General features: G+C 41.5%; 2 protein-coding genes across 7 annotated transcripts in view; both read left to right on the top strand.

Moving 5' to 3' along the window:
* The first annotated feature begins 16,912 nt into the window (after positions 1 to 16,912).
* Positions 16,913 to 30,818, top strand: ARMCX4 (armadillo repeat containing X-linked 4). 6 transcript variants are annotated; one of them, XM_066356673.1, is made up of 5 exons: positions 16,913 to 17,062; positions 18,620 to 18,697; positions 19,039 to 19,114; positions 19,402 to 19,493; positions 19,841 to 27,070. In XM_066356673.1, the coding sequence occupies exon 5, from the start codon at positions 19,983 to 19,985 to the stop codon at positions 26,778 to 26,780; it is 6,798 nt and encodes a 2,265-aa protein (XP_066212770.1). In that variant the 5' UTR covers positions 16,913 to 17,062; positions 18,620 to 18,697; positions 19,039 to 19,114; positions 19,402 to 19,493; positions 19,841 to 19,982; the 3' UTR covers positions 26,781 to 27,070. The 6 variants fall into 6 exon arrangements, 5 of the variants coding, with proteins under 5 accessions (XP_066212770.1, XP_066212769.1, XP_066212771.1 ...); XR_010747848.1 differs by lacking the exons at positions 16,913 to 17,062; positions 19,841 to 27,070 and adding exons at positions 17,185 to 17,308; positions 30,638 to 30,818; XM_066356672.1 differs by lacking the exon at positions 16,913 to 17,062 and adding an exon at positions 17,185 to 17,308.
* Positions 30,819 to 68,428: 37,610 nt separating this feature from the next.
* Positions 68,429 to 72,089, top strand: part of ARMCX1 (armadillo repeat containing X-linked 1) — a 4,191-nt gene continuing 530 nt past the window's right edge. The window contains exons 1-4 of the mRNA XM_066357200.1: positions 68,429 to 68,552; positions 69,406 to 69,560; positions 70,350 to 70,467; positions 70,711 to 72,089. The exon at positions 70,711 to 72,089 is cut by the window's right edge and continues 530 nt beyond it. Coding sequence (XP_066213297.1) covers positions 70,856 to 72,089 — 1,234 coding nt within the window. The 5' untranslated portion in view covers positions 68,429 to 68,552; positions 69,406 to 69,560; positions 70,350 to 70,467; positions 70,711 to 70,855. The remainder of the gene's footprint in view (positions 68,553 to 69,405; positions 69,561 to 70,349; positions 70,468 to 70,710) is intronic.

The following is a 72,089-nucleotide window of genomic DNA, read 5'->3' as shown; positions in this document are numbered from 1 at the left end:
GGAGCCATTCTATGGTCTGAGGGAGAGGCCATGGAGCCGTCCTCAGCGCCCGGGCCAACTTTGCTCCAATGGAGCCTTAGCTGTGGGAAGGGAAGAGAGAGAAAGAGAGAAGAGAGAGGGGGAAGGATGAAGAAGCAGATGGGCACTTCTCCTGTGTGCTCTGGCCGGGAATCGAACCCAGGACTTCTACACGCTGGGCCAATGCTCTACTGCTGAGGAAACTGGCCAGGGCCCATTGTTTCCTTTTTTAAAATAAAAAATATCTTGGCCTGACCAGGTAGTGGCTCAGTGGATGGAGCATCGGACTGGGATGCGGAGGATCCAGGTTCAAGACCTCAAGGTTGCCAGCTTGAATGCGGGCTCATCTGGTTTGGGTAGAGCTCACCAGCTTGGACCCAAGGTTGCTGGTTTGAGCAAGGGGTTGCTTGGTCTGCTGAAGGCCCATGGTCGAGGCCATTATGAGAGGGCGGTCAATGGGCAACTAGGGTGTCACAATGAGGGGCTGATGATTGATGCTTCTCATCTCTCTCCGTTCCTGTCTGTCAGTCCCTATCTATCCCTCTCACTGACTCTCTCTCTGTCTCTATGAAAAAAAAAATTGATCAGATGAACAACTGAAAAAATAAATAAAATAAAAAAATTTAAAATATATATATATATATTTTGTATTTTTCCAAAGCTGAAAATGGGGAGGCAGTCAGACAGACTCCTGTATGCACTCAACCGGGATCCACCCGGCATGCCCACCAGGGGGCGATGCTCTGCCCATCTGGGGCATCGCTCTGTTGCAACCCGAGCCATTCTAGCGCCTGAGGCAGAGGTCATGGAGCCATTCCCAGCCCTCAGGCCAACTCGTCCGCTCCAATGGAGCCTTGGCTGCAGGAGGGGAAGAGAGAGACAGAGAGGAAGGAGAGGGGGAGGGGTGGAGAAGCAGATGGGCGCTTCTCCTGTGTGCCCTGGCCGGGAATCAAACCCAGGACTCCTGCACACCAGCCCAACGCTGTACCACTGAGCCAACTGGCCAGGACAAAAATATCTTTCAGAAAAAAGAAAATGTTATTTTTCAATTTTCTTATTAAATAGTATGGTATATATAGGATTATACAAATTGTGCTTTAAAATGTTTTTATATTAAAGAATAAAAGGATATCAATTCAGTTCCACATACACTTTATTCATTTTCCTCTCCCTCTCCCTCTGTCTTCATCAAGGTCTGCTGACCTGTCCACACTGCTGAGAGTGCCCTCGGGGGAGACACCAGGTGGTTTGAAACTCCAAGTACTATTGCCCTGTAATGGCTTCCAAAACCACCCACCTGCCTCTCTCTAGACCGCTTTACACACAAAATGCCTGGAGCAGTTTCCCCAGAAACTGGCTGTGTTATCATCATACAAACACCTTCAGAGGTAACCCACTACTTGCCAAGAGAACTGCAAACTTCTCTCTCCAGCTTGCATTTCCCCACCCTGTGCATCCAGATTACATTTCCAGCCTTGTCTACCATGTGCTCTGTGTTCTGGGTAATCTGCACCATGGGCTTATCCCTTCAGGGACTCCTGTGTTCCCTGTGTGCCTCTTTAACTAGGCGGGGATCAATTTGCACAAAGCTCAGTGCTTGCAGATACATGGTGACATTACATACTTATATCAATCCTCTGAGGGAGGATGGTTATTTTCATTTTAAACATATGGAAACTGATGGTGATCTTCATTTTAAACATGTAGAAACTGAATCTCACAGAGAGTGAGAACCAGCCTTGTGTTTCAGAAAGGAATTTGGGTTACAGACATTAGGCCCAAAGATAGCTTGACAGTGATAACTGTCTTGTTTTGCTCTATAGCAGAGGAAAAGATATGGTGCTCATCACTATTCGTGCCTGTGATAGGTAATATTAATTTAATTTTCCCTAGAATTTAAATGATACATGTTCTTTGCAGAACATTTAGAAAACACATTAGAACAGAAAGAATGGGAAAAAACACCCACAATCCCACAATTTGAGCAGCTCACCCCTTTCAAGGATTTGCTGACATCTAGTGGTAGATTAAAGAATATCAAATTATACCTATTGTAATGAAGATAGGTCAAGAAAAGGTAAAAATGTTTCCAAGTTTCATCCAGCCTCAGTTCTCACCCTGGCTTCGACATACATGACTTGCCAATTTTACCACATTATTTTCTCTTTTAGATAATGGACTTCTACGCGTCAGGATCTGGTTGTGTTACACTTGCTTGGAATGGCACATATATATTTTGAAATCACACACACACACACACACACACACACACACGTGCTTTTTCATCAACTTCTTTTGATGAGATGAGGAAAGGGAGATAAAAATCCTTATCTGTGCTAAAGGCTGAGGTATAGGACCAATACCACTAGGCTTCCAAAGCAATGCTATATCATGGAAAAGGGCTTTGGAATTAGATGGAAGTGGGGAACACAGGCAAGAGGTCTAATATTTATTTAGGAGCACTCTATGTTGGGTAATGTGATAAAATTATTTATATTAAAATCTACTTTAATAATGTCTAGTATGGATTTTACAACCTCAAAGGTTGTAAAAGTAATGGAATATATAATTAACAAGTTAATAGAGAGGATAATGAAACTCTAAAAAAAAATCATCAAGCAACCAAAAAGAGGGCAAAAGAAATGAGAAAATAGTAATACAGGATAGGCAGAACAAATAGAAAGCAAATACAGTAGTAAGATGGTTGATTTAATTGCAAATATGTCAGTAATTACATTATAGATAAACAGCCTAAACATCCCAGTTAAAAGACAGAACTTATCAGACTGGATTTAAAAAAAAAAAAAAAGCTATGTGCTGCTTAGAAGAGATCTACTTTCAATATAAAACCACATAAGGCTGAAAATAAAAGTATGGAAAAACAGATACCATGCAAATATTACAAAAGAAATCTGATATAGCTATAACAGTACCAGTTAAAATAGATTTTTTTTTATAAAATAGATTTTAAAGCAAGGAATACTAACAAAGAAAGAAAGGGACATTGAATAATGATAAAAGGGTCAATTCACCAGGAAGATACAATAATTCCAAATTTGTATGCATCTAATAATATAATTTCAAAATATAAGAAAAATGTGATTACATTTAAAGAGAAATTTAAAAATCCACTGCTATAGTGGAAGAGTTTTAAAAACTATGATGCAAGCATGCACAGAATAAAACTGGAAATTAAAAGGAAATAGGATAAGACAATCCCACAATTTAAATCTTTACTACTCAGAGAAGACCCTTGTTGACATTTTCTTATATACATATTCATCTAGAGGTTTTCCTGATATATTGTAAATATTTGTATATTTATATATACTTAAATAAAAAATAAATCATAGTATTTATATTTATTTTTATATTTATAAACATACAGCTTTGTTACCTATTTTTAAAATGCACATCATAAACACCTTTTCAAATAAAATAATTGGTTTTGTTTTAGTTTTTTTAAAGATTTTATTTGTTCATTCATTTTTAGAGAGGAGAGATAGATAGATAGATAGATGATAGATAGATAGATAGATAGATAGATAGATAAATAGATAGATAGCAAGAAGCATCAACTCCCATATATGTGCCTTGACTGGGAAAGCCCGGGGCTCCGAACTGGCAACCTCAGTGTTTCAGGTCTATGCTTCATCCACTGCACCACCACAGTTCAGGCCGGTTTTGTTTTAGTTTTTAAAGGCTCACTGTAGTCTATTATATAAAAGTATCAAGATTTCTTTAACTCATTCTCTACTGGCTATTCAAATAGTTTAGAATCCAAGAATTATAAACAACACTGCAATGAAAATACTTGTAGCTACATCTTTGTGCATTTGTCTTATCATTTCCTTGGAAGGCTTTCTCAGAAATTAAATTCTTTTTTTTTTTTTTTTTTTTTTTTTTTTTGTATTTTTGTATTTTTCTGAAGCCGGAAACGAGGAGAGACAGTCAGACAGACTCCCGCATGCGCCCGACCGGGATCCACCCGGCACGCCCACCAGGGGCAAGACTCTGCCCACCAGGGGGCGATGCTCTGCACCTCCGGGGGCGTCGCTCTGCCGCGACCAGAGCCACTCTAGCGCCTGGGGCAGAGGCCAAGGAGCCATCCCCAGCGCCCGGGCCATCCCTGCTCCAATGGAGCCTTGGCTGCGGGAGGGGAAGAGAGAGACAGAGAGGAAGGAGGGGGGAGGTGGAGAAGCAAATGGGCACTTCTCCTATGTGCCCTGGCCGGGAATCGAACCCGGGTCCCCCGCACGCCAGGCCGACGCTCCACCGCTGAGCCAACCGGCCAGGGCCAGAAATTAAATTCTTGGGTTCAAAGACGTACACATTTTTAAAACACCATAATACATGCTTTCATACTACTATTCATAAATTTATACTAGTTTATATTCCTGATAATCATGCAATGATCTGTCTTATTTCTGCCTCTACATAAATACTGAGAATTATAATTCTGATGAAAAAATATTATATTTCTCTACCATTTGAATTTGCAGATTCTTGGTCACTAGTGAGGCTGACTTTTTAAAAGCCTTTGGAAATACGACAGAAAGGTGAAAAACACATAAGTGTACACCTTGATAAGTTTTTAAAAAATGAACATAATTTGTGTGGCCAGAACCCAGATCAAGAAATCCTCTATGTTTTATGCTAGAAGCCTTATGGCTTTGGTTTTTATTTTTAGTGGAAAAGTAAAAGGTAAAAGTATTACCTTTAGCCAAGATATGTTGTTAAGTGAAAAACATATCAGGGGCAGTAGCAGAGGCGGATTTAACGGCGGGTGTGCACCCTGGGCCCCGACTTCTGAAGGACCCCGCAAAATCCCAACTTTAAACTTTTTTCTAATGACACCAAGTTTGGTTTCATATGTGCAATTTTAACATGAATAGTACATAATATTTTTTATTTATTTAAAAAATATGGTTAACATGTATTTTTATTTTCCCTGCCTCTCTCTTTTTTTTTAAGGGGCCTAATTTTTTCTTCTGTGCCTGGGGCCTCAACCAACCTTAATCCGCCTTTGGGCAGTGGTCCCTCTGAAAGAGGTGATATGAAATAGGCTATCAGATTTAGAGAGAACATATAGTGGAAATCAAACCTTCTTAGTATTTGCAAAAGAAAAAGTTATCAGGATTGACAAAGTTGGTGGAATAAAAATAGAATGTAATAACCTCCAGACCACGGTAGGTAAAATAAATTGATCCAACATACAGCATGGGAGGAGGAGAACAAAAAACATGGTAAATAGAAAATGTAAAAACAGGTAACAGGAATAAATCCACACATGATAATCACAATGTGAACAGGTTAAATTCACTTTAAAGGAGATTGAGATTTTCAGATTGTGCTAAACATAAAAATAACAACTCACTTCTATATTGTATTAAATGAAGTGATAAACCAGGACAAACTAATGAAAATGAAAACAAAGCAAATGTAGCATTATTAATGTGAAGCAGAATAAAATTTCAGACAGAAAGTACTAAAAAGGACAAAGAAGAAAATCAGAGGTATGGTTATGTTACATAGAAAACAGAGAAGTTATGATGTTTGTGTAATTAATGATATAGCTTCAAAATGTGCAATGCAAAATATGCTATAAATAGGCCTGACCTCTGGTGGCACAGTGGATAAAGCGTCGACCTGGGAACACTGAGGTTGCCGGTTCAAAACCCTGCACATGTCTGGTCAAGGCATATATGGGAGTTGATGCTTCCTGCTCCTCCCTGCTTTCTCTCTCTCTCTCTCTATCTCTCTCTCTCTCTCTCTCCCTCCCTCCCTCCCTCCCTCCCTCCTCTCTAAAATAAATAAATAAAAAATATACTATATATAAGGATAAATGGGTAAATTCACAATAATAGTGAAAGATTTATCATATCTCTTTCAGTAATCCACAGATTAGAAAGTATATAGAAGATTTGGGTTATACAATCAACAAGCTTTTTTTTTTTTTTTTTTGACCAGAGTAACAAGCTTTATTATTATTATTATTTTTTTTATATAAATAAATTTTTATTTTAATGGGGTGACATCAATAAATCAGGGTACATATATTCAAAGAAAACATGTCCAGGTTATCTTGTCATTCAATTCTGTTGCATACCCATCACCCAAAGAGAGATTGTCCTCTGTCACCTATCTAGTTTTCTTTGTACCCCACCCTTCCCCCTCCCCCTCTCCTTCTTTCCCTCCCCCCGCCCCCCGTAACCACCACACTCTTGTCCATATCTCTTAGTCTCGTTTTTATGTCCCACCAAAGTATGGAATCCTGCAGTTCTTGTTGTTTTTTTATTTACTTATTTCACTCCGTATAATGTTATCAAGATCTCACCATTTTGTTGTAAGTGATCCGATGTCATCATTTCTTATGGCTGAATAGTATACCATGGTGTATATGCGCCACATCTTCTTTATCTAGTCTTCTATTTTTTTTTTTTTTACAATGATTAAAGCCTTTAAGCAAACTCTTGGCCAATACAGCAAGAATCCATAAAGAAGTAGTGTCCTTAACATGTTCACCAAGTCCAAGTTGGCCCCAACACCATGCCAAATCCCTGAAAAATGCAACCCAACTTCAGTTCAGTCTGTTAGGAGCTGTCACAAGGAGCAGGAGTCCAGGAAAAGTCCACATCCAGGAAAAGTCCTCATGGCACTGGAATTGTTGTCACAATTCTATACTTTGCAGCTCACGTCCAAGTCCCAATGACCGCTGCTTCTAGCTGGTAATGATTCAGGTAGACTGGAACAATCAATAAGCTTTAATCTCTGTAATATGAACAACTTTGCACACAACAGAAAATAGTTTTTCAAATGCACTTAATTTATAGAATTTATGTACGTATTAGAAAATGCTCATTCAACAGTTAAATCCCAATTTCTAAAAAAAATAGAAATAATCACCATAGGGTTTACATTTATTAATATTTATTTATTTTATTATTATTATTTTTAGTGAGAGGTGAGGAAGCAGAGAGACAGACTCCCACATGTGCCCCAACTGGAATCCACCAAACATGCCCACTAGGGGGCAGTGCTCTGCCCATCTGGGGCTCTTGCTCCTTTGCTCAGGAACCAAGACGTTTTTTAGTGCCTGAGGCAAGGCCACAGAGATATCCTCAGCTCCTGAGGCCAACTTGCCAATTGAGCAGGGGGGGGGGGTGGGGGGAGAGAGAGAGAGAGAAAGAAGAGAGAGGAGGAGGGATGAAGATGCAGATGGTTGTTTCTCCTGTGTGCCCTAACCGAGAATCAAGTCCTGGACATCTGCACACTGGGCCAACAATCTACCTCTGAGCCAAATTATTTATTTATTTAGCAAATATTTATTGTTTTATTGATTTTTTTTTTTTAGAGAGAAAGAAGAAGGCAGAGAGAAACATCAATTTACTGCTGCACCCATGTTGGGCAGATAAAATGTATTATGCTCACTTTGTTGAGGATGGCGCTGCCCATGTGGAGGTCGTTGCCCAGGTGATATTGATGTGTGTTGGGGGCAGGCGGGATCGTTGTAGCCTGGGGCTTGGTTTTGGGATTGGGCCTTTCCCACCCTTTTTGATGTGGGGTGGTGCGGTCCCATCATGCCTCAGAGAAGTGACTTTGTTTTGGAGACTTCCCTATTGTGTGTGTTGGACTGAGGGTTTGGATTTCTGCACTGTAAAGTGGGGGCAGAATGGGAGCTTGCTCTCTTGGTTCCTGAGATTAGCATGAGAGAGCAGAGAAAGGCCACGTGGAGGAGGCCAGGAGAAGCAGCCAAGATGGTGGAGTGTTGAGTGAGAAGCCAGTTAGTGCAGAGTTTGTGCAGGGAGAAGGAAGGAGATGGGGAACAGAGGTGAATAAGTCTGGTGAGCTAGAAACCTTTGATTCTAGGAAACTCGGATAAGTCAGTAGCTTTGTGAGCACTGAATGTGAGTGGGTTTTGGAGCCCAGTGTGTGTTTTTACTTGCTCGCCGGGTGCAAGCTAGGATTAAAAATGATGGCCCTTCAGTTTGTGGCTCCGCTGTTTCTTTACTGACTGTCCGAATCCAATGCGAACCTGCATGGGCCGGGCTGCTGTGATGGTGGCCGTGGCTTCTGGCTTTACAACCCATTTATGCATTTATTGGTTGATTCTTGTATGTGCCCTGACTAGAGATTGAAACCTCAACATTGACATAGAGGACAAGAGTAGAACGAACAGAGTTACCCAGCCAGGGCTGGAAAAATATTTTAAATTGCATGATTAAAGAAGGGCTTGAAGTGGAGGCAACATGATGTGATGAAATAAAATTCAACATTAATACAAAGAATTCCCACCAAATCCAAAATGAAAAATGACTTTTCTAAATAAGTGTTGGATTAAAGCTTAAATAAAAATCATCAGCTCTAGCTGATTAGCTCACTTGGTTAGAGCATCTTCCTGAAATGACAAGGTTGTGGGTTCGATCCCCAGTCACAGCATATACAAAAGCAACCAATGAATACATGACTGAATGGAACAACAAATGAATGTTTCCCTTCTCTCTCCCCTCTTTCTCCCTCCTCTCTCTGTCTCTCTCTCTCTTAAAAAATGAATGAATGAATGAATGAATAAATAAATAAATAAATAAGCCCTGGCTGGTTAGCTTGGTTGGAGTGTTCTCCTGAAGCAGAGGTTGTTGGTTCCATTCCCAGTCAGGGCACATACAGGAACAGCTCTATGTTCCTGTCTCTCTCTCTCTCCCTTCCTCTATTTCTAAAAAAAAGGGGGGGGTGGGGAATCATTTTATATTATGTAGATGAGAATGATAATGACAACACCAGAGGTAAAACCTGAGGAATGTGGTTAGAGAAATTACAAGAGGATAATTTATAAACTCAAATACATATTAGAAAACAATGATTTAAGATAGAAAAAAAGAAAGATTTAAGATAAATGACCTAAGCACTCAAATCAAGAATATAATATTGTATGTCAACTATAATTGGAAAATAAATTAATTTTTTAAAAATATAAAAAAATAATGACATGAACCTAAAAGAGAAGAAAAAATAATAAAAATAAAAAATAAAACAAAAAAATCATAGTACAATTAATCAATAAAAGCCAAACTTGTCTTTTGAGAAAAAATTGCAAATCTAATAAGAGAAAATAAACATTAGAAATCATAATTACAAATAAGAAGATATAGGAAAATATTTTAAGAACACATAGTTATCAAAATTGGCTCAAGAAGATGTAGTAAAAACCTGAATAAACCAATAAAAATAAAGTATTTTGGAAGATAAAGATATTCTTAAAAAACAAAGGGGGGGAAGACAATGACCATTTTCAGCTGGTTTTCTAGCAAAGTTCTTCCAGCCTTCAAAGAGTAGAAAATTCTCTTGTTATATAAACTATTTCCAGAACATAGAAAACTTCACCATTTATTTTACATAGCTAGTATAATCCTAATACCAAAAATTGTAAAGGATGGCACACAAAAAATGAAACTATAAACTAATCTCATCATTGCACCTGAGCAAAAATGGGAAATCAAATATTAGCAAACTGAAATCCAGCAGTGTACTAAAAAAATACTCATTACCATGTGAGATTTTTTTCAAGAATTCAAGTATGGTTCAATATTTAAATAGTTTTAATGCTGTCCCCTATATTAAAATGCATTAAAATCATATTTAAAATATGTAAAGCCAGTAGCCAGGACCACCATGATCACAGCAGCCCGGCCCATACAGGTTCGCATTGGATTCGGACAGACAGTAAAAAAACAATGGAGCCAAAAACTGATGGGCCATTATGTTTAATACTAGCTTGCACCTGCGGGCAAGTAAAAACACACACTGGGCTCCAAAACCCACTCACATTCAGTGCTCACAAAGCTACTGACTTATCCGAGTTTCCTAGAATCAAAGGTTTCTAGCTCACCAGACTTATTCACCTCTGTTCCCCATCTCCTTCCTTCTCCCTGCACAAACTCTGCACAAACTGGCTTCTCACTCAACACTCCACCATCTTGGCTGCTTCTCCTGGCCTCCTCCACGTGGCCTCTTTCTCCTGTCCTCTCTGCTCTTTCCTCTAATGATAATCTCAGGAACCGAGAGAGCAAGCTCCCGTTCTGCCCCCATTTAAATTTTTTTTTTTTTTTGTATTTTTCTGAAGCTGGAAACGGGGAGAGATAGACAGACTCCCGCATGTGCCCGACCGGGATCCACCCAGCACGCCCACCAGGGGCGACGCTCTGCCCACCAGGGGGCGATGCTCTGCCCCTCCGGGGCGTCGCTCTGCCATGACCAGAGCCACTCTAGCGCCTGGGGCAGAGGCCAAGGAGCCATCCCCAGTGCCCGGGCCATCTTTGCTCCAATGGAGCCTTGGCTGCGGGAGGGGAAGAGAGAGACAGAGAGGAAGGAGGGGAGGGGGGTGGAGAAGCACATGGGCGCTTCTCCTATGTGCCCTGGCCGGGAATCGAACCCGGGTCCCCCGCACGCCAGGCCGACGCTCTACCGAGGAGCCAACCAGCCAGGGCCTGCCCCCATTTTATAGTGTAGAAATCAAAACCTTTTAATCCAATATACAAAATAGAGAAGTCTCTAATCCAAAATCACTTATCTGGGGCATGATGGGATTGTACCACCCCACATCAAAAAGGGTGGGAAAGGCTTAATCCCAAAACCAAGCCCCAGGCTACAAGGATTCTGCCTGCCCACAGCCCACAGAGACACACATTAATATCACCTGGGCAATGGCCTCCACGTGGGCAGCACCATCTTTAACAAAGTGAGCATAATATATTTTACCTGGCCAACAAAATATTAATAAGTACCACAAAATATCTGTTGAAATAAAACACCCATTTCTGATAATAACTTAGTATTCTAGGAATAGAGGAAAATTACCTAACTTGGCAAAGGGCTTATGCCAGAGATGTATAGAAACATTGTACTTATGGTGAAACACTAAGCATTCCCATTACAGTCAGGAGCCAGACTCTGTTATCACCTTTACTAGTTAGTCAACATTATTCTGAAGTTCTTGTTTGATGCATTAGCTACAAAGAAGGAATGGGCAGTATAAAATGTAGAGGAAAATACTAAACTGTCATTAACAATGTAATTGTCTCTCTAGAAAATCATTTGACAAACTTTTAGAACTAATAATAAAGATTCATTAGGGAGCTCTGATATAAGAGCAACATACAAAATTTGTAGCCTTATCCTGCAGCAGTAACGAGCAACTGACTAGAAAATGAATTAGAAGAAGCTTCTGTGTTAGAAAAGAAAGGACACCGCCTCAGAGAATCTGTTCTAATGAAAAAAAAAAATGCAGTTAAACAACACTGTGGGTGGAGTGGGGGTTATGAGTAGCAACCAAACAAGGAATGTGACACATACCAAATACCAAAACTTCAAAAATACACAAGTAAGTGAAAAACAAAACAAAACAGGAAATTCCAGAGTGGAGTATCATGTATCATGGTGCAGTGTGGCTGGTTTCTTAACCTTGCCTAGTCCCTGGAAAGCTATATAAGAAACAGTATGTGAAAGACGGAAGAACCAAATAAGAAGAAAACATACCCTAAGGCACAGAAAGAAATCTTTAAGTACTTTAAGCTATAAGATAACTTAATAAGAATATGTGCTTAACAAAACAAGAGCTCAAAGATGAGATGATAAACAGCAGAAATAGATTTAAAAAATTGTAAACTAAGGAACCAATTAGGCCCCAAAACATTATTATAGAAATAATAAATTATAAACAGCTAAAATAAAAATGTGGCTAAAACTGGAGTTATAAGACAGAGGAAGGGCTTGAGACAATCACATTGACTGAAGATGAAAAAGAAGAAATTAAAGGAAAGTAAGGAGATATTATATTGATTGCTTTCTCATATGTGCCTTGACCCAGGGCAGGGGCTACAGTAGACTGAGTCACCCCCTGCTTGAGCCAGCAACCTTGGAATCTCAAACCTGGGTCCTCCATATCTCAGTCTGACGCTCTATCCACTGCGCCACCGCCCGGTCAGGTGAAGTGTTCAGATCTAAAGAATATATAATGTTCCAGGAAGTTTGATTGTTGTTTGAAAGTTTGATGGTGCTGGAATCTGTGTGATATTTTACCTTTCTTCTTTGTAATTTGTTGCATTGCTTTGTTATAATGAATATGCATGATTTAATAAAAACAAATTATTTTCATAAAAAAAGAGGAAAGAATATCATGTGCAAAAATCCACCTATCAAAATGTTAACAGAATTATGAAATCTCTGAAAATATAACTAATAAGAAATATGTAAAATCTGCGTGAAAAGTATACAATTTTACTGAAGGGCACAAAAGAAGATATGAATAAACTTAAAAAAATACTACATGACCCTGGATGAAAATAATTTATTACTATGACTATAATTATTCCCCAAGTTAATCTATAAATTCAATGCAATCTTAATAAAAGTTCAACAGGATATTTAAAAAAAATGAAGCTTGGAACTTCACATGAAATGCTCAAGCAAATCCAAAAACAGTTTGAAAAGTCAATGTAATGAAGGATTTGTCCTATCAGGCACCAAAACTTGCTAACCAGCTATACCAATTAAAAGTGTGCTATTGAGGCAGTAATATACAGTACTTCCCCCTTATCTGGGGTAGATAAAGTCCCAAGGTCCCTAGTGGATGCCTAAAACCATAGATAGCACCAAGCCCTATATATACATAAGAGTAGTTTCTTGGGTTTCACTTTCCATGGTTTCAGTTACCTCCAGTGAACCATGGTCTAAAAATATAGAAAATTCCAGGAGTTAAAAAATTTATAGGTTTTAAATTGCGTGCTGTTCTGAGTAGTGTGATAAAATCTTCAGCCTTCCTGTTCCGTCCAGCCTAGGATATAAATCATCCCTCTGCCCAGCATATCCAAGCTGTGTATGCTTTTCTAATTTTTTTTCTAATTTTTTTTTTTTTGTATTTTTCTGAAGCTGGAAACGGGGAGGCAGTCAGACAGACTCCCATATGCGCCTGACCGGGAACCACCCGGCATGCCCACCAATGGGCGATGCTCTGCCCATCTAAGGAGTCGCTCTGTTGCGACCAGAGCCATTCTAGCACCTGAGGCAGAGGCCATGGAGCCATCCTCAGTGCCCGGGCCATCTTTGCTCCAATGGAGCCTTGGCTGCAGGAGGGGAAGAGAGAGGCGGAGGGGTGGAGAAGCAGATGGGCGCTTCTCCTGTGTGCCCTGGCCGGGAATCGAACCCGGGACTTCCACACGCCAGGCTGACGCTCTACCACTGAGCATACAGGGCCTGTGTATGCTTTTCAACTGTTAGTCACTTAGGTTATCAGATGCTTGTGTTATAGTAACCCTTATTTTACTTAATAATGGCCACAGCCACATAACTTTTATTATAATGCATTGTTATAATTGCCCTATTTATTATTGTTTTTGATCATCTCTTACTGTGCCTAATTCATAAATTAAATTTTATCATAGGTATCTACATATAAGAAAAAATAGTCTTTATAGCGTTCTATCTGAGTTTTTTTTTTTTTTTTTTGTTTTTTTTTTTTTACAGAGACAGAGAGAGAGTCAGAGAGAGGAATAGACAGAGACAGAGAAAGATGAGAAGCATCAATCATTAGTTTTTTGTTGCGCATTGTGACACCTTAGTTGTTCATTGATTGCTTTCTCATATGTGCCTTGACTGCAGGCCTTCAGCAGACCGATTAACCCCTTGCTCCAGCCAGCGACCTTGGGTCAAAGCTGGTGAGTTTTTGCTCACAACAGATGAGCTCACGCTCAAGCTGGCGACCTCGGGGTCTCGAACCTGGATCCTTGGCATCCCAGTCCGTTGCTCTATCCACTGTGCCACCGCCTGGTCAGGCTATCTGAGGTTTTAAAGGCATGCACTGGAGGTCTTGGAACATACCCTCCGTTGTGAAGGGGGGCTACTGTACTTGTGCTTTTTCTGTGTTTGAATCTTATACTAAAATGCATTTTTGTGAAATGTGTGTGTAGTTACAGAAAATAAACAGATATAATAAAATGCCCTAAGTACCTTTCAATCAGCATACAGAGCTACATCTTTTTAAATCAACCATATTCTATGGACTTAACATAATGTATTTAAAATGTATTTAATCTGCCTGACCAGGTGGTGGCACAGTGGATAGAGCATCGAACTATCCCAGGTTCGATGGGGCCCACCCTCAGGGCACATATGAGAAAGCAATCAATGAACAACTAAGGAGTCGCAACGAAAAACTGATGATTGATGCTTCTCATCTCTCTCCGTTCTTGTCTGTCTGTCCCTATTTATCCCTCTCTCTGACTCTCTCTCTGTAAAAAAAAAATAAAATAAAATAAAAATAATTATTAAAAAAATAAAATGTATTTAATCTTTCTCTTATTAACGGGCATTTTATGTTGATTCAATTTTTTAACCTTTACAATGATAGATATCCATTATATATATAATAGAATTGCTGGGTCAAAGACTTTGTGGGCCATTATACAGAAGATTGGGGTAAAAGTAGATTTACAGTTGTGAGTACAAGAAACAGTTTATTCTTATATTATTATTTATTAATTATTATATTATTTTCCATATTGTAAAGCCAGTAGCCACGGCCACCATCATAGCTGCCTGGCCAGGGCAGGTTTGCATTTGATTTGGACAGACATAATGAAACAATGGAGCCAATAACTGGTGGGCCATCATCTTTAATCCTAGTTCGCACCCAGCAGGACAGAAATACACACAGTGGGAAAACACTTCCCTTTCCATTCAGGGCTCCCAAATCCACTGACTTATTCTAGTTTCCTAGAATCAAAGATTTCTACCTCACCAGCTTTATTCACTTCTGTTCCCTATCTCCTTCTCTCTGCTCAAACTCTGCACAAACTGGCTTCTCCTTCAGCCCTCTGCCATCTTGGCTGCTTCTCCTCTCCTCCATGTGGCGTTCTCTGCTCTCCTCCAGCATGGGCTCCTCTGCCCCATTTTATAGTATAGAAATAAAAATCTTTAATCCAATATACAAACAAGAAAGTCTCTAATACAAAGTCATTTATCAAAGGCATAATGGAATTCCTCATGAAAGTGCACCACCACACATCATGCAACAGTCAAGGATGTGGGGAAAAGTTTAGTTTTGAAACTAAGCCTTAGGCTATAAGGACCCTGCCTGCTTACAGCCTGTCCCCCACACCCAATGCAAACTATAAGCGAGCAAACATATATATCATATTTACAAACTTACTTGACCAACACATGAACACCTGTAACCTACTTTTGCTCCACCTTGTATATATCATTTAATAGATTTTGGCAAATTGCTCTCTGGTAAAAGGTTGTATCAGAGTATCTCCCTCCAACAGAGTGTGGGAGTACTCACTTCCCCACAAACCAGTAAACAATATCACATTTCTAAATTTTTACAAACTCCTAGCTGAAACATCATAATACATAGTTGTTTCAACTTGCATTTCTTTGAAATTGAGCATCTTTTCATATTTATCAATAATTTGTATTTCTTTTCTGTGAACAAATCCATTTATGTTGTGAACACATTTTTCTATTGGGTTAATGTTTTATTAACGATTGGTAAGCATTTTCAGATTATTCCTAATTAGCCATTTGACATCCTATGCTTATGGGTTTGTTTTTTACTTTACAAAAGTTTTAAATGTTTATGTGATCAATATCTGAATCCTTCCCTTGGGTGGAGAACATAAGTTGGTCATGGGCGACTGAGTTCTGAAAAATTATTAGTAAGTTTCTATGTCATTCTGGGCTCTCTGGTTCACCTCCTAGAGGGGTCTCCCCACACTCAGGGGCCTCTCACATGGGGAGCTTCCTGAAAAAATATATTTCAACATTCAAAGAAAGGGGCTGCCTGAAGGGTTTATATTTAAAGTATGACTCCCCAGTGGGGAAAGTTGGAGGTCCAGAGACTAAATTCTGCATAATTTGTCCTTGAGTTCTGGGATTATTTTGAGGAGCTTGTATGGGTGGTGCAGTAAAAATGTAACAAAAAGCTTCTTTTCCCTGGCAACTGCTTGGGCTCTTGTAAACTCTGCTTTTTGTGAGGGGAAAAATGACATGGATCTCAGGGGAGTTACAGTAATTTCCAGATACCCACAGACCCTCGCAACTATCTCCACTGGAACATGCTGAACACTGACTATTGCTAGGGTGATATACTACATGAATGGCATATACCAGAGCTATCTCGCCAGAGTTATGATTAAGTGAAAACCACCTGCTTAGCCTCATTTCCATTAGTAGGGTAGCAGTTGGTCCTTTCCGGGGTGTGATGAGATAGACTGCTTTGACCCCACCTGCTTATGTAAAATCCAAATAAAATCCCTTGAATGGAAAACAGGTTCATCTGGGAAGTCACTAGTTTTCAGGCACTGGGTTCATCTGGAGCTGGACCTACATTCAATCATCCAGGAGTTACCTAGGAAGAAATTCCCAGATACCTGACACAAGATCAAGAGTTCAGCCAGAATTTCAAAAGGCATTAAATCACCTGCGGAAAACTGCCAAGATTGGAAAACAGAATGTCTTTCCGAAGATAAATTTATAGATCACATTGAAAACATGTTGGTTTTGTTTAGGAAGATTTTGTATTTAAAATGCCAATAATTACTAGTCTGTTTTGAAAGCTGCGAAATCATTCATAGCAGCTAGAAAACATTTTTTTAATGAGGTGAAAAAGTAATGTAAAAAATGAGTCTTCTGTTATTTTTACGACCTCATTTTTAAATGTCAAATGAAAATGGCTTGGCTGCATTTCCGGATTACAAAAACAATGAATGTAACGTTAAAAGTAAAAAAAAAGGAGCGTACAAAGAAAGTTAAGCCTCCCCTTCCGCTCTCTGCTTCTTTTTCTGACATTCCTTCCTTAGCCGAATTTGGTGCAGCTTTGTACCGATGGGGAGCATTGGTCTTGTAGCCTAAGAGATAAAGAGAAGATTCCTCAAAGAAGCTTCAGAAAAGGACCGAGTCAAGGCCTGGGGGTGGGTGGAGAATGCAGACCCTCCTAAGTAACCAGAGAACGCTGGGAGATTGGAGAGGACCCAGATGAATGACTGAGGTGCGCGCTGGGCCCAGCAGAGATTTGGAACCGTAGTTCGGCGTGCGGAGTGGGGGGAGGGTCCTGCCGAACTCCCCGCAGCCGGTGGGGGTTGGGGGGCGAGCTTGTTGGTGACGCGAGACCCTCACGTGACCGGGAGCTGCAGGGCGACGCTGCCTTCGGTGCAGTCGTCACTTCGGTCTGGGTACCAGCTTCCCGCTGCCCTGCGCACGGCGGGCTGGCATCGGGCCCGGGAAAGCGGAGCAGGTAAGGGTCCGGGGCCCGCGCGGAGGCCAGGGCGGCAGCCGCCACTCAACCCTGGTAGCCGGTCCAGGGATGAGAGACCATGCGGGCTGAAGTTTCAAGAACCTTCCCGCTGATCCTCCACAGAGCCCCCCGCCCCCTGCCGAGTGCTTTAGAGGGAGCCGTGGCTTGAACTGGGAGGCCGGTGGGGGGAGTGTCTAACGGGGGGGGGGGGATACAGAGGTTGAGATGCACCCTCCCTCCTGACTCTCATCATTGACCACACATGTCCGCTCAGCTTCCTACTCATTTCAGTGGAAGGGACACGCCACGGTGGCGTCCGCAGAGAAAATGGTGGGCTTTAGTGACTGGATGGCAGGGTTGATGGGGGTGGCTTACTAGAATGTTGGGAGGGACTTTTGATAACCGGATTCTTGAACCCAAACTGGCGAGTATTGGGATTTCTGTCCTGGGTGCTTGTCCAAGCGCCCAGTGCCTTTACACCGGATGACAGTATGGCTCAGTGTGGCACAGTTTGTGACGAGGCGAGGGAAGAAAGAGTGCAGAAAGACAGCTGCACAAGGACTGTGGAGGTTGATGTGAGCATGGACACTGTCTGAATCGCCCAATTTCGATGTGAATTTTATGACAGGAATTTAGGCGCCACAATCTAGTTAGGATATGGGGTGGGGGCTAGCTAGGGTATTTTCCGTAAACTGTGTTTACTCACCAAACTTAGAATTTTAAACTTAAATTGTATATTGAAGACTAGTAAAGATAACAAACTTTTCCATGGATGATTTAATTTGCACTTGAGAATATTGAGAAGATACACATTGTTGTATTAAGGATTATTATTATTGTTGTTGTTGTTGTTATTTTGAGACAGTGATTATTCAAAAGCAAAAGCCTTCTCCCACACATTGTCTCTTCTGCTGTAGACTCCTAGAGATGGGTTTAAGGGAAAGTAGATGGCAGTAGGCTATGATGATTCTAGAGTAAGGGATCCAGGGGCCTCCATCTCTCTCTCCATTCTCCAGTTTTCAGATACTCCACCTGTCTGAACATCTTGGTAAAATAAATGAAGATGTTGGGAGAGGCCCTAGAATCCTACAGTTGGTTTTAAAAGATTTTGCTTGTGTCACTCCCATTATATTATCCTTGACTCCCTTCTTGACTCTGCCCACTTCAGTGCTGGGTAAACCTAAGGTTCGGCCTTCCAGGGAATGACTCTTTAAATCCAATAAGGCAGGTACTGAGACCTATGTTTTAAATGCTGGGATGTCACAAACACTCAACATTCACTTTCCCTTTTTTGTGTGTGTTTGTTCCTAGATCTTCCCATACACCTACCGTAGGGCTGTTTACCACTGAAAGCAAGGGAAAGGGGGAGACTGGCCTAGAACCATGGAGGTTGGTGTGAAGGTGGGCAAGGTGGGCAGTGTCTGAGAGGGTGGGAACAGAAGGTGGCTGAGACTTGAGAAGGTCCCAGTAGATGATACTTCTGCCTCTCTTAAAATCTGCCAGTCCACAACTGTACTGACTTCAGTGCAGGAAACATTTCAGGATATTGGGGGGTAAGAGTGGGCTGGGGTGTGACTGAAAGAAGACTACAGGGGGGACCATGAAATGCGACATGTTAGCAAACTGGGCCCAGGCTCTCTGGCATGGCAGGTCCTGGGGTTAGGAATCAAGGTGATTTTCTGTTCTTTAAAGGATTAAGTTTCTATTACCTCCTATTTGTTTGTCCATAGATCTGACTGCAGGTCTTCTTGAAATGATTGGAAGCAAAGAAACAAAGAGGAAATTACCCCTGACTAGTAGAGAATGGTAAGAGGATGGGGACTGCTTGGGTAGACCTCTAGGGTGGGTTGTTGGAGGTCAGCATGTATCCAGTAGGTCCACAATGTTCATTTGGAGCATCCTCAGCCTCTCCCTTTCCCATCCACCATTCCCACTATTCCTGTTACTTACCATACACTTTCACTTTTATTTTGGTATAGGGAGTGGGTGAACTGAGGTGTTAAGAGAGATAGTTTGCTAATAATATACCAGTGACATAAAGAACAAAAAATCTCCACTCCCATCTGTCCTTCCATTTGTCTATCTGTCTCTAGGTCTATAGATCTCATGAGTATATAGATCTACTTTAGGGTATATCACCAATCAAGAGAAGGAAAGAGGAGGGAATGGCTTCGGATCAATACAGGTTGGTATGGGGGTAGGGACCTGTGGGAATAATGACCAGACTAAAGTCCAATAAAAATCAAGGTCTGAGGGCTTCTCAGTCTCTTCCATTTTTAGCCCTCCTACCATCTTTTTCATTATTTATTTGGTGTAAAGAAATGTCTATGAAAATACTTTGGGGGAAAATTGTTGTGACTGGGGAAATTAGGGAGGGGATAATATAAAAGGGATGGAGAGAGAGTTTGCTAATCATCCTCTTCTCTCACCAAGCACATTATTTCTACACTTCCTTGTCCTTCTCTGTATCTATCTGTATGATGCACAGAATTAGAAGTGAAATTTTAGACCATTTCCTTCCTCCACTTCTAGGTCCACCTCCAGTGACAGCTGTAGTGGCCTTTGAGCTGAAGACCAGCATCCTTACAGGTCTACACCCCGACCTACCACCCTCTTTCCCCAGCCCATCTGAGCCCCCCTGTACCTTGTTTGTGCCTTCACCAGGGCTCATTAAATGGCTCGCGTTCAGGAAGTGGGTTGGGTGACTGCAGGACTGGTGATCTGGGCTGGTACTTGCTACTACATTTACAGATTAACCAAGGGAAGAGCCCAGAATGTGACGAGAGTTGCCAGCAATGGGTCTAGAGTCAAGATGGAGACTGTGGCTGGGTTAAAGAACCAGACCTTGGCCGTGAGTGAAGCCTTGGATGGGACAGAGATTGAGGCTAAGACTGGAGCAGAAACTGGAACAGGAGATGGGATAGGGACTGAAGTAGAGACTCAGATCACTGCTAGAGCCCAAGCCAAAGCCAACTCTCAGGCCAAGGCAATGGCTGGGGTAGAGGCAGAGGCCCAATCTGAGGTCAAAAGAGTAGTCATGACAGAGGCAGTAACTCTGGATGAGGCCAAAGAAAAAGCCAAGGAAGTGGCCATGAAAGAGGCAGTGACCCAAACTGACTCTGTGGCTGAGAGAGTAGTCAAGAAAGAGGCAGTGACTCAGACCAAGGCTAAAGCATGGGAACTGGAGGCCAGGGCAGAGGCCAAGAAAGAAGCAATGACCCAGACCAAAGTGGAAACTCATATATTTGCTGAAAAAGAGACAGAACTGAACAACAGAGTACTGGTGACACAGAATGAGGCCTTGGCAATGACCAGGGAAGTGGCCAAGATGAATGCTATAAACAAGACTGGAATTATGGCTGAGACCAAAGCTAGAGCCCTGGAAGAAATTGTGAAAGTGGCCGAGAATCAGTCTGAGGCCAGGCCTGGTACCACATTTGATGCTAAGAGAATTCTTAACACCATGTCCAGGGCAAAATCTGGAGTGGATATAAGGTCTTATGCACCGTCTCAGGCTGTGGACAAGATCCAGGATGATGATATGCCTTGTGCTGGGGTTGAAGCCAAGGGAAATCACAAAATTATATCTTGGGAAGGGTCTGGGTCAGACATGAGGGCTTTTTCCCAGCCTCAGATTGTAACCAATGCTCAGGCTGAGACCCTGACTGGGGCAAGGATTGATGCTAAGAATAACACCAATGCCATGTATAAGGTAGGGTCAGGGGCAGATATGAGAGCTTTTATACAACCTCAAACAGTGGCCAAGAAAAAGGATGAGGCAATGTCTGATGCCAGGGTTGATGCCAGGGAAAATATCAATGTCACATCTAGGGCAATGACTGAAGCTGATATGAAAGCTGTTGCTCAGCCTGAGACTATCCCTGATGCCAGGGTTAAGGGTAGAGGCAATTCTAATGCCATGTCTAAAACAGGGGCCAAGGCAAACCTTGGGGTCAATTCGCAGGTTGAGGCCTTGCCTGATTCCAATGTTAAGACCAGAGGTAATCACAATGCCATTTTTAAGGTAGGAGATGGGAAAGACATGTCCTATACACAGCCTCAACCTATGGCCAGTGTCCAGGGTGATGCCACGCCTGATGGCAGGATTAAGGATAAGGGCAATGCCAATATTATGTCTAAGGAAGGGGCTGGGACAGACACAAAGTTACAGTCTCAGATGTCTGCCATGAGCCAGGTTGAGACCTTACCTAGTACTAAAGCTAAGGCTAGGGGCAAAGCCAAAGGCAAGTGTAAGGTAGGGGTTGGGATAGACATGAAAGCCGGTGTGCAGCCTCTAAGTGGGGCCAAGACTCATACTCATGCTTTGTCTGACTGCCAGGTTGATGACAAGGGAAATCCTAATGCCATTTCTAGGGCAGAAGCTAAGGCAGAGCTGAGGGTCTGTGGTCAGCCTCAGGCAATGGTCAATGTCCAGGATGAAGCCTCATCTGGTATGCAGAATAAGGCCTGTAGCAATCCCAATGCTGTGTCTAAGGTGGAGGCTAAGCCAGACACATTGGGCTCTGCCCAGTCTCAAACATTTACAGGAGGCTCTGCCCAGCCCCAGGCAGTGGCCAGTTCCCAGAGTGAGGCCTTATGTGCTACCAGTAATAAGGTCAGGGGCAATCCCAATGCTGTGTTTAAGAGAGGAAATGGAGCAGAGTCAACAGGTTCTGCCCTGTCCCAGGCTATGTCAAATTCCCAAGGCGATGCCTTGCTTGGAGCCAGAAATAGGATCAGGGGCAAACCCAATGTTGTGTCTAAGTCGGAGTCTGGGCCAGATACAGTGGGCTCTGCTCAGCCTCAGGCAGTGGCCAATTTCCAAGGGGAAGCCTTGCTTGGTGCCAGAAATAAAATCAGGGGAAAGCCCAATGTTGTGTCTAAGTCAGGGGCTGGGCCAGATACAGTAGGCTCTGCCCAGCCGCAGGCTGTGGCCATTTCCCAGGAGGAGACCTTGCCTGGTACCATGATTAAGCTCCAGGGCAATCCCAATGCTTTATCTAAGGCAGAGACTGGAGCAGAAGCAATGGGCTCTCTCCAGTCAAAGGCTGTGTCAAATTCCCAAAGTGAAGCCTTGCTTGGTGCCAGGAATAAGGTCAGGGGCAAACCCAATGTTGTGTCTAAGGCGGGGGCTGGGCCAGATAAAACAGGCTCTGTTCAACCCCAAGCCGTAGCTAGTTTTCTGGGTGAGGCCTTAGCTGGTACTAAGAATAAGGTCAAGGGCAATTCCAATGCTGTGTTTAAAACAGGGGCTGGGCCAGATGCAGTGGGCCCCACTCTGCCCCAGGCTATGGCCAGTTCTCAGGCTGAGGCCTTGCCTGGTGCCAGGAATAAAGTCAAGGGCAATACCAATGCTGTGTCTAAGGCAGGGACTGGGCTAGATAAAACAGGCTCTGCTCAGTCTCAGGCTGTAGCCAATTCTCAGGGTGAGGGCTTGCCTGGTGCCAGGAATAAGGCCAAGGGTAATCCCAATGCTTTGTCTAAGGCAGGAGTTGGGCCAGATGCAACTGTCTCTGACTACCTCCAGGCTATGACTAATTCTCAGGGTGAGGCCTCGTGTGGTACTAAGAATAAGATCAGGGATAATCCCAACACTGTGTCTAAGGCACAGGCCAGAGCAGATGCTACAGGTTCTGCCCAGCCCCAAGTGATGTTTAATTCCAAAGGTGAAGTCTTGCCTAGTATTAGGAATAAGGTCAAGGGCAATGTCACTGCTGTGTCTAAGGCGGGGGCTGGGCCAGATGCAACAGGCTCTGTCCATCCCCAAGTTGTATCTAATACCCAAGGTGAATTCTTGCCGAGTGCCAGGAATAAGGTCAAGGGCAATGCCAATGCCATGTCTAAAGCAGGGGCTGGGCCAGATGCAACAGACTCTGCCCAGCCCCAGGCTGTGTCAAATTCCCAAGGTGAAGTCTTACCTGGTACCAGGAATAAGGTCAGGTGCAATACCAATGCTGTATCTAAGTCAGGAGCTGAGCCAGATATAATGAGCTCTGCCCAGCCCCAAGCTGTGGCCAATTCACAGGGTGAAGCCTTGTTTGGTACTAAAAATGAAGTCAAGGGCAATTCCAATGCTGTATCTAAAGCAGGGACTGGGCCAGATGCAATGGGCTCTGCTCAGCTCCAGGCTATGGCCAATTCTCAGGGTGAGGTCTTACTTGGTGCCAAGAATAAAGCCAGGGACAATCTCAATGCTGTGTCTAAGGCAGAGGCAAGGGTAGATGCGATGAGCTCTGCCGAGCATCGAGCTGTGGCCAATTCTCAGGATGAGGCCTTGTCTGATGCCAGGAATAAGATCAAGGCCAAGTCCAGTACTGTGTCTAAGTTAGAGGCTGGAGCAGATACAGTAGGCTCTGCTCAGCCCCAGCCTGTAGACATTTCCCACAGTGAGGCCTTGCTTGGTGCCAGGAGTAAGATCAAGGGCAATGTCAATGCTCAGTCTAAGGTAGAGGCCAGGACAACTACAACAAGGTCTTGCTCTGGCCAGCCTCAGTCCATGGTGCTTCCCCAGAGCAAGACCTTTCTTGGTGCAAAAGACAAAGCTATGCCCAAGTCTAAGGCAGAAGCCACAGAGGAGAGTGCTATCTATCCAAATCTCAAGCCTAAGGCCATGCCTACTTCTGAAAGTGAGGGTGAGACAGGTACTCAGGCCTGTGAAAAGATGCAACCTAAAGTCCATGACTATTACTGGAATGGAATTGGTATTGAAGATTGGATTGCTTCTGAGCGATGGATCAAATTTAGGTTTCAGGCCAGGGATGAATACTGGGAGAATAGCATGTCCTGGGCTGACGATGAGAATGAAGCCAGTATTGAGTCTTGGAATAGGGCTAGTGATAAGCTTGGTATTAGGTCCTGTGCTGAAGCTTGTGATGAAGCTGGTGTTAAGTCCTGGTCTGGGGCTAGGGCTGAGAATGAGGTTGGTATTGGTCCCTGGGATGGACCTGGGGACCAGGCCAGTGGGGATCTCTGGACTGGGAACAAGGCTATTGGAGGGTCCTGGACTGGGGCTGAGAATCAGGTAAGAGAGGGGTCTTGGGTTGGCACTGGGAACCAGGCTGCTGGGGAACCCTGGACTGGAGGTCAGATCAGTGAGGGTTCCTGGGATGGGGTCCAGGCCAGTACGGTATCCTGGGCTGGGGAAGAGGCAATTGGAGGGTTCTGGGCAGTGGCTGAGAACCAGGCCACTGGAGGATCCTGGCCTGGGACTCAGGAGCAGGCCAGTGGAAGGTCCTGGGATGGAGATGGAATTCAGGCAAATGGGGGTTCCTGGACTGAGGCTACGGCTGGGAATGTGACTAGTATTGGGTACTGGGTTGGGGCTGTGAACCAGTCTAGTGGAGGGTGCTGGGTTGGGACTGAAAATCTACCTGGTAGTGGGGCCAAGCCTAGATTTGATCATCAGGCCAGTGAAAATGTATCCTGGACTGAGGCTGGTGGCCAGCACAGTGGAAGGTCTAGGTTGGTGTCTAAAGACCAGTCCAGTGGAAGGTCCTGGGCTGACATTCCAGATCAAGCCAGTGGAGCGTCCAGGCTTGGGCCTGTGGACCAGTCCACTTGTAGGTCCTGGGCTAGGGCTGGGGAACAGGCTGATGGAGGGTCCAGGCCAGAGTTTATGGACCGGTCCAATGTTCGATCCTGGGCTGGCACTGGGAACCAGGCCAGTGGAAGGTCCTGGGTTGGGGCTGGGGAGCAGGCAGGTAGCTGTTCCAAACTTGGATTAGAGGATCAGGCCAGTGGAGGAAGCTCCTGGGCTGGCACTGGGGATCAAGTGGGTGAAAACTCCTGGTCTGGGTCTAGGCTGGGGCCTGTGAATCAGACAAGTGGAGGGTCCTGGGCCAGGGCTGGACACCAGGCGAGTGGAAAGTCCCAAGTCTGTGCTGGGGTGGAGGACAATAAAGGATACTGGTTTGGGGCGGGGGGTGAGGCTAGCAAAGGATCCTGGTTCTGGAGAGTGGAAAAGGCTGATATTGTATCTAGACCTGGGGGTAAAAATGAACCCAGTGTTGAATCCAGATCAGGGGCTGGGGAAGAGGGCAGGTTTGAGATTGAGGACAAGGCCAGTATTGAGTCCTGGATCAGATCTGAAGAGGAGGCCTTTATGGATTCCTGTCTTGGGGCTGAGGCTGGAGCTGAGGCCAGTAAAGAATCTTGGCTCTGGGATGAAGATGCAGCTACTACAGGGGCTAAGCTTGGCTCTGGGGAAGAACCTGGCTTGAGGTCCTGGATTTTGGCTGAAGATATAGATGAGGATGAGCTAAGCAGATCATCCAGCCCTGATATTGAGGAGATCAGTTTAAGGTCCTTGTTTTGGGCTGAGAGTGAGAACAAGAATGAGTACAGATCCAGGAGTGAGAAAAATGTCAGTTTTGAGTGTGGGGCTGGAAATAAGGCCAGCTACAAGGACAAGCTTGAGGCTACTGGTGGAGCGAATGTAAGGTCTTGGTTCAAGGATGGGAAAGAAAACAGAAGTGAAGACAAATCTGCACCTAAGACTAAAGCCAAAACATCATCTGAACCTACAGGCATATATCCGTCCATGGTTCCTGGGGCAGGAATGGAGTCATGGACAGGAACCATGATCTGGGCAGAAATGAAATTTCCATATCAAAATGAGCCCCGCTTACCACCTGAAGATGAGCTCAGAAAGCAGATCAAATCCGGGGGTAAAGCTCAGCCCTGGGCCTGCCGCTGTAAACACAAAGCTAATATGGATCCACAAGAGCTTGAAAAACTCATTTGCATGATTGAGATGACTGAAGATCCTTCTATTCATGAAATAGCCAATAATGCTCTATATAACAGTCCTGATTATCCATTTTCCCATGAAGTCATTCGTAATGCAGGTAGAATCTCAATTATTGAAAGCTTGCTCAATAATCCCCACCCCAGTGTTAGGCAGAGGGCTTTAAATGCCCTAAATAACATCTCAGTGGCTGCTGAAAATCACAGGAAGGTTAAAACATACCTAAACCAAGTATGTGAAGATACTGTCACCTATCCATTGAATTCAAATGTGCAGCTGGCAGGACTAAGACTGATAAAGCACCTGACTATTATTAGCGAATATCAGCATATGGTTACAAATTATATTTCAGAATTCCTTCGTTTATTAACTGTGGGAAGTGGAGAAACTAAAGACTATATTTTGGGAATGCTTTTGAATTTCTCTAAAAATCCATCTATGACAAAAGATTTGCTTATAGCCAATGCACCAACATCACTGATTAATATATTTAGCAAGAAAGAGACAAAAGAGAACATTCTTAATGCTCTTTCACTATTTGAAAATATAAATTATCATTTTAAAAGAAGAGCACGAGTATTTAGCCAGGACAAGTTCAGTAAAAATTCCCTTTATTTCGTATTCCAACGACCTAAAGCATATGCCAAGAAACTTCGAGTTTTAGCAGCAGAGTACAGTGACCCTGAGGTGAAAGAAAGAATTGAGATATTATTAAGTAAGCTCTGATTAGTTGTATATTTTCAAACAAATATGAGTAATATTTTGGTTTTGCAGCCTGGGGGCAATGCACTTTGTAAATTGCATTAAAACTTTGAGACTGATGTTACTGATGATGGTCTATAGCTGGACCATTTGAACACCAGATTAATTCAAACTTGTACTGAAAATGCATGTGTTGATTTTTTACCTTGTCTGAGATGTTTTTAGTATGCTTCATGAGCAGAAATGAAACTGATTATAAGTAAGGTCATCTTTGGTCCTTTGTGTGGACTTATGTTTATACATTTGAAATTTTATTTTTGTCATCAATAAAGCTGTGTGTTTTAAGCAGAAAATAAGACACGTCTTTGTCTTTGAGTTTATGATCTATTTGGGAAGGCAAGATGTATGGAAACAATAACAAAACCAGGAGCCACTGATCATAGCTAGCTGCTTCTTATTAATGCATAGAGGTGGCAGAAAGGTCTGAGGGCAAAAATGCACAGAGGAAGTTTACAGAAGAGGGGATGCTTTAGTAAGCTGGGCTTGAAAGATAAGATAGAAACAAGGCAGAAGGGCATTGGAGGGAGGAGAGGTACTGGGAAGAAAGCATGGAGTTGGGAACCCTGCCCCAGAGAGGAGGCTGGCTTGCCTAAGTGCAGAGTGTGAGGAAGGGAGTGATGAGAAATACAGTTCAGCAGTTAGGGTGAGTCTCGTTGGTGGGGGTCCCTGATTGCTAAACTGAGGTGTCTGTGTATTACTCCATCCAACCCTGGGAGACACCAGAGTCTTTCATGATCACGGGAAGGGCAGGATGAAAGGAAAACAATGTGGCTGATTTGCGTGAAGGATGTATGTGAGCTGGGGAGGGGACAGAAGGGGCCGCTGAAGATTGGTACACCAGTTAGGGAGTTAGCACCATAGTCTAAGTACAAGATAATTAAGGTGTGAAATGTCACTGCTGGTCATGGGAATGGTAAAGGGATGAAGGAAGTGAGAGACCCCTGGACGAAGCTGTGCTGGGACCTATTCTGGGGGCCTTCAGGGAGGGACAATTTTATTTTAGAGTCCTGGGGACATTTGATAGAAAAAGATCTTCTTTCTTGGCCAGTCTTTTACCTATATAAGTGAATATGTTAGTTACTATTTATTTTTTTTATTTTTTTTAATTTATTTTATTTTATTTATTTATTATTATTATTTTTTCTGAAGCCAGAAACGGGGAGAGACAGTCAGACAGACTCCCGCATGCACCCGACCGGGATCCACCTGGCACACCCACCAGGGGGCGACGCTCTGCCCACCAGGGGGCGATGCTCTGCCCCTCCAGAGCGTCACTCTGTTGCAACCAGAGCCACTCTAGCGCCTGGGGCAGAGGCCGAGGAGCCATCCCCAGCGCCCGGGCCATCTTTGCTCCAATGGAGCCTTGGCTGCGGGAGGGGAAGAGAGAGACAGAGAGGAAAGAGAGGGGGAGGGGTGGAGAAGCAGATGGGCACTTTTCCTGTGTGCCCTGGCCGGGAATCGAACCCGGGACTTCTGCATGCCAGGCCGACGCTCTACCACTAAGCCAACCTGCCAGGTCCAGTTACTATTTATTTTTTAAAAAGATTTTATTTTTTTATTTTAGAAAGAAGAGGGAGAGAAAAGGGGGTGGGAGGGGCAGGAAGCATCAACTAGTAGTAGCTGCTTCTCATATGTGCCTTGGGGAAAGCTTGGGGTTTTGAACCAGCAACTTCAGCACTCCAGGTCGATGCTCTATCCACTGCGCCACCACCTAGTCAGTCAGTTAGTTACTATTTTGAAGTAAGAAAATATAATAGAAGAAAGAACAATTTCTAGTGCTTCTATCAGATTTCTTTTATCAAGTTGTTTGAGGCAGGGCCTTTGTGGAATCATCGAGGGAGCTGTTGGCATCCACACCAGAGAAGATCCACCCCTCTTCCAACCCAGAGTGTGGTGAAAGGGTGTCGGGGGCGCTCTCAGTGTGCTGGTGGGAGCATACATGCATTGGGTCAAGGCCCGTTTGGACATGTATTTCAAAAGCCCTCAAGATGTTCATGCTCTTTGGCCCAGAAATTCCACTGGTAGAAATTTATGCTTAGGAAATAATCAAATAATTGGCTTGTATAAGGCTTTGTACCATTTTGAAGTGTGAAAATCTTTAAATGATCACGTGTCTCAAAATAAGCACTTGTCTAAACAAATTAGGATATGTCTACACATTAAAACACTCTGCAGCTCTTGAAAATGTTGATGGGCATCTACACATATTTAACTTTGAAAAAATTCAGCATATAATCTTAAGGAGGGGGGAATAGGCTGCAAAAGTACAAATTATACTTTGTGTGTGTGTTTGTGTGTGAGAGAGAGAGGGGGGGGAGAGAGAGAGAGAAAGAGACAGAGAGACAGAGGGACAGGCAAGAAGGGAGAGAGATAAGAAGCATCAATTCTTCTTTGCAGCTCCTTAGTTGTTCATTGATTGCTTTCTCATATGTACCTTGACTGGGAGGCTCAGCAAATTGAGTGACCCTTTGCTCAAGCCAGCAACCTTGGGCTCAAGCTGGTGAGCCTTGCTCAAACCAGATGAGTTCGTGCTCAAGCTGGCAACCTCGGAGTCTCAAACCTGGGTCTTCCACATCCCAGTTTGATGCTCTATCCACTGTGCCACCACCTGGTCGGGCCAAATTATTTATTTATATATTTATATATATGTATATGTATATATATATATATTTATATATATATGTATATATATATACCATTTTGAAGTGTGAAAATATATATATTTTACTGTTTACCTTATCACTACATTGGAAATAGCATCATGCTATTTCTTTCTTTTCTTTTTTTTCTTACAGAGACAGAGAGAGAGTCAGAGAGAGGGATAGGAGACAGACAAGAATGGAGAGATGAGAAGCATCAATCATTAGTTTTTCGTTGTGCATTGCGACACCTTAGTTGTTCATTGATTGCTTTCTCATATGTGCCTTGACCGTGGGCCTTCAGCAGACCGAGTAACCCCTTGCTCGAGCCAGCGACCTTGGGTCCAAGCTGGTGAGCTTTTGCTCAAACCAGATGAGCTCCGCACTCAAGTTGGCAACCTCGGGTCTCGAACCTGCGTCCTTGGCCTCCCAGTCCGATGTGCTATCCACTGGGCCACTGCCTGGTCAGGCGCCAAATTATATTTTTTAATGAAGAAAATTATATATTTAAATTATCTGTATGTAAAAACTCTCATGTATACATTGAAGATGCTAATAGTTCCATATGGATGTTAAATTAATGAGTGATTTTTATCTGTTTTTAACTCACCTGAATTTTCTGATTTTTATATAATAAATAAGAAATTTTTGCATACTTTACCAAAAGGAAACTGATGGATTCAAGCTAAGCAGGCTTGTAAATAACATTTTAGAGACCTAGAGAAAAAGTATAACTGTAGGTCCACATATTTATGTCTAAATATTTGGAAGGTATAAATTAAAAATTTAAATACATATGTTTTTAAAAAGCTGTAAATGTTTGAAATTTTACATCTTGTTGTTTTCAAAGTGAAACTAATCTTAATTCTAGCATCCGATAGCCACCAACTTTCTAATGGAAAAAATGATATCATACTTGTGGATTTTGCAATCTGCTACCTTAATCCTCCTTCAGGGATAAAGAGCTTATTATTTCAGTTGCTAGGAGTGCTGCCAGCAGACAGCCCTCAGCTGTCAGCCCTGTTCAGGAATTGCCTCGGCTAGAGAGCCACCTCCCCCAAGGTCATACCTCCTTCTTGGGGTATTTTGCAAGCAATGGCTGATTGACATGACCTTGCTCCACATAGGATAGCTTCATTTCTCCCTCTGTCCAATCCTGCTTCCTTCTTTTCCCTTCCACAGGTGTTGATTCCAAGTGTATTACCTAATAAAAGCCCTTCATGCTGAACTCTGTCTCTGAGTCTACTCTCCAGGAAGCCAGCCTATAGCAATTGGTATAAGAAGCAGTTCAGGAAAGCAAACATTGTGATGACAATTTGGAGATGAATCTCCTGCTGCCCATCTTGCAATGAGGACCCATTCATTGGTGGTAGGTGGTGTAGATAGGCACGTGAAACAGGTGGCAGAGGAATTGTTACAGCTTCTGCTGCTGATGAATTTGGATGGTGCTGGTAGAAGGGAATGCATTAATTGGTGCCATGTAGCTGAACTTTGAGAGATATGTGAGAAATATTCAATATAAGGAAGGCCAGAAAATTGGATGGCTATCGCTAAGCTTGATTAACCTCTAAAAAAATAGTGAAAAGCAGAAATAAATTAGTCAACAATTAAAAAGCTATGTGAGAAAGCCAGAGGGATTCATTCATTGCATATAAAGAGGGCTTCATCTTTTCCAGGTAGAGGGTAGAAAAATTTGAGGGCCAGTTCAAGGACTTACTGGAAGCAAGATCCAACGAAAGTTAAAATTCCAACTAAGATAAGTCTGCTATGCCAAGATCAGGGCCCTGGTTAGGAAGAAATGGAACCCTGACACATGGGATAGGGACATCTTGATGGATGTCCTTAAAAATCTAGTGTTCTCAGATTTCTCAGGAGTGGTCCACTCTTTCCTATTAATGACTAGCACCTCACCTTGCTTGAACATGCAGGGTCCTTTCCTTTGTAAGATAACATGGGTTTCTCTCAGAATCTGTTCCCATTTCCCATTCTAGAGTTAGGTTCCAGCACCACCTTGCTGGGGATGTGTCGGGCCTGATACAGAAGGAAGGGGAAATACCCTAAGAAGGAGCCGGAGGATCTGACGAGCATGTACTAGCAGCTGAGGGAGCAAGCATGGGAGTGAATCATGAAGGCCTTAATCAGGGGAGCTAGAATATGAAATTGAACAAAGGATAACTCATTGATTTCAGAGTTTTTTCCCAAGATACTGGATTTAGCGTCCTGCAAAAGACACCAGGAGTTAATGTGAACTCACTACTAGGATGGCATGCAAAGTATGGGGGAAAAACAACAACAAAGACACACATTAAGTGAGGTATAAATACTCGAGCTGCCATAGCAGATGGTGGGAGAAAGGATTAAAAGCTCAGGAAAGTGGAAATAATAGAATAAATATATTATGGAAAGGCCAGAAAATCATCCCTCTAGACAACTATGTTCTTCAGGAGGACCCAAAGGACATACTATTTGTTAAAGCTATAAGTAGTGCACTGGTGAAAGGAGTACCAGCATCACTAAGAAGTTTAGTGGTGGTTAGCTTTTGCAGGCTATGGCTCAGAGTAGGAGAGGATGTTACCATAGAAGGATCACTGACAGAAATAGTAATGGTTTGAAATAATAGAGGCAGGATTACTGCACTTAACTATTGGAAGTCAGGTGGATGCAAATACCATAATGCACCACAGAAATGCCTGACCCACAGAAATCTGTGGAGATGGTTAATAGAAAACAGTGCCTCTGGTGAATAGATGGTTAAGAGGTAGTTAATACAGTGTGGGTGGTAAGTATAACATGGCACCGTAGGGAAAATTGGCACCGAATCATCTATACCCAATCTGTACAATCAAAAGAAATAAAAAATGATCAGCAGTCTGAGGGAAGGTGCCCCAATAAAAAGTCATAATTCTTTGCTCACCTTCTGGCCCTAAGTCAATTTTTGATCCAGAGGCACTGTTTGAAGAAGAGGCTGGGTATCCAGGAGGAAGAACCCTATAGCACACGCATAGCAACTGTGTGTTGGAAAATGAGGACTTCCCAGAATCTGGAGGACTGATGGACAAAGTGGTTTTGAGTTGATATTGATACCCAGAGACCTAAAATGTCATCATATTTTCTCTGTTAGAGTAGTGGCAGTTGGGTTGGAAACCCAGTATTACATGGGCTCCTGAACTACGTTGTGTTCACAGTGGCACCACTGGGTCCACAGACCTACCCAGTAGTTGTTTTCCTGGTCTCTGAACATATAAAGCAGATAGACATTTTGATATAATCGCCATTCTGGTTCCTTGGCTTGCAATACAATCTCCATATTGGTTCCTTGGCTTGTGGAACTATTCTAAATGGGAAAGCCAAGTGAAATCTTTTGAAACTGCTCTCCCTTTCTTTAGCCAAGATAGAAAATGAAAATATACAGCATCTTGGGAAAGATGGCAGAATTTAGTACCACCTTTAAACACCTAAGAAATGCTGGGATGAAGTCCGCATCTTATCTCCATTTCATGCACCAGTTTGGGCCGCTGCAAAATGTGATCACAGCCTGGTGGATGACAGTAGACTATTGCAAATGCAACCAAATAATATATAAGTTCAGCTGCTATGTCAGATATGGTATCTTTGCTAGAGTGGAATGGCATGGTTGTCGGTACCAAGTAATTAGCTACTAATTTGAAAAATGTATTTTTTCCTATCCTTATCATAATAGAACTCCAGAGAATTTTATTACATTCACATAGAATGCACAACAGTATACATTTATAGTTTTTTTTCTCTCTCAAGGTCTACTAACTCTCCTGTCCTCTGTCATAGTATAGTTTGAAGAGCTCTGTACCATCTGAATAAAATACTAATCTACTGTGGTGATGATATCATGCTAATTGGACCAAAATTAGTAAGAAGTGATAGTACATTAAAGGCTTTGGTAAGACACATGCATTCCAGGGTATGGGAGATAAACCCTACAAAGATCCAGGAACTGGCTACATTGTTTAGATTGTAGGGGTCAAGTGATCGGGGCATGCCAGGAGAATTCCCTTCAAAGTAAAGAACAAATTACTGCATTTTTACCTTCCTCACTAAGAAGGAAGCTCAGCATTTGATAGGCATCACTGGGTTCTGGAAGCATCATATTCCATACCTGGAATTACTATTTCTACCCATATGTTTGGTAACACAAAAAGCTGCCAGCTTTGAGTGATGCCTAGAGCAAGAGAAGGCCCTATAACAAGTCCAGGCTGCAGTTTCAAGCAGGCCTGCCGTTTGGCCCATGCAATAGATGTATCCTAAGGTATTAGAGTTATCTGTATTGGCAAAAGATGCCAAGTGGAATTTTTAGTAAGCCCCATTGGGAAAGTCACAACTTAGTCCAGAACTTAGGTTGTGGAACAAAGCCATGTGACATGCGTTGGAGACTTACATACCTTTAAAAAACCACTCCTGACATGCCACTGTATTCTGGTGGAGATGGAATGCCTGGCCAGAGGACATTAAATGACCGTGCAAGTGACTGTGCATCTAGAATTGCCCATTGTGAGCTGAGTTCTGTTAGCTACACCAAGGTATAAGGGTGGGCAGGCTCAACAACAAGATGGAAGTTTTACACATGGGATCAAGTACAAGCAGGACTTGAGAGTACAAGCACCTGCACAAACAGCTAGAACAGATCCTCCATTGTAGCACTAGCGCTTTTCACTTACCTTACACTGGTGGTCTCATGGAGGATATCTTTTGAAAAGGCAATTGAGAAAGAAAACCAAATCATTGTTCATATTTTGGTGAGTTTGGTATGTGGATATTAGCAAGTGTAACAACTCCAGCCTAAGAAAGCCATAGTGATCAGAAATGAGGGTCTAGATCAGTGGTAGTCAACCTGGTCCCTACTGCCCACTAGTGGGCATTCCAGCTTTCATGATGGGCAGTAGCGGAGCAACCCAAGTATAAATAAAAAGATAGATTTAACTATAGTAAGTTGTTTTATAAAGATTTATTGTGCCAAACTTAGTGAAAATCTGACATAAAGTACTTGGTAAGTAATTATTATTATATGCTTTAAGTTACTGTAACTCTGCTTTATAAATTTTATAAAGTAAAGTTACTTCCCTACTTTATAAATCACCATTACTGTGTGTGGACAAGGCCCACTGGGGGTGAGGATGATGGAGATGCAGAGACCCGACTCCGGGGACCAGGTTCAGTGACGCAGATCTGCTTTATTCAGGAAGTAGGCTAGCTTATATACACAGGTTCAGCCTATAGGGTGTTACAGTGTGTCCTTCATAGCCAATTGCTGAAAAGGTCAGGGAGCTGCCTGGTTGGTGCTGAGTTACTTCCTTACAGTGGGCGAGCTCCCTTCTGGGTATGCCTAGGAGGGTTTCCAGCACTGGAGTGTTCTCACAGCATTGCATCAGCCACAGCTGCTAGGAATGCACGCTGCACTCTACCTACAACTGTGGAACCGGTGGGTGGTAGGTATAAAAAGGTAGACATAAAAGTGAGACTAAGAGACATTGATAAGAGTGTGGTGGTTATGGGGGGAGGGGGGAGAGGGAGAGGGAAAGGGGGAGGGGGAGGGGCACAAAGAAAACTAGATAGAAGGTGACAGAGGACAATCTGACTTTGGGTGATGGGTATGTAACATAATTGAACGACAAGATAACCTGGACATGTTATCTTTGAATATATGTACCCTGAATTATTGATGTTGCCCCATTAAGAAAATAAAATTATTAAATAAAAAAAAGGTAGAAAATTTTACTACTAACAGAGATACAAAAGTGTATGGTAGGTTTAAAAAGGTTGACTACCCCTGGTCTAGATCATACTACCAAACAAACCACCAAGACACTAAGAGTGATGAAGATCTATAATTGATAATGGAACAAAGAGATGGTCACTTGCAGCATTGAGACCAGCTGCAGTGTTGGGGGCTCTAGTTTGTCCTAAGTTTCTCTTGGAACAAAGGCCCACCAGACCTCTAGAAGAGCTGATTCCAGAACTTATATGCAGTTAATCTTGGAGGCATGAGGGGTATACTGTGGTACATACTGCAATTCCCTTTCCAGAGCTCCCTTTAGCAATATAGCCCTTATTACTTCAGTTTTTAGGAATTGTGCCATCAGAGAGGCCTTGGCTGTTAGCCCCCTTCAGGATTGCATCAGCTGAGAGTTGTCTTGTTTCCCTCTCCTCACCTCCCTCCCCCACAATCTCTTCCTCCTGGCAACCACTTCACTTTTATCTATGCCAGGGGTCCCCAAACTTTTTACACAGGGGGCCAGTTCACTGTCCCTCAGACCATTGGAGGACCGGACTATAAAAAAAACAACTATGAACAAATCCCTATGCACACTGCACATATCTTATTTTAAAGTAAAAAAACAAAACGGGAACAAATACAATATTTAAAATAAAGAACAAGTAAATTTAAATCAACAAACTGACCAGTATTTCAATGGGAACTATGCTCCTCTCACTGACCACCAATGAAAGAGGTGCCCCTTCCGGAAGTGCAGCGGAGGCCGGATAAATGGCCTCAGGGGGCCGCATGTGGCCCACGGGCCGTAGTTTGGGGACCCCTGATCTATGCCCATGAGTCTCATTACCTTCTTATTTATTTATTTATTTATTTATTTATTTATTTTACAGGGACAGAGAGAGTCAGAGAGAGGGATAGACAGGGACAGACAGACAAGAAGGGAGAGGAATGAGAAGCACCAATTCTTTGTTGCAACACCTTAGTTGTTCATTGATTGCTTTCTCATATGTGCCTTGACCGTGGGTCTTCAGCAGACCGAGTAACCCCTTGCTTGAGCCAGCGACCTTGGGTTCAAGCTGGTGAACTTTTGCTCAAACCAGATGAGCCTGCGCTCAAGCTGGCAACCCCGGGGTCTCGAACCTGGGTCCTCCGCATCCCAGTCCAACGCTCTAGCCACTGTGCCACCGCCTGTTCAGGCCCTTTATATTTTTAAATGTGTTTATTGACATTAGAACATTCAACTTATTGTGTAACCATCACCGCCATCCATCTCCAGAACTATTTTTATCTTCTTAAACCAATTCTGTACCCAATAAAAAAATAACTCTCTTATCCCACCTTCTTAGCTCCTGACAACTACCATTCTAATTTCTGTGTCAATGAATTTGACTACTCAAATAACCTCCTGTAACTGGAATTATACGGTATTTGTCCTTTTGTGACTGGCATATTTCACTTAGGATAATGTCTTTTTATTAATCTGCTTGGGCTGCTAGAACGAAATACCACAGACTGGGTGACTTAAACACCATAAATATATTTTCTCACAGTTCTAGAGGTTGAAAAGTCCAAGATTAGGTATCAGTAAATTTGGTTTCTGTAAGAGATTTCTTACTGGCTTGTAGCTATAACCTCACATGGTCTTTCCTTGATGCATATGCATAGAGAGAGAATGAGTTTTCTGGTATATCCTCCTATAAGGACATAATCCTATCAGATCAGGCACCTACTCTTATGATCTTATTTAACCATAATTACTTTCTTTGAGGCCCCATCTCCAGATGCAACCATACAGGAGATAAGGGCTTCAACATACGCATTTTGGGAGGATGCATATTCAGTTTATAACTGTCCTCAAGTTTTCTGTACGTTCTTTACTCAAAATTGGAGTCTCATTCTATGTTCAGTTTCAGCACCTGCTTTTTTTTTTTTTTTTTGAAAGGTAAGGTAGTATTTTTCATATTGTATTTTATTTTATTTTTTATTTTTTTCTTTACAGAGACAGAGAGAGAGAGTCAGTCAGAGAGAGGGATAGACAGGAACAGAGAGGAACAGAGAGATGAGAAGCATCAATCATTAGTTTTTCGTTGCGCGTTGCAACACCTTAGTTGTTCATTGACTGCTTTCTCATATGTTCCTTGATCGCAGGCCTTCAGCAGACCGAGTAACTCCTTGCTTGAGCCAGCGACCTTGGGCTCAAGCTGGTGAGCTTTTGCTCAAACCAGATGAGCCCCCGCTCAAGCTGGCTACCTCGAGGTCTCGAACCTGGGTCTTAGGCATCCCAGTCCGACGCTCTATCCACTGTGCCACCGCCTGGTCAGGCCAGCACCTGCTTTTTTAAAAAAGCAAATCTTGGAGGGAAGGAGGAAGGGTGTTGGGGGGAGGGGGGCAAGGGGAATGTTGAGGGATAACACGGGGGGATGCATTTGAGGGGATGCTAGAATCTATGTAAACACAATAAATTAAAATCAAGAAAAAAAGAAAAAAATGGTTTTAAAATACTTCCATAGTTATAAGATACTATAAGGCTTATAACAGCAAAACAAACATCCAATAGAACTTTAATTCATTTTTCCCTACCTTAGACTTCCACTCCTCAGAGACACTTTCAAACGTTTTAACCCTTTTATTTTTATTTGTTTTTATTTTTTAATTTATTATGTTGACATGGTTTTAAGTGTCCCACTCAATATAACACCCTTAGCCCCCTGCATCGTGCCTCCCATGCCCCATGCAAAGTCTTTTTCCATTCCATTTTACCATCTGTGTTCCCCTCCCCCTCCACCCCCCTTTCCTTCTGGGACTCGCTACCCTGTAGTCTGTATGGTACCACCTCCATATTTCTAAATGAGCTGCTTTTACTTTTATTTTTGGATTAAAAATTTTTTTTTTACAGAGAAAGACAGAAACAGACAGAAAGGAAGGGAGAGAGATGAGAAGTATCAACTCATAGTTGTATCACTTTAGTTGTTCATTGGTTGCTTTCTCATATGTACCTTGACCCGAGGGGTTCCAGCCGAGCCAGTGACCTTGGGTTCAAGCCAGCAACTTGAGCTTCGAGCCAGCACCAAACTCAACCCAGTGACCCCGCTTTCAATTTGTCAAAACTCTGCTCAAGCCAGATGAGCCTGTGCTCAAGCCAGTGACCTTGGGGTTTTGAACTTGACTCCTCAGTGTCCCAGGTCATTGCTCCATTCAGTGTGTCTCAACCTGTCAGGCTGATTTTAATTTTTATGAATCAGTTATAACTTCCTACAGTGGAAAGATTCAGTTGCCTCCCAACCCATATTCAACCATACTTCTCCCACATTCTCCCAATACGTTGTTGTTATTACTGTATTGTATTAAATCAATATTCATTGTTTATATCATGTCTATGTAAATATTCATAGGTGAGCCATGAAAAGAAGTTAGGAGTACAGATTCTGCCACAATACAGTTTGACTTTAAATTTTTATTTTGTCACTTAACAGCTGTGTGATCTTGAGCAAATCTCTTCATTTCTCTGTGTCTCACTCTCCCCCTATTTAGAATGGGAATAACAATAATATCTATTTTATAGGATTTCTGTGATGATTAAAAAATTAAACGCTCAGAGTAGTATTTAGCACATAATAATTGGCATATATTATATATTATTCTTTGCATACATATTGCTTTTCCTTTAATTCTGTTTTTGCTTCATGTGTTTTAGGACTTTATCATTAGCTGCATGTATGTTTATAATCATTATATCTTCTTGATGGATAGACACTTTCATCATTATTAATGGCCCTTCTTTCTCTCTGATAACAATGCTTGTCTTAAGGCTTAATTTTTCTGGTATAAGTATTACCATTCCAGATCCCTTTTGTTTACTGCTTGCATGAAATATACTTTTCTATCCTTTTATTTTAAAGCTATTTGTGTCTTTGAATCTGTCTTTTATAAAGAGCATATGATTGAATCATATTTATGAATCCATTCTGCCAATCTCTGTCTGAAAATTGGTTTTTTTTTTTTTCATTTTTCTGAAGCTGGAAACAGGGAGAGACAGTCAGACAGACTCCCGCATGCGCCCGACCGGGATCCACACGGCACGCCCACCATGGGGCGACGCTCTGCCCACCAGGGGGCGATGCTCTGCCCATCCTGGGCGTCGCCATGTTGCGACCAGAGCCACTCTAGCACCTGAGGCAGAGGCCACAGAGCCAACCCCAGCGCCCGGGCCATTTTTGCTCCAATGGAGCCTTGGCTGCGGGAAGGGAAGAGAGAGACAGAGAGGAAGGCGCGGCGGAGGGGTGGAGAAGCAAATGGGCGCTTCTCCTGTGTGCCCTGGCTGGGAATCGAACCCGGGTCCTCCGCACGCTAGGCCGACGCTCTACCGCTGAGCCAACCGGCCAGGGCGAAAATTGGTATGTTCAATTCATATATATTTAATGCAATCACTGATAAGGTAAGATTTATATCTGCTATTTTTCTATTTGTTTTCTTTATGTCTTATATCTTTTTTGTTCCTGTATTACTCCATTATTGCTTTTTTACGTTAAATAGATAGTGTACCATTTTCATTTCCTTGTCATTTCTTTTACTAATTAAAAAATGTATTTTCTTAGTGGTTACACTGGGGATTACAATTAACAACATAACTTACAAAAATCAAGTTGCAGTTAGTACCAACTTAATTTCAAATCTGGTTCTTAATATCTTCTTTCCTCTCCACTCCTTTGCATTACCACACAAATCACATCTTTATACATTGTATATGCATCAATATAGATTTATTTATATTGCTTTATGAAATCTTTTAAATCAGAAGGAAAAATATAGTTATGATAAAATACATTTATACTATACTTTTATGTTTACCTGTGTAGTTTGTTTTATGTATTTTAATTTTTTGTTAAAGCTAGACATTTTAGATAATATAGCAACCCAGGATAGTGATCCTCTTCCTAGTGTCATTGTTATTTTCTTGGTCATTTGTTTGTTTGTTGACTTCGTAGGACTAATTCTCTGAATCCTAATTTCCCCCCATAGAGTATACCCCTTGTGTCCCAGCTCAGATATTTTCCCCTTGTTTCTACCTTTTAGCCTAGCTACCTAGGTTTTACCCTTGGGTTAGCATAAAGTATTTACTGTATTGTCCAAAGGTTATGCTCAAGCCCCCTTGGCCAATTGCATAATTACCCTTTACCATTGGATATGTATGTAGCTTGGAAGCTGCTCTTACACTTCAGTAAGTTTACATATTTCACTCCTTCCCCATTCAGCCAGGAACTAGTAGCTTGGACGTTCCTTTTCTAGTTGCTCTTGAAAGGGCACAGCCTTGGGCATTTGCACATTCTTACAAGATTGCCAAGAGTGACTGTGATTTTATTTTTGATCATGGCTTTCTAGGATTCACCCCTGGGGCAGAATAACTTATGATTCAGTCGGTTCTTGGTCAGACATTGTGTTTAAGCTCCTTGTGCTCGTGAGACTTTTACCCTGTGCTTATGGGTCTGTGGGGCTTGGGGAATTTCAAACTTATTCTATTGCCTCCCTCTGAAGTGGATGCATCATAACATATGCACACAGTTTCCTTGACTGCCACAATTGCAAATGATCCCAGGAGGGCTCTTACTGGTTTTCTCTTTTTCTGGTTATAGCTAATAAACTTGTGACTGTTCTGACATTTTTCTTGTATTAGTGCTACCAGCCTCCTCTTAATTATTCTCCATCAAAATCACCATTGTTTTCAACAATGCCTGTAAGCATGGAATTTTCTACTTTTTCCAAAGTAAGTTAGTCCTCTCAGGCAGAGCTGTAGAGTTTTTTATCCTTATGTCATGCCTTTTTTTCTCATTGAAAAAAACACATGAACCACTGCACCAGAGCTGAAGGCAGGGGTCTGCTTTTACCTGAGTGGCACTCCTGCTCCATGAGATGAGATGAGATGAGATGCAATGCGATGGTGCTTGGAAAGGGTGGCAGCTCCTGATCTTGGCTTGCCCCTCCTGGGATAGCAAAATATTTGAGAAAATAATTATCAAAGATTTCCCAGATTTGTTGAAAGTCATAAATTTACAGACTAAAGAAGCTCAATGAATATCAAGCAGTATAAACTCAAAGAAAACCATGCCTAGGTACATGTTATCAAACTGCTGAAACCAAATGTAAAGGGAAAAACCTTGAAAGTAACTAGAGGAAAACAACATATTACTTATAAGGTGAATGACAAGTTGATGGACCATTTTTTTTTTGAAAAAATTAAAATTTTATTTATTGAGTTTATTGGGGTAACATTGGTTCACAATACCATACAGGTTTCAAGTGTATAACTCAATACAACCTCATCTACACGCTGCATCATGTGCCCATCACCCCAAGCAAAGTCTCTTTCTGTCTCCTCCCCCGCCTCTTTGCCCACCTTCACCTACCCCTACCCCATTTTCCATCTGGCTATCACCACACTGTTGTCTGTATCAAAGGTTATGGTATATATGTTTCTTAGGTTAATCCCTTCACCTTCTTTCATCCAGTTCCCCAACTTCCCTCCCCTCTGACAGCTGTCTGTCTGTTCCATGTGTCCATGCTTCTGTTTCTGTTTTGTTTAGTTTATTTTGTTAATTAGATTTCCACATAAGTGAGACCATACGGTACTTGTCTTTCTCTGACTGGCTTATTTTACTTAGCATAATAATCTCCAGATCCATCCATGCTGTCACAAAGGGTACAATGTCCTTTTTTATGGCTGAGTAGTATTCCATTGTGTAAATGGACCACAACTTTTTTTATCCACTCATCTATTGCCGGGCACTTGGGCTGTTTTCAGATCTTGGCTATTGTGAATAACATGGGAGTTAATGTAGGGGTGCATACATTCTTTTGAATTACTGTTTTCAGCTTCTTCAGATGTATTCTCAGAAGTGGGATTGCTGGGTCAAAAAGCAGTTCCATTTTTAATTTTTTGAGGAAACTCCAAACTATTTTCCACAATGCTGTACCAGTCTGCATTCTCACCAACAGTCCATGAGTATTCCCTTTTGCCACATACTTTCCAACAATTGTTTGTTAACTTATTGATGGTAGCCATTCTCAGATATGAGGTGGTATCTCATTGGAGTTTTAGTTTGGATCTCTCTGATAATTACTGACATTGAGAATTTTTTCATATGTCTATTGGCCATCTGTATGTCCTTTTTGAAGAAGTGTCTATTCAGGTCCTTTACCAATTTCTGAATTGGATTGTCTTCCTGGTGTTGAATTGTAAAAATTGTTTATAGATATTGGAAATTAACCCTTTATCAGGTGAATAATTGGCAAACATGTTCTTCCATTCAGTGGGTTCTCTTTTCATTTTGTTGATGGTTTCTTTTGCTATGCAAAAATTTTAGTTTGATGTAGTCCCATTTTTAATTTTTCCTTTATTTCCCACGCCCAGGGTGAAATATTGGCAAAAATATTGCTATGAGAGATTTCTGAGAAGTTACTGCCTGTGTTTTCTTCTAAGATTTTTATGGTTTTGTGACTTACATTTAAGTCTTTAATTCATTCTGAGTTTATTCTTTTGTATGGTGTAAGTTGGTGATCTAGTTTCATTTTTTTACAAGTACCTGTCCAATTTTCCCAATACCATATACTGAAAAGAATAGACTGTCCTTACCACATTGTATACTCTTGTGTCCCTTAAAATTTAATTGACCATAAAGGCATAAGTTTATTTCAGGGTTCTCTGTTTTGTTACATTGATCTACTGTTCTTTTGCCAGTATCAAGCTGGTTATTTTTGTTTTTTAAAATAAATTTTTATTAATTTTAATGGGGTGGCATCAATAAATCAAGGTACAGATGTTCAAAGAAAACATGTCCAAGTTATCTTGTCATTCAATTATGTTGCATACCCATCAGCTAAAGTCAGATTGTCCTCCGTCACCTTCTATCTAGTTTTCTTTTTTCTTTCTAGTTTTTTTGTGCCCCTCCCCCTTCCTCTTCCCCTCTCCCTCCCTCTCCCCCCACCAAGTAACCACCACACTCTTGTCCATGTCTCTTAGTCTCATTTTTATGTCTCACCTATGTATGGAATCATGCAGTTCTTGTTTTTTTCTGATTTACTTATTTCACCCCATATAATGTTATCAAGATCCAACTATTTTGTTGTAAATGATCCGATGTCATCATTTCTTATGGCTGAGTAGTATTCCATAGTGTTTATGTGCCACACCTTCTTTATCCAGTCATCTATTGAAGGGCTTTTTGGTTGTTTCCATGTCTTGGCCACTGTGAACAATGCTGCAATGAACATGGGGCTACATGTGTCTTTATGTATCAATGTTTCTGAGTTTTTGGGGTATATATCCAGTAGAGGGATTTCTGGGTCATAAGGTAGTTCTATTTTCAGTTTTTGAGGAACCACCATACTTTCTTCCATAATGGTTGTACTACTTTACATTCCCACCAACAGTGAATGAGGGTTCCTTTTTCTCCACAGCCTCTCCAACATTTGCTATTATCTGTCTTGTTAATAATAGCTAATCTAACAGGCGTGAGGTGGTATCTCATTGCAGTTTTGATTTGCATTTTTCTACTAATTAATGAAGATGAGCATCTTTTCATATATCTGTTGGCCATTTGTATTTCTTCCTGGGAGAAGTGTCTGTTCATGTCTTCTTCCCATTATTTTATTGGATTGTTTGTTTGTTGTTGAGTTTTATGAGTTCTTTGTGTATTTTGGATATTAGGCCCTTATCTGAGCTGTTGTTTGAAAATATCATTTCCCATTTAGTTGGCTGTCTGTTTATTTTGTTGTCAGTTTCTCTTGCTGAGCAAAAACTTCTTAGTATGATGTAGTCCCATTCATTTATCTTTGCCTTCACTTCTCTTGCTTTTGGAGTCAAATTCATAAAATGCTCTTTAAAACCCAGGTCCATGAGTTTAGTACCTATGTCTTCTTCTATGTACTTTATTGTTTCAGGTCTTATATTTAGGTCTTTGATCCATTTTGAATTAATTTTAGTACAGAAGACAAACTGTAGTCGAGTTTCATTCTTTTGAATGTGGCTTTCCAGTTTTCCCAGCACCATTTGTTGAAGAGGTTTTTTTCTCCATTGTGTGTTGTTGGCCCCTTTATCGAAAATTATTTGACCATATATACGTGGTTTTATTTCTGTACTTTCTATTCTGTTCCATTGGTCTGAGTGTCTATTTCAATATCATGCTCTTTTGATTGTCATGGCTATATAATATAGTTTAAAGTCAGGTATTGTAATGCCCCCAGCTTCATTCTTTTTCCTTAGGATTGCTTTGGCTATTCAGGGTTTTTATAGTTCCATATAAATCTGATGAACTTTTGTTCCATTTCTTTAAAAAATGTCATTGGAATTTTGATGGGAATTGCATTAAATTTGTATATTGCTTTGGGTAATATGGCCATTTTGATTATATTTATTTTTCCTATCCAAGAACAAGGAATATTTTTCCATCTCTTTGTATCATTTTCTTTTTTTTTAAATAAATTTTTATTAATTTTAATAGGGTGACATCAATAAATCAGGGTACATATATTCAAAGAAAACATGTCCAGGTTATCCTGTCATTCAATTATGTTGCATACCCATCACCCAAAGTCAGATTGTCCTCCATCACCTTCTATCTAGTTTTCTTTGTGCCCTTCCCCCTCCGCCTTCCCCTCCCTCCTTCCCTCCCCCCCCCCATAACGACCACGTTCTTGTCCATGTTTCTTAGTCTCGTTTTTATGTCCCACCAATATATGGAATCATGCAGTTCTTGTTTTTTTCTGATTTACTTATTTCACCCCATATAATGTTATCAAGATCCCACCATTTTGTTGTAAATCATCCAATGTCATCATTTCTTATGGCTGAGTAGTATTCCATAGTGTATATGTGCCACATCTTCTTTATCCAGTCTTCTATTGAAGGGCTTTTTGGTTGTTTCCATGTCCTGGCCACTGTGAACAATGCTGCAAGGAACATGGGGCTACATGTGTCTTCACGTATCAATGTTTCTGAGTTTTTGGGGTATATACCCAGTAGAGGGATTGCTCACCATATTACGCAAAGCAATTTATAAATTTAATGCAATTCCCATCAAAATTCCGATGACATTTTTTAAAGAAATGGAACAAAAAAATTATCAGATTTATATGGAACTATAAAAAGATGCTCATCTTCATTAGTTATTAGAGAAATGAAATCAAACCTACAATAAGATATCACCTCACACCTGTTAGATTAGCTATTCTTAACCAGACAGGTAATTCCAAATGTTGGAGAGGCTGTGGAGAAAAAGGAACCCTCATTCACTGTTGGTGGGAATGTAAAGTAGTACAACCATTCTCCAAGTATGATTGTATTTTTGTCAGTTTTTGTTTTTAGGTCAATATGTAGCTGTCTTATATATTTTGGTGATCCTTGGTTTGGTGCATATATATTAAGAATTGTTATGTCTTCTTGATTTAGTGTCCCCTTAATCATTATGAAATGACCATTTTTGTCTCTGAGTACTTTTGCTGTCTTGTAGTCAGCATTATTAGATATGAGTATTGCTACACCTGCTTTTTTTTTGGATGTTATTTGCTTGGAGTATTGTTTTCCAGCCTTTCACTTTGAATTTGTTTTTATCTTTGTTGCTTACATGTGTTTCTTGTAGGCAGCATACAGTTGGATTTTCTTTTTTAATACATTTTGCTACTCTGTGTCTTTTTATTGGTGAGTTTAATCCATTTATGTTTAGTGTAATTATTGACACTTGTGGGTTCCCTATTACCATTTTATAAATTGTTTTCTGTTAGTTTTGTATCTTGTTTGATTCTTCTCTTTTGTTTTTTTTATCATTTGTTTTTGTTTGGTTGTATTCCATACTTCTTTCCTCTGTTGCTACTTTTTTTAAGTCATGTGCTTCTGTGGTGGTGTTTTCAAGGGGGGTTACCATTAAGTAATGAAAAGGGTACGTATCATGTTCATTGTAGTACACTATCTTATGAGTGTTTCTGCACTCCATCGTTCTTTGGCATGTGATGGAGGTTTTGTTGATAGCACTTCGTTTTCAGTGTGTGGGACTTCCAGATGGTCCAAGGATAGATTTTTCTGTCTCTGGTTGAAGAACTTGTTGAAATTTTGGGGAGATTTATCGGCAGTGCTCCTCATGGCGACATTTCTCTGACGTCACTTCCAAGCTGTTTTGATTACAATGGTCTTGTAGTATAGTTTGAAATTTCGTACTGTGGTACCTGCAACTTTGTTCATTCTCAAGTTTGCTGAGGTTATTCATGGTTTTTGTTTGTTTGTTTTTGGTTCTGTAAAAATTTTTGTTGCATTAGTGAGATTCTTTTCTTAATTTCTTTTTCTGATTGTTCACTATTGGTGCATAAAAATGCCACTGATTTCAGAATATTAATTTTGTATCCTGCTACTATTTCAGATTTATTTATTAGATCTAGTAGTTTTTTATCTTATTTTTATTAATTTTAATGCAGTGAAATTGATAAATCAGGGTACATATGTTCCAAGAAAACATCTCCAGATTATTTTGGCATTTGATTATGCTGCATACCCCTCACCCAAAGTCAAATTGTCTTCCATCACCTTCTATTTGGTTTTCTTTGTGCCCCTCCCCTCCCCCACTCCCTCTCTCTGCTTCCTCACCCCCCATTACCATCACATTGTTGTCCATGTCTCTGAGTCTCATTTTTATGTCCCATCTATGTATGGGTTCATATAGTTCTTAAGTTTTTCTGGTTTACTTATTTCACTCCATATAATATTATCAAGGTCCATCCATGTTATTGTAAATGATCTGATGTCATCATTTCTTATGGTTGAGTAGTATTCCATAGTATATATGTCACAAAGCTTTTTAATCCACTCATCCTCTGACTGACACTTGGGCTGTTTCCAGATCTTCGCTATTGTGAACAATGCTATCATAAACATGGGGGTGCATTTCTCCTTCTGGAACAGTTCTATGGTGTTCTTGGGGTATATTCCTAAAAGTCGGATAGCTGGGTCAAAAGGCAGTTCGATTTTCAATTTTTTGAGGAATCTCCATACTGTTTTCCACAGGGGTTGCACCAGTCTGCATTCCCACCAGCAGTGCAGGGAGGGTTCCCTTTTCTCCACATCCTCGCCAGCACTTATTCTGTGTTGTTTTGTTGATGAGCGCCATTCTGACCAGTGTGAGGTGATATCTCATTGTGGTTTTAATTTGCATTTCTCTAATGATTAGTGATGTTGAGCATTTTTTCATATGCCTATTGGCCATCTGTATGTCCTCTTTGGAGAAGTGTCTATTCATTTCTTTTTCCCATTTTTTGATTGGATTGTTTGTCTTTCTGGTGTTGAGATTTACAAGTTCTTTATAAATTTTGGTTATTAACCCCTTATCAAACGTACTGTCAAATATGTTCTCCCATTGTGTAGTTTCTCTTTTTATTCTGTTCTTATTGTCTTTGGCTATGCAAAAGCTTTTTAGTTTGATATAGTCCCATTTGTTTATTCTGTCTTTTATTTCACTTGCCCGTGGAGATAAATCAGCAAATATATCACTGCGAGAGATGTCGGAGAGCTTACTGCCTATGTTTTCTTCTAAGATGCTTATGGTTTCACGGCTTACATTTAAGTCTTTTATCCATTTTTGTGAATGGTGTAAGTTGGTGGTCTAGTTTCATTTTTTTGCAGGTAGCTGTCCAATTTTCCCAACACCATTCGTTAAAGAGGCTGTCTTTATTCCATTGTATGCCCTTACCTCCTTTGTCAAATATCAGTTGTCCATAGAGCTGTGGGTTTATTTCTGGGTTCTCCGTTCTGTTCCATTGATATTAGATCTACAATAGTAGTTTTTTGATGGAGTCTTCAGGTTTTTCTATATACAATATTATGTTATCTGTAAATAATGACAATTCTGCTTCCTCCTTTCTAATTTGGATGCCTTTTATTTCTTCTCCTTGTCTGATTGTTGTGGCTAGTATTTCCAGTACTATGATGAATAAGACTGGTGAAAGTGAACATCACTGTCTTCTGGGTTCTCTGTTCTGTTCCATTGATCTATATGCCTGTTCTTATGCCAGTACCAGGCTGTGTTGAGTACAATGGCCTTGTAGTATAACTTGATATCAGGAAGTGTGATACCTCCCACTTTATTCTTCTTTTTTAAGATTGCTGAGGCTATTCGTGTTCTTTTTTGGTTCCATGTAAATTTTTGGAATATGTCTTTAAAGTATGCCATTGGTATTTTAATTGGTATTGCATTGAATTTATAAATTGCTTTGGGTAATATAGACATTTTAATGATGTTTATTCTTCCTAACCATGAGCATGGTGTATGCTTCCTCTTGTTTGTATCTTTCTTGATTTCTTTTATCAATGTTTTATAATTTTCCGAGTACAAGTCTTTAGTCTCCTTGGTTAAATTTACTCCTAGGTACTTTATTTTTTTGGTTGTAATAGTGAAGGAGATTGTTTCCTTAATTTCTCTTTCTGAATGTTCATTGCTGGTGTATAAAAATGCCTCTGATTTCTGAGTATTAATTTTATATCCTACCACTTTGCTGAATTTGTTTATCAGGTCCAGTAGTTTTTTGACTGAGACTTTAGGGTTTTCTATATACAATATCATATCATCTGCAAATAATGATAGTTTTACTTCTTCTTTTCCAACTTGAATGCCTTTTATTTCTTCTTCTTGTCTGATTGTTGTGGCTAGGACTTCCAGGACTATGTTGAATAAGGGTGGTGAAAGGGGGCACTCCTGCCTTGTTCCTGATATTAAGGGGATTGCTTTTAATTTTTGCCCATTGAGTATGATGTTGGCTGTGGGTTTGTCATAGACGGCTTTTTATCATGATGAGGTATGTTCCCTGTATTCTCACTTTGTTGAGAGTTTTGTTCATGAATGGGTGCTGGATTTTATCAAATGCTTTTTCTGCATTTATTGAAATTATCATGTGGTTTTTCTCCTTCCTTTTGTTTATGTGATGAATCACATTGATTGATTTGGGAATATTGTACCAGCCTTGCCTTCTCTGAATAAATCCCACTTGATCATGGTGTATGATTTTTTTCCATATAATGATGACATCAGATCATTTACAATAACATGGATGGACCTTGATAACATTATACGGAGTGAAATAAATAAATCAGAAAAAACTAAGAACTATATGAATCCATACATAGATGGAGCATAAAAGTGAGACTCAGAGACATGGACAAGAATGTGATGATAATGGGGGTTGGGTTCGGGGGTGGGGAGGGGGCAAGGAAGGAGGAGGGGTGGGGAGAGGGGAGGGGCACAAAGAAAACCAGATGGAAGTTGATGGAAGACAATTTGACTTTGGGTGAGGGGTATGCAACATAATCAAATGTCAAAATAATCTGGAGATGTTTTCTCAGAACATATGTACCCTGATTTATCAATGTCACTGCATTAAAATTAATAAAAATAAGATAAAAATCACTGTCTTCTTGATATTAAGGGAAATGTTTGTAGTTTTTGCCCATTCAGTATGTTGTTGGCTATGGATTTGTCATATATGGACTTGGTTATGTTGAGAAATAATCCCTCTATTCCCACTTTTGCTGAGTTTTTATCATAAATGGGCACTGTATTTTTTCAAATTATTATCTGTATTGATATGATTGTGTGATTTTTATCATTTATTTATTTATCATTTATTTTGATGTATCACATTTATTGCTTTTTTGAATATTGTTCCAACCTTGGTTCCCCAGAATAAATCCCATTTGATCAAGGTGTATGATCTTTTGTGTGTGTGTGTGTGTGTGTGTGTGTGTGTGTGTGTGTGTGACAGAGGCAGAGAGAATCAGAGTGACAGATAGGGACAGACAGGAAGGGAGAGAGATGAGAAGCATCAATTTTTCGTTGTTACATCTTAGTTGTTTGTTGATTGCTTGTTCATTGATTGCTTTCTCATATGTGCCTTGACTGGGGGGGGGCTACAGAAGACCAAGTGACCCCTTGCTCAAGCCAGCAACCTTGACCTTGAGCTCAAGCTGGTTAGCCTTGCTCAAACCAGATGAGCCCGTGTGCAAGCTGGCGACCTCAGGGTTTCAAATCTGGATCCTCTGAGTCTTAGTCCGATGCTTTATCCACTGTGCCACTGCCTGGTCAGTTGGTATATGATCTTTTTAATGTATTGCTAGACCCAATTTCCTAACATATGTTTTTTTTTCTTTTTTTCCAAGGGAGAGGAGGGGAGATAGAGAAACAGACTCCCACATGCTCCCTGACCAAGATCCACCCAGCAAGCCCCATCTGGGGCTGATGTTCTGCCCATCTGTGGCCATGCTCACAACTGAACTATTTTTAGTACCTGAGGTGGAGGCTCCATGGAGCAATCCTCAGCATCTGGGCTGATGCACTCGAACTAATAGAACCATGGCTGAGGGAGAGGAAGAGAAGGAGCGAGAAAGAAAGAGAAAATAGGGAGGGAAAGGGGTAGAGAAGCGGATGGTCACTTCTCCTATTTGCCCTGACTGGGAATTGAACCTGGGACATCCACACACCAGGCCAATGCTCTACGACTGAGCAAACTGGCCAAGGCACTTTACTAATATTTTGTTGAGGATGTTAGCATTTGTGTTTATCGGGAATATTGGCTTACAATTTTTTTCTTTGTAGTGTCTTTATCTGGTTTCTGGTTCTTGAATTAGAATAATACTGGCCTCATTAAAAAAAAGTTTGGAGGTTTTTCCTCCTCTTAAATTTTTGGGGATAATTTGAGAAAGATAAGTGTTAATTCTTCATTGACTGTTTGGTAAAATTCACCTGTGAAACCAAGTAGTCCATGACTTTTGTTTGTTGGGAGTTTTATTTTTTTTAATTGCTTCAAATTAATTAATTGGAATTGTTCTATTCAGGTTTTCTGGTTCTGCCTGATTCAGTTTTGGAAGTCTGTATGTTTCTAGGAATTTATTCATTTTTACCCAGGTTGTTCAATTTGTTGATGTATAGTTGTTCATAGTAGTTTTTTACAATCCTTTGTATTTCTGTGGTGTCAGTTGTTACTTCTCTTTCACTTCCAATATTTTTGGTGTGTGTGATAGAGACAGAGAGAGAGACAGAGAGAGGGAAAGATAGGAAGAGACAGACAGGAAGAGAGAGTGATGAAAAGCATCAATTCTTCGTTGCGGCACTTTACTTGTTCATTTACTGCTTTCTCGTATGTGCCTTGACCAGGGGATTACAGCAGACCAAGTGACCCCTTGCTCAAGCCAGCAACCTTGGGTTCAATCTAGTGAGCTATGCTGAAACCAGATGAACCTGCTCTCAATCAGGTGACCTCAGGGTTTCGAACCTAGGCCCTCTGCCTCCCAGTCTGGCACTCTATCCACTGCTCCACTGCCTGGTCAGGCTCTGATTTTTTTTATTTTACAGAGACAGAGAGTGAGTCAGAGAGAGGGATAGACAGGGACAGACAGACAGGAATGGAGAAATGAGAAGCATCAATCATCAGTTTTTCATTACAACACCTTAGTTCATCGATTGCTGTCTCATATGTGCCTTGACCGCGGGCCTTCAGCAGACCGAGTAGCCCCTTGCTGGAGCCAGCGACCTTGGGCTCAAGCTAGTGGGCTTTTGCTCAAACCAGATGAGCCTGTACTCAAGCCGGCGACCTCGGGGTCTTGAACTTGGGTCCTCTCCATCCCAGTCTGACACTCTATCCACTGCGCCACCATCTGGTCAGGCAGGCTCTAATTTTATTTATTTGGATTCTCTTTAAATTTTTCTTCATGAATCTGGTTGAAAGTTCATCAATCTTGTTTACCTTTCCAAAGAACTAGCTCTTGGTTTCATTGATCCTTTTGTATTATTATTATTTATCATTCTCTTGTCATTCATTTCTACTCTGACCTTTGTTATTTCCTTCCTCCTACTTACTTTTAGTCTTTGTTTGTTTTTCTCTTTCTATTTTTTTTAGGTGGAGTGTTAGCTTGTTTATTTGAAATTTTTTTTTGCTTCTTGAGGTAGGCCTGTGATGTTATGAACTTCTCTCAGTAATGTTTTTGCTGTGTCCCATAGATTTGGGTTGTTGTGTATTTATTTTCATTTGTTTCCAGGTAACTTTTGATTTCTTTCTTGATCTTATTGTTAACCCATTCTTTGTTTAATAACATGCTATTTAGCCTCCATGTGTTTGAATATTTTTCAGGGTTTTTTTACTATAGTTGATTTCTAGTTTCATACTTTTGTGTTCAGAGAAGTTGCTCAATATAATTTCAATTTTCTTGAATTTATTAAGACTTATTTTGTATATTAATATGTGATCTGGCTTTGAAAATGTTCTATGTGAACTTGAGAAGAATATATATTCTGCTGCTTTGGGGTGGAATGTTCTGTAAATGTCAATTAAATTCATCCGATCCAGTGTGTTGTTTAATGTTGCTGTTGCCTTGTTGATTTCTTGTTTGTTTGGAAGGTCTACCCATTGATGTCAGTGGGCTCTTAAAATCTCATATTATGACTGTATTGCTGTTGATCTCTCCTTTAATGTTCATCAAGATTTTCTTTATATATTTAGGTGCTTTATATGTTAGGTGCATATGTTTAAAAGGGCTTTATTTTCTTGTTAGATCAATCCCTATCTTGTAATGTCCTTTGTTTGTTGTTATGGCCTTTGTTTTGAAGTCTATTTTGTCTGATATAACTATTGTTACCCTAGGATTTTGAGGGGTTTCAATTTTCATGGAATATTTTTCCATCCTTTTACTTTCAGTCTGTGTATGTTTTGTTACTGTCTTTTATAAACAGTATGTATATGGGTAATGTTTTCTTATTCATTCAGCTACCCTATGTGTTGTTGTTTTTTTTACAGAGACGGAGAGAGAGTCAGAGAGAGGGATAAACAGGGACAGACAGACAGGAACGGAGAGATGAGAAGCATCAATCATTAGTTTTTCATTACACATTGCGACACTTTAGTTATTCACTGATTGCTTTCTCATATGTGCTTTGACCGCAGGCCTTCAGCAGACCGAGTAACCCCTTGCTCAAGCCAGCGACCTTGGGTCCAAGCTGGTGAGCTTTTGCTCAATCCAGATGAGCCTGTGCTCAAGCTGGTGACCTTGGAGTCTTGAACCTGGGTCCTTCCACATCCCAGTTCGATGCTCTATCCACTGCACCACTGCCTGGTCAGGCTACCCTATGATTTTTGATTGGAGTGTTTAATTCACTTACACTTAAGGTTATTACTGATAGGTACTCATTTTTTACATTTTATTCTTTATACCTATGTTCTTCTCTATATTTCTTCTTCTTAAAACAGATCTTTTACTCAAAAACATTGCTATGCAAAGGCACATGCACCCCCACATTCATTGCAGCATTTTTTTTTTTGTATTTTTCTGAAGCTAAAAACGGGGAGAGACAGACAGACTCCCGCATGCGCCCGACCGGGATCCACCCGGCATGCCCACCAGGGGGCGATGCTCTGCCCACCAGGGGGCAATGCTCTGCCCCTCCGGGGCGTCGCTCTGTTGCAACCAGAGCCACTCTAGCGCCTGGGGCAGAGGCCAAGGAGCCATTCCCAGCGCCCGGGCCATCTTTAATCTAATGGAGCCTCGCTGCGGGAGGGGAAGAGAGAGACAGAGAGAAAGGAGAGGGGGAGGGGTGGAGAAGCAGATGAATGCTTCTCCTGTGTGCCCTGGCTGGGAATCGAACCTGGGACTTCTGCACTCCAGGCTGACACTCTACCACTGAGCCAACTGTCCAGGGCTCATTGCAGCATTATTTACAGTGGCCAATACATGGAAACAACCAAAGTGTCCTTTGATAGAGGATTGGATGAAGAAGAAGTGGTACGTATATACAATAGAATACCACTCAGCCATAAGAAATGATGACATACTACCATTTACAACAACATGGATGGACCTTGAGAACATTATACTAAGTGAAACAAGTAAATCAGAAAAAGCTAAGAACTATATGATTTCACACAGAGGTGGTGTGTAAAACTGAGACTCATGAACATAGATAAAAGTGAAATGGTTATCAGGGGCAAGGGATTGGGGGAAAGGGGAGTAAAGAGGGACAAATATATGGTGACAAAAAACGATTTGACTTTAGGTGATGAGCACAGAACACAATTAACTGTTCAAATGTTATTGAGATGTTTATCTGGAACCTGTGTACTTTTATTGATCAATGTAACCCCATTAAATTTAATTTTCTAAATAAAAAGTTTTAAAGAGCAGGTCTTTTAACATTTCTTTCAATAACGATTTGGTGGTAATGAACTCAGTTTTTGTCTAAGAAGCTCTTTATTTTACTTTTAAATTTAAGTGATAGCACCCGGGTTCGATTCCCAGCCAGGGCACACAGGAGAAGCGCCCATTTGCTTCTCCACCCCTCTGCCGCACTTTCCTCTCTGTCTCTTTCTTCCCCTCCCGCAGCCAAGGCTCCATTGGAGAAAAGATGGCCCAGGCGCTGGGGATGGCTCTGTGGCCATTGCCTCAGGCGCTAGAGTGGCTCTGGTCGCAACATGGCGATGCCCAGGATGGGCAGAGCATCGCCCCCTGGTGGGCAGAGCGTGCCCCATGGTGGGCGTGCTGGGTGGATCCCGGTCGGGCGCATGCGGGAGTCTGTCTGACTGTCTCTCCCTGTTTCCAGCTTCAGAAAAATGAAAAAAACCCCACAAAATTTAAGTGATAGCCTTGCTGGATAGAGTAGTCTTGTTTATAGGTCATTGCATAAGTCTTTGCTTTTCATCACTTTAAATATGTCCTGCCAAGCCCTACTGGCCTAAAGGGTTTTTGTTGAGAAATCAACCGACAGCCTTATGGGAGCTCCTTTGTAGGTAACTAATTGCTTCTTTTGCTGATTTTAAGATTCTCTCTTTGTCTTTAACCTTTGATATTTTCATTATGATATGTCTTTGTGTGAGCTTCTTTGCATTCACCTTGATTAGGACTCTCTGTGCTTCCTGAACTTGTGTGAATTTTCCTTCACCAGGTTAAGGAAATTTTTAACCATTATTTCTCCAAACAGGTTCTCTATACCTTGCTTATTGTCTTTTCCTTCTGGTTCCCCTATTAAGTGAATGTTGTTATACTTGTTGTCCCAGAGGTCCTTTAGACTGTCTTCATTATTTTTTAATTATCTTTTCTTTTTGGTGCTCTACTTTGGTGCTTACTGTTATCTTATCCTCTAAGTCACTGATTCAGACCTCTGCTTTACATAACCTGCTGTTGATTCCTTCTAGTGTATTCTTCATTTCAGATATTGTATTCTTCATTTCTGACTGGTTCCTGTTACGGTTTCTATGTTCTTTTTGATGCTTCCTATCTCATTGTTCTCATTAAGATAATTAATTCTGCCTGACCTGTGGTGGCGCAGTGGATAAAGTGTCGACCTGGAAATGCTGAGGTCGCCGGTTCGAAACCCTGGGCTTGCCTGGTCAAGGCACATATGGGAGTTGATGCTTCCTGCTCCTCCCCCCTTCTCTCTCTATCTCTCTCCTCTCTCTCTCTCTCTCCCTCTCTCTCTCCTTTCTAAAATGAATAAATAAAATTTTAAAAAAAGATAATTAATTCTTCCTTCAAGGTCCTTGAGCATCCTACAGCCATTTGTTTTAAACTCTGCATTTGGTATTTTAGTAGCTTTCATTTCATTTAATTATTTTTCTGGAGATTTCTCTTGTTCTTTCATTTGGGCATATGTCTTTGTCTTCCCATTTTGTCTCTGTGTATTAAACAGATCTGCTATGACTCCCAAAGTTGTTATGATGGCTTTATGATGAAGTTGTCTTGTTGGGCTTAATGTCACAATCTCCCAGATTACCTGAGCTCTGTGCTCCAGGAATGTTTCTTGTGGGTTATGTAAACCCTTCTATTGTAGTTGGAACTTGAATAATGTTGGCCCTCTCATGAGTGGAGATAATCCTTCAAATTTGCTGACTATAACGATAAACTTCAGTCACCATGTATAAGTCACTGTGCAGGGGCTGCTCCCCTAGGTGGAGTTGTTTCCAACAGGGTCTGTTGCCTGCCAGAATCTCACTTTGGATGTGTCACTTGTGTGGCTAGTTGGGCTGAGCTCTGATGTGGTCTGAAGCCCACCACTGGTTGTGTAGGTTCTACTTAGTCAGGGTTCAGGTACAGGTCAATGTCAGACATTGTGTGGAACCGGCCTTGGGCTATCTGTCTGAAGTTGCCATTATATTCACTTTTTGTGGCTGTGTCTACTAGGCCTAGGTATGCATGTGAAAGGCCAATCTCTGTACAAGAGTTAGCTTCCTCCACCTTAGAGCTGGGAGCAAAGCTGTAAAGGTCTGAGACTCCCCGAGGTTTGCTTCCACCTGTCAGCTACTCTGCTTCCCCCTGAAGTTGCATAGTCTTCTTTCAGAACCCAGGCTGGCCGTGACCCACAGATTCTTCCATTAGCTGTGAATTTGGTAAGACAGGGTGACCAGGGTCAGGAGGCTGGGTCTAGTGGGTCTCTAATTTGAAAATCATGCAATCAGGCACTCTGCCTGAGTCTCCAACTCTATCTCCCTCAGGAGAGGCGCTGCACAGGTTCAGGTTGGGTGCATCCAGCTGTTCCCTCTGCAGGAGTCAGCTCAGGAAGACAGATCAAAAGAGATTCCCATTGGGGGTGATGCTAGTCCAGCCCACAGGAGGGGGCCAAGCACTTTGTCCTGGTTCCAGAGAATAGCCCTTGAGGACATACACTCTGAATATCTCAGCTGCCAGCAGCTCTCTTCCCCTCCCTACACACCTGAGCTCATCAAGGCAAGGTATCTGGGACTTAGAAGGACAAATCGAAACAGTCTACCATTGGGGTGGGTGACTGAAAGTTTGTAGGAGGGGTGCAGGCACTTTCTCTTCTTCCTAGGGTAACATAGGCTGAGCTCACAAGGGAGATAAGAGTGCCCCCCCCCCCGTGATGTAGCTACACAACCCAGAACCCATCTGTCTGATTTCCAGTCAAAAGCCTCCTGGGGAGACACACTCTAAAATTTCCAGCTCTGTGCAGTACTCTAATCCCCCTGCACAACTGAATTTAGGACAGGGCTCACCAGGTGATTCAATAGGTGGGGTGTGGATTGCTGGCTATGTGCTCAAGATGAGAGAGACCAGTCCCCTTTCCAAAGCCACATAATTTAGTCACTGTCTGAATGTCTACTAAGGGCCCCAAGTATCCTAAGCTCTAAGCATAATACTTCTTATTCTTATTTTATAACAGCAACTCTCTTTTTCTTAGTAATAGGATTCAATTACTCCAGCTGTACAGTAACCCCTTTATCTGCCTGTCAGTTCAATAACGTGAGGAGACCAAAATGGCTAAGGTGTACTTTTAACTTTCAATTTAATGGAACCATGGCTTTATTCACTGGGATACCTCTTAGTAATCACTTGCCCAATATTTCTGGTCAATGGGAAAGGGCATAAATCCAATATATTCAGCATAGAAGATTAGGGTCACTTCATCAGAGAAAGAATGTTGACTAGCTAAGGAGAATATGAAATGGGTGGTGAAAGAATGAAGTTATGATTATTGACTGACTTCGTGATCAAGCTATAGAGGGAACTGTAGCAACTAGGTTTATATTTATTGATAATTTATTATTTTTTTCCTTTCTCTGATATATGAAAAATGCTAGAGATGGTTGTTATAAGTTAGGTTTCAGTTGAAGAGTATGAATTAGCACTACTCCATGATAGTACAGTGGCTGCTTTGACTTTTTGTCTCTGCTTTCTTGTTGAAGATAAGATTTTCTACATTGGAATAAATGGGGAAAATGGTTACTGAGTGACAAAAGGAGTGGACGGTGTTGGTTATTTTTTTAAGTGAGAGGAGGGAGATAGTGAGATAGATTCCCACATGGGCCCTGGCTGGGATCCAACCTGCAACACCTGTCTGGGGCTGATGCTTGAATCAAGTGAACTATTCTCAGTGCCCGGGGCCAATGGTTGAATCAGTTGAGTCACTGGCTACAGCAGGCAAAGAGGGAGAGAAGGAGGAGAAAGAGGGGAGATAAGGAGATGGTCACTTCTCATATGTACTCTGACCGGGGATTGAACCTGGGATATCCACACGCTGGGCTGATGCTCTATCCACTGAGTGAACCAGCCAGGGCCGTGTTGGTTATTCTTTATATTACTACAGCTATTCATCCATTTTCTACCCTCTTCTGTCTTGTTTTATGCCAGGAGGCTGCCCCTTATGGATTATATCTCCCAGGCTCCATTCTTAGTTGGAGTCTTTTTGAGTTTAGCCAGTAGAATACACTGACAGAACTTTGGAGGGTAGAAGAGAAAAGACAAGGTATTTCTTCCCTGCTTCCTCTATGATTTGGGCTATTTTATTTTCAGTCACTGCCAATAAATATGTATATAATCATGAATATAGATATAAATAAATATATTGGCAGTGATGGGCCAAGACTTTGGCTCGTACAGAGGGTCCCTTCTCTTTGGCTCTTGCTTCCATTAGGTTCCAGTAATACTATTTCTTCCTTTTGCCCTTTTAATTTTTTTTATTTATTTATTTATTACAGAGATAGAGAGTGAGTCAGAGAGAGGGATAGACAGGGACAGACAGATAAGAATGGAGAGAGATGAGAAGCATCAATCATTAGTTTTTTAAAAAAATAAATTTTTATTAATTTTAATAGGGTGACATCAATAAATCAAGGTACATATATTCAAAGAAAACATGTCCAGGTTATTTTGTCATTCAATTCTGTTGCATACCCACCACCCAAACTCAGATTATCCTCCGTCACCTTCTATCTAGTTTTCTTTGTGCCTCTCCCCTTCCCCCTCCCCCTCTCCCTCCTTCCCTCCCCCTGCCCCCTGTAACCACCACTCTCTTGTACATGTCTCTTAGTCTCGTTTTTATGTCCCCCCCAATGTATGGAATTCTGCAGTTCTTGTTTTTTTTTTTGTTTTTTTTTTCTGATTTACTTATTTCATTCCGTATAATGTTATCAAGATCCCACCATTTTGTTGTAAGTGATCCGATGTCATCAATTCTTATGGCTGAATAGTATACCATGGTGTATATGTGCCACATCTTCTTTATCCAGTCTTCTATTTTTTTTTTTTACAGGGATTAAAGCCTTTAAGCAAACTCTTGGCCAATACAGCAAGAATCCACAAAAGAGTAGTGTCCTTAACATGTTCACCAAGTCCAAGTTAGCCCCAACACCATGCCAAATCCCTGAAAAATGCAACCCAACCCCAATTCAGTCTGTTAGGAGCTGTCACAGGGAGCAGGAGTCCAGGACAAGTCCACCTCCAGGAAAAGTCCGCATGGCACGGGAATTGTTGTCACAATTCTATACTTTGCAGCTCACGTCCAAGTCCCAATGACCGCTGCTTCTAGCTGGTAATGATTCAGGTAGACTGGAAAAACCATCTGCAGCATGTGTGGAGATGGAGCTTCTATTCTCCTTTGCCTGGAGAAATGAGACCAGGTTGCTTTTTCCTGGAGCTCTGCGACCGTGGCTTGGTAAAGAGAACCTTGAGATACACTAAGCTGGGTGGCAAAGGTAGATTCATAATAGAAGTTGGCAAAAGGGAGAAAGAGAGCTCTACATTAGGAGTAGGTCCCAGCCTGAAATATGAGTGGGGCATTGAGGTGGAGGAATAAAGGAAACACTATATTTTAAACAAAGCAGCAGAAAATAGGACTATCAACACCTACAACAGAGATCTTCGAGGGAAGAATAAAAAACCTGACTATTCAGGAAAGACATAGTTAAGTAGCCCTTGTGCAAATGAGATCAGTTTACCTGCTTCTTGGAAGAAATACCCTAGGCTCGTCCACAGTGTCGTAGATGGGGCCCAATCATTAGTTTTTCACTGCGAGTTGCAACACCTTAGTTGTTCATAGATTGCTTTCTCATATGTGCCTTGACCGCGGGCCTTCAGCAGACCGAGTAACCCCCTGGTGGAGCCAGCAACTTTGGGTTCAAGCTGGTGAGCTTTTGCTCAAACCAGATGAGCCTGCGCTCAAACTGGTGTCCTCGTGGTCTCGAACCTGGGTCCTCTACATCCCAGTCCGACGCTCTATCCACTGCGCCACCGCCTGGTCAGGCCCTTTTGCCCTTTTTAGGCCTGGAGTAGCAGCTTCCTGCTATTTGGATGCCTCATAATCCTCTGTTTGGTCTCTCAACCTTGTATATACCTCTTTGAGTTGTCTTTGCTTTGAAGACTCTTGAACCAACTGAGTTTGGTTATTTTTCCTGATGGGACTCTGACTGCCAAAGATACACTGATGTAAGGCCCAGAAATATTGCAGTTATTTTGGTTCCATCAGAGTGGCCAGTCTAATGATGAAGCTTATATGTAATAAAGAGCATAGCAGAGAGAATTTTAGAAAAAATGAAACCAAAATCTTAATCTTAAATTGTACTTGAAACCAGGTACCTTCTGGATACAACTTACTGGAGTTAGAATGGGTGGATAGTCCTTTATTATGATTAAAATATATACATTTGTAACAAGTATACCTTTTTGTGAAGGACAAACACTAGAGCACCCCCCAAAAGTCAGGAAAAGCACAAGGATGCCAGTTTTTTTTTTATAATTATCTAACATTGTTCTGGAAGTACTAGTTAATGAAATCATCCAAGGAAAAGAAATGTGATATTAATATTGGAAAGGATGGAACAATATTATGTAAGAAAATAAACTAAAATGTATTTGAAAGTTTAGAAACCCCATAAAGAGCTTATACAACCAGTATACAAAAACCAATCACCTTCATATATAAAAACAATAAACAATGTAATATAAAGAAAATATTCAACTTATAGTAACCATAGGGAAAGATAAGCTAGTTAAATATTAATTTTAAAAAAATCTAAGACATATTTATTCATTCAACACACACCTATTGATAACCTACAGTATAACAAGCAATGTCCCAAGAGTTACTTTTTGAATTTAGAAATTTTGCTGAGGATAAATAGAGATAAATAACTAGAAAAAAACTGGATTCTTGGATAGAAATATATCCTATTTCTCCCACTTTTATTGAGATATAATTGATATATAACATTGTATAAGTTTAAGGTATACAAGTAATGATTTTATACACGTATACATTATGAAATGATTATTATAGTAAGGTTAGTTAACACATCCTTCATATCACATAATTAACATTTTTTGTTGTGGTAGTGGTGAGAACATTTAAGATCTTTCGTAGCAACTTTCAAGTATACGATACAGTACTGTTAACAATAGCCATCATGCTAACTAAAGCCATCATGCTGTTCATTAGCTCCCCAGAACTACTAATTCATCCTATAACTAGAAGTTTTTACCTTTAGCCCGATCTCTCTCTCTCTCTCTGTTCATGTATATATGTATAGATAACATTTTTAATCAAGTCATCTCTCAATGGACACTTGGTTCCATGTCTTGGGTATTGTGAATAATGCTGCAATGAACATGGAGGTGCAAATATCTCTTTGAAATAGTAATTTCATTTCTTTGGGAAATGTGCCCAGAAGTGGGATTGCTGTATCATACAGTTGTTCTAGTTTTAATTTTTTTGAGGACCTCCATTATGTCTTCCATAATGGATGTACAAATTCACATTCCCACCAACAGTGCACAAGGATTTCCATTTTTCCACATTTCCACTAACACTTGTTATTTCCAGTTTTTCTTTTTAATTTATTGATTTTAGAGAGGAGGTTAAGGAGAGAAAGAGAGACAGAAACATTGTTCTGCTCCTGTATGTGCCCCAACCAGGGATCGAACCAGCAACTGCTGTGCATCAAGACCACGTTCTAACCAACTGAGCTATCCAGCAGGGCATTTGCAGTCTTTTTTTTTCACAGAGACAGAGAGAGCCAGAGAGAGGAACAGATAGGGACAGACAGACAGGAAGGGAGAGAGATGAGAAACATCAATTCTTCGTTGAGGCTCCCTAGTTGTTCATTGATTGATTTCTCATATGTGCCTTGACCCCGGGGGGGGGAGGGGCTACAGCAGACCGAGTGACCCCTTGCTCGAACCAGCAACCTTGGGCTCAAGCTGGTGAGCCTTGTTCAAATCAGATGAGCCCGTGCTCAAGCTGGCGACCTCGGGGTCTCGAACCTGGGTTCTCCACATCCCAGTCCGATGCTCCATCCACTGCGCCACTGCCTGGTCAGGCTGCAATCTTTTTGATAACAACCATTTTAATGGGTGTGAAGTGGTAAGATATTCTCGTAAAAATACTACCTACCCCTCAATTAACTTATAATTAATTGTAATCTAAATTGAAATAAAAACAGGACTTTTAGAGAGAATTAATAAAATAATATTTTTATTTCTAAATAAACACATATTGTGAAATTATGGAAAAGGGGGGTAATTAGAGAAGACTTGCTCTCCCAGATATTAAAACCTATTATGAAGATATTATAATTAGAATAATTTGGTACATAAAAGGAAATAAAAAACAGATTGATGGAACATAATAAAGAATCAAGAATTAGATTTAAATATGTGTGGATATTTAGCTAATGATAAAGGTTGCCATTTTATTGATACTTATTTTTAAAAAGATTTTATTTCCTGTGGTGGTGCAGTGGATAAACTGTCAACCTGGCACCCTGAGGTTGCTGGTTCGAAACCCTGGGCTTGCCTGGTCAAAGCACATACAAGAGTTGATGCTTTATGCTCCTCCCCCTGACCTTTTTTCTCTCATTCTCTCTCTTCCCTATCTAAAATGAATCAAAATCTTCTTCTTTTTTTTTTTTTTTTGTATTTTTTCGAAGCCAGAAACAGGGAGGCAGTCAGACTCCCGCATGCGCCCGACCGGGATCCACCCGGCACGCCCACCAGGGGGCGATGCTCTGCCCATCGGGGTGTTGCTCTGTTGCGACCAGAGCCACTCTAGCGCCTGAGGCAGAGGCCAGAGAGCCATCTTCAGCGCCCGGGCCAACTTTGCTCCAATGGAGCCTTAGCTGTGGGAGGGGAAGAGAGAGACAGAGAGGAAGGAGAGGGGAAGGGGTGGAGAAGCAGATGGGCACTTCTCCTGTGTGCCCTGGCCGGGAATCGAGCCTGGGACTCCTGCACACCAGGCCGATGCTCTACCACTGAGCCAACCGGCCAGGGCTGAATCAAAATCTTAAAAAATAAAAAGATTTTATTTGACTCTACAGAGAGAAGAATGGGGGAGTGAGTAGTATCAACTCACAGTTGCTTCATTTTAGTTGTTCATTGCTTGCTTATCGTATGTGCCTTGACCGGGCAAGCCCAGGGTTTCAAACCAGTGCCAAGTTCAAGGTCAACACTATCTACTGTGCCACCACAGGCCAGGCAAGATTGGCATTTTAAACACTTAATTAAAAAGAGATTATTTGAGCCTGACCAGGCAGTTGCACAGTGGATAGAGCGTCGGACTGGGATGCGGAGGACCCAGGTTCGAGACCTTGAGTGCGGGGGCTCATCTGCTTTGAGCAAAGTTCACCAGCTTGGACACAAGGTCGCTGGCTTGAGCAAGGGGTTACTCAGTTGGCTGTAGCCCCCACCTCCCCAGTCAAGGCACACACGAGAAAGCAATCAATGAACAGCTAAGGTGTCGCAACAAAATCTGATGATTGATGCTTCTCCTCTCTCTCCGTTCCTGTCTGTCTGTCCCTATCTATCCCTCTCTCTGACTCTCTCTCTGTCTCTGTAAAAAAAGGGGGGGATTATTTGATCGTTGACATTAGGACAATGTTCTAACTATTTAGAAAAAATAATTCTATGTGCTCAATAAAGCTGGAAAATATATTTATAATAACACTGAGACGTTATTTGCTTATGTTCATTATGTTGACATTTATACATATGGTACAAAAGCAATAGTAGGTAGAACTGCTGGTGCTTTTCTGATAATAAAGACAGTCACACACACACTCACACACTCCATATGGATCAAGAATTTATTTGAAAACAAACATAAATATTGGATGAAAATACAGGTTTTTCTAAGCAGTATACAAAACCCGAACCATGTAAAAAAAATTGATAGCCTAACCTGTGGTGGCACAGTGGATAAAACACTGACCTGGAATGCTGAGGTCGCTGGTTCAAAACCCTGGGCTTGCCTGGTCAACCTACATATGGGAGTTGATGCTTCCTCCCCCTCCCCCTTTTCTCTCTCTCTAAAATGAATAATTTAACAAATTTTAAAAAGAGTAGATCAATTTTATATCATCAAAATTAAAAATGTCTATATAGCAGAAGTCCCAAAAAAGTATAAACTGATAAAATATTTATAACAATTATTATAATCACAGAGGTCATTTCCTTAGAGAAAGTTCTTATATATTAATAACGAAAATATTTTAAAAACCTGGTGAAAAATGTGAAAAAGAAATTCATAGAAACAGAAATACAAATGATTAACAAACCTATAAGATGATGCTTTGTCTCACTTATAATTCAAGAACTCTTCAGTTTTTGAAGCACAACATAAATAAATGAATTTCAGAGGTAAAAGTTTGCAGCATGGATAAAGTGAACATCCACTTCAGTTCAGTAATCTCACTTGTAGGAATTTATCCTAAGGAAATAATGCCATAATTGCCAAAATATATCTGTATAAAAGTCTCCACTGCAATATTTTTGTAATAGACAAAGATTAAGATTAAGAGGAGGCTAAATATCAGTCATTAATAGCATTAGTTAAATTTTTATAATAAATCCACACTACAGACTAGTATTGTATCTGATAAAATGATGTACATAATATACTGCTCTAAAAATTAGGGGATATTTTATAGCTTCATATTCATTTTGAAATATCCCCTAATTTTTGTGAGCAGTATATATTAGGTTAAAAAAATAGTTTGCAGATTGGTACCCATAGTAGGCTCCCAAATTACTTTAAAAAGATATATGTGTACATATAATGTATACACATATGTATTTTTGTTGGTATATATAAAACAACAGCAACACCTAGAAAGAGTCCATTGAAGAATTAGTACTGGTTTTCACAGTATTTATCCTAAGATTGAGGTAGATGGGTTATCATGGTGGTTATCAGAAGGATAAAGAATTTAAGATATTTTTATTTTTTGTCCCTTGTTTTTCTGGTTAACATCTGCTTTCTTCCATCTCACCTCAAAATCTCAATCCTAGTTCCCCCTCAAGGAAGCCTTCCTTGATCTCTAGACTGAACCACTTCTTTTACTAAATATATTAAATGTTCCCTTCCTTCAAAGTATCTTCCTGGTTTGTATGTATGTGTAATTATTCCTTTAAGGCAGGGGTTGGGAACCTATGGCTCAAGAGCCAGGTGTGGCTCTTTTAATGGCTGCATCTGGCTTGCAGACAAATCTTTAATTAAAAAAATAATAACGTTAAAAATATAAAACATTCTCATGTATTACAATCCATTCATTTCCTACCGCTCATGTTAATGGTTGCGGGTGGCTGGAGCCAATCACAGCTGTCCTCCAGGACAACACCAAATTTTTTATTGGATAATGCGTAATGTACACGGGTCGTTGTATGGCTCTCACGAAATTACATTTTAAAATATGTGGCGTTTATGGCTCTCTCAGCCAAAAGGTTCCAGACCCCTGCTTTAAGGTATTGTTTCCACTATGAGAGCAGAGTCAGTGTCTGTTTTTACTCACCAATATATTCATAATAAGCGTAACACTTATGGCAACTCTCCTTTGTCCCCTCCCTCTCCTAATATTATGGTGTGGACAACTGAATTTTTCTCAATATTATGTAAAGGGTTATAAAAGTACAGCTTTTAGCCCCTCTATTACACAAACAAAGATGAACACATCAGAAACAAAAAACGAACATCACACTAATAGGTGAAATATTAAGGGTGTTCCCATTTACTTCAAGAACAAGATCAGGAGGCCCTCAATAGCCATTATTATTCAGAATAATCCTGGAGGTTCTGGTCAATGGACTACATCCAGAATATGAAAGAATAAAAGATATAAATATTTAAAAAAATAAAAATAATCATTTGCATATAATTATATATGCACACCTTGGAAAACCAAAGTTATCTGAAAAACTATTAGAAAAATTAATAAAAGTCACTAAATTAAATATATCATAAATATTTTTTTCTGAGACAAACAATAACGTGGTAGGAAATATAATCATAAACTAAATGTCATTCCCAAAAGCAACAAAACAGTAAAATACCTAAGAATAAGCTTAACAAGTGATAAGTAGACATACCTGAAGAAACAAAATTTATTAAAGGTCATAATGTCAACAGGAATAGAAAACCCCAACTTTTCAAGATGTCAGTTCTCAAGTTAAAGTGCGTATTCATTGCACTTTTTCAGTAAATATGAACCATTTTGTTCTGCAAATTGTTCAACTTGGAACTTGACACACTTTCACATTCTACTTTATACATTTCTGCATTGTTTGCACATTTAAAAAAGTAAGTAGTGTGAAGATAGAGAAAGAGACTGAGATTTGAGAGATTTCTATTGAGGGAATATACTTGTTTTTTTTTCCCCTAGTAGAGTAGTTCTTAATTCATTTTTAAGTAATAGATATCTCTGAGAATCTGTGAGACCTATGATCCTTCCCCCACTAAAATTAACATATGTACTTGCATAATTTTGATAAAATTATCACAGAGGTTGTCAGTTAAGAATGCCTACTTTAGCCTGACCTGTGGTGGAGCAGTGGATAAAGTGTCAACCTGGAACACTGAGGTTGCTGGTTCGAAACCATGTGCTTGCCTGGTCAAAGCACATATGGGAGTTGATGCTTCCTGCTCTTCCTCTCTTCTCTCTCTCTATCTCTCTCTCTCCTCTCTAAAAAATAATGAATAAAGAATGCCTACTCTAGGTTTATCAATATGGGTCCTAGTACCAAATTGGGTGTAGGCTGCAAGCCATGACCCTGCGTCAAGACTAGGTTCTCCCTGCAGTGAGGAGGCCAGAAGTAAGAGGCCCAGCAGTCTGCACCTCTCAGGCCAGGTTGTAGCAACAGACAGTGTTAGGAGCAACTTAACTCTGGCACCATGAATGAGGGCAGAGCCGGCAGGCTTGGGTGCTTCCCCCAGAGATTACTTCTCCAGGCTTCAGGGAAACCCAGAGCTGCAGGAGCAAATGGGAACAGCAATACCTTCTATACATCCATGAATTACTTCTGTGGGAATTTAGGGGAGAGAGGGAGGAAAGAAGCCAGAGCCATTTACCCAGGTTGGCCACTTGATAAAGGTGGCATTGACCACCTTGGTCACCTGTGTGTGTATACCTTTAGACTGATTATCGGAGTCAGATGCCTGACTGCAGGAGATGAGAGGCTCAGGAATATGGGAAGGGATCAGGAGATAGCACTTGCCTCCCTCACCTCTTGACAAGGCAGAGAGGGAGGGATCATTTCTGCATCCTTCTTATCCTCACCTGCCTCATTCTTAGTAGACTTGAATCTAATCAGGGGCAGGTGTTCAAAACAACCATCATATCACATGAGGTTCACATAGCGGGCAACCAAGACTTTGGGACATATATACATGTCTTTTTAAAATCAAACAAGACAGGATTGTGTTGCTTTTCTTTTATCAAGTTGTAAGTTGATCCAAAAGTAGAAAAAGTAATAGGTCATTTGCATAAAATGGCCAAGATTAGAAGACTCCTTATCTCTTTGCGGACTAATTAATAAATCACATGAAAATTCCAGTTATAAATTTTGAAACAGGATAAGAAGTTGTAAAAGTTCCTATTTGGCTGTAACTGACAGAAACAGTTTCCTTGTGTTATAAATATATGTAATGAAAATAATGAGACCTTTTGGGTTTTCCTCTCCCACTAAATTTCTTCTCCACTCAAATGAAAATAGCATCATTTTATTTCCTCAATATAAAAAAGTAATGCTTCACTGATTTTTAAAAAAACGAACAGTAAAGTTTAAGGAAATAAGACACGCCCACTACCCATTTCCTTTTCTGAGATTTTTCTTCCATTTTGTATAGGAGTGCGGGAGAAATGCTGGACCTTCCTGGCTGGGGATGAGTAGTGAAGGGAGGGTTGGTTAGGCAGGGTCAAAGGAAAACAATATTCCTCAAAGAGGAAAAAAAGACCGCTGCATAAGGGAGCAGATGCAGTCTCTCCCTGTTAACTAAAGAAAGGCAAATTCCAACCGCAAGGAGAAGCTATCCCGGGTTTCTGGGATTGGCAGAAGAAAATGAGTGGCAGGACTTGATGTGGCCAGGGAAGGAAAGGGGTGGGCACCTCCTGCCGCACTGCTGGTGGGAGTGGTAATTGGGGTCTTGAGCTCACGGGTGACGTGACTCTCACGTGAGCAGAAGCCAACGTCTGCAGACGTCCTTCTAATCTTGGTCTTCCTCTGGTCCGGTTGCCATCCGCCTATTGCCCCAATGGCGGGCGGGCCTGTGGCCAAGGAAGGAGGAGGAGGTAACTGCCCCGATCCCAGCAAGTCTGTGTGGCTGGGCGCTGCCTGGGGGATCCCTGCGGTGCGGGTTGAGGAGGGTGGAGACCGAAAAGGGACAAGGTCTGCTTTCTCAACACCCTTGCACTGTCTCCTGCCGTTCCAAGAAGGAAAATGGTGGGTGTTGGGTGCTGTACTACAGGGAAGACCTCAGAGTAGGAAGGTAGAAAGAAACCTTTGGCGTCCAGAGCCTTGAGTCGGGAAGAGGAGTTTATTAGGATTTATGTTTTATATCCTGGGCCATCTACCAATCCAGGATCTTGGGGCTGTGCGTCTGTCTGACCATCTGTCATTCCGCATGTCTCTCAATAAGGCGCTGAACCACTCTGAACAAAGGAACAAAGAGTCTGCTCTGAATCTCCGCATGTCAGCATAAAGGGGGGGATTACCCGTGGCCCACGAGAAGGGCAGGGATGGCTAAGGTCCTTGTCTTCACTTAAGCCCATTATATCTCCCTGTTATTTTATGTAGGAAAAAGGTTGTGACAGAGCCCACCAGAAAAATGGTTGTCTTTGGGAGGGTGGTGTAAATGCGTCGGGAGGGGAATTAAAGAGATCTCTTCGTGTTTCTTTCCGCCCGTTTTCCATACTTCCTCCACCCATCTACCCCCGTCCCACGCGCCTCTCCTCTTCTCAGTTGTTCCAAAGAGGTGTGGTTTTTGCTGGGAAAATGGCCGTTCGTCCGCCGGGGGCGGAGAGGTGGACTGGGGGAGGGCGTGAATGGATGGACGCTGTGCGAGAAGAGGGCTGCTGTCCGCGTGGTCCTGAGAAGTGGGGGGTAGGACAAGAAAACTAAAGATAAAATCCATTTGACTACCAGGACCTTGAATTCGGAAAGCTGGTATTGAGATTCTCTGAAGTGCTGTTCTGTCCGCGCATCCATCCGTCTCTGTCCAGTCGCCAGTCTGTGTCTGTGGATCTTGCGCCTGAAGGCCAGTCCGACCCAAGAGCAAGAAGAACATTGTCCAGAAACAAGTGGGTCAGAATGAGGTTTTTGGCACTGTTTGGGGGCCCCTGGAATGGAGAATGGTGGAGACTGCAAGCTCGAGTGGGTCCGTGGACCCACTCTGCATCCCTCTCCTTCCCTCCTCTCTACACCATTTCAGAGCTTGCAAAAGAGAGCTCTCTGCTAGTTCAAGAAAGGAAAAGAACAGGCTGAGAAGGGGAGGGTGTCACAAGAGTGTTGGGGTGGGGGTAGGGAACCTTTCTCCAAATTACTACTTTGGATACAGTCCTTGGTATCGGTCCATTTATCACGGATTCAGTCCCAGTTGTCAGCCCTTGGGTTTGGTGGAGGCGGAAACCGAGAGGAGGGATGAAGGAAATTCCTCGGCAGCAGTGCAAGTTGATACAATGGGTCGGGGAGGAGTGTCCCGGTACCTCTGAGGCGGTAGGGTTGGTAAACGGAAGGATAAAATTTCAAACCATTGTGTATTTTACCCGTCTGACTTCTAGAAACCCTTCCTCCACCACCGAGGATTTCGTTACAGAGAAGAGGGTGTGGCACCACCTTCGCAGAAAGTGATTTTCGGGGGGGTGGCGGTGAGGTGGAGGATTGCAGGAGATCTAAAGAGGAGGGGGAGGGAGCTAATGAATTTCAAAGCCGCAGCACTGTGAGGAGAGAAGTATACTGTAGGTGGGAAATACTGGTCTCCGAGAACGAGGATGAGGGCCAGGGATTGGGGAGAGAGATCTGTGTGCAGTCCCGGGTCACCTCATCTGTCCTCTGAGCTCTCAGCAATTCCCTTCCCATTTGTATGCAAGTTTGCAGAACACAGTGCACTTCTAGACAAGAAAGATAACGAAGAAACTGTCTGGCTGGACCTGTGAAGGTACAAGTGAGGGTACCACTGCCCCAAGGACATCTGGAGGGGCAAAGGAGGTAGGGAACTGATTAGATACTTTATATTGAACAAACTGGGATGAAGTGGTTGAACATGAGGCTGGAGAATCTGGAGGTGGGAAAATTTTTCAAAATTTACTTCCTCATGGGGAAAAAGGATCAGTGATCTAGCCCTGAGTCCCTGGCAAGTCCCTGTCCCTTTGTTGGCCCTTAGTTTAGCCTGTATGCATACAAAGACACAAAGGAGCAGACTGAAGCCTCAAATATTTCCTTCTTTCCTAGGTGCTGCTGTATCTGCATCTGCTGCACAGACTGCCAGCTCTAGCTAAAGAAGCCACACCGATTTAGGAGTACTTGGAGCCATAGCAAGCCCGCTGTGCGGGTTAAGATATCAGCTCACAGATTTCCCTCTGACATTCGCCACAGGATGGGTCGTACTCGGGAAGCTGGCTGTGTGGCTGCTGGTGTGGTGATTGGAGCTGGCGCTTGCTACTGCGTATATAGATTGACTTGGGGGAGAGATGACAGCGAGAAAGTCTGGGACTACGACGATGACAACGAAGATGAGGAATCGAGTGATATTACAGAGATTGAGGTGGAGACTGAGAAAAGAGCTAATACTGGGGTAGAGGCCAGAGCTAGACTTCAGGGTGACTCAAAGGCCAAGGCTGAGGTGGATGTGGAACTCAAGAGTGGCCCAGTGGGAAAGGAGGAAGCTCACCCAGGGGCTCAGAGAGATGGTGGCCTAGAGGCCAAAGCCAAGGCACTTTTCAGCACCCTGAAGGAACAGGCAAGTGCAAAGGCAGGCAAAGGGACTAGGTTGGGTATCATCTCTGGGACCAGGACACTTGCATCGAGTTTACCCTGCCCAGGAGGCAGGGGTGGAAGTTGCCACCCCACCAGGAGTGGGACTAGGTCTGGGAACAGGGTAAGTGGAAAGTCCAAGGGAAGGGCTCGAACTAAGAGCACTAGGACTCCAGCTACAGCATGGCCTGTTCGCAGGGGCAAGTTCAACTTTCCTTATAAAATTGACGATATTCTAGGTGCTACAGACCTTCAAAAGGTCCTTAACATCCTGGAAAGAACAAATGATCCTTTTATTCAAGAAGTAGCCTTGGTCACTCTCGGTAACAATGCAGCATACTCATTTAACCAAAATGCCATTCGTGAATTGGGTGGTCTCCCAATTATTGCAAAAATGATAAAAACGAAAGACCCTATTATTAGAGAAAAGGCTTACAACGCCCTTAATAACTTGAGTGTGAATGCTGAAAATCAGGGCAAGATTAAGGCATATATCAGTCAAGTGTGTGATGACACCATGATTTGTCGCTTGGACTCAGCTGTGCAGATGGCTGGACTAAGACTGTTAACCAACATGACTGTAACTAATCATTATCAACACTTACTTTCCTATTCTTTTCCAGACTTTTTTGCTTTATTATTCCTGGGAAATTACTTCACCAAGATTCAGATTATGAAACTAATTATAAATTTTACTGAAAATCCAGCCATGACACAAGAGCTGGTCAGTTGTAAAGTACCATCAGAATTGATTTCCCTCTTTAATAAAGAATGGGACAGAGAGATTCTTCTCAATATTTTAACCCTGTTTGAGAATATAAATGACAACATAAAAAATGAAGGGCTTGCATACTCAA

Source organism: Saccopteryx leptura, chromosome X (genome assembly GCF_036850995.1).
Source record: "Saccopteryx leptura isolate mSacLep1 chromosome X, mSacLep1_pri_phased_curated, whole genome shotgun sequence".
NCBI lineage: Eukaryota > Metazoa > Chordata > Mammalia > Chiroptera > Emballonuridae > Saccopteryx > Saccopteryx leptura.
This window is presented reverse-complemented; position numbering and strand designations above follow the sequence as displayed.

What these genes read in the sequence shown, in the direction of transcription:
- ARMCX4 (XM_066356673.1), top strand. Translation starts at nt 19,983, where the DNA reads ATGGCTCGCGTTCAGGAAGTGGGTTGGGTGACTGCAGGACTGGTGATC.